Below are 64,565 nucleotides of genomic sequence, written 5' to 3'. Positions count from 1 at the left end.
TAGCTAGCTGGCTTGCGGTTGTTAGCTAATTTGTCCTATTTAGCTAGCTTGCTGTTGCTAGCTAATTTGTCCTGGGATATAAACATTGAGTTGTTATTTTACCTGAAATGCAGAAGGTCCTCTACTCCGACAATTAATCTACACTTAAAACGGTCAACAGAATAATTTCTAGTCATCCCTCCTCCTTCCGGGCTTTTTCTTCTTTGGACATTATATGGCGATTGGCATCGAACTTTCATAATAAGGTGTATTACTACAACCGACTGACCGACCTCTGTTCATCTTTCAAATCCCCCACGTGGGTATAACCGATGAGGAGATGGCACGTGGGTATATGCTTCTATAAACCAATGAGGAGATGGGAGAGGCAGGACCTGCACCGCGTTCAGCATCACAAATAGAACTGACTTCTATTTTAGAGCTTGGTAACGCAGACGCTCGTTGGCACGCACGAGTAGTGTGGGTGCAATGATTGAATAACAGGTATGTGTACATTTATTTTGCAACGCTCGCGCATGCGACACGAGCGGTGTGGTCAGCATGTTAGTTCCAGGGTCCTTAGCTTATTGATGTGCTTTGAGGGTAGTATGGTGTTGAATGCTGAACTGTAGTTAATGAATAGCATACTCACATACTGTAGGTGTTCCTTTTGTCCAGGTGGGAATGAGCAGTGTGGAGTGCAATAGAGATTGCATCATCTGTGGATCTGTTAGGGTGGTATGCAAATTGGAGTTGGTCTAGGGTTTCTGGGATAATGGTGTTGATGTGAGCCATGACCAGCCTTTCAAAGCACTTAATGGCTACAGACCTGAGTGCTACAGGTCTGTAGTCATTTAGGCAAGTTACCTTGTGTTCTTGGGCACAGGAACTATAATGGTCTGCTTAAAACATGTTGGTATTACAGACTCGGACAGGGAAAATGTCAGTGAAGACACTTGCCAGTTGGTCAGCGCATGCTCACAGTACACGTCCTGGTAATCCGTCTGGTCCTGCGGCTGTGTGAATGTTGACCTGTTTGAAGGTCTTACTCACATCGGCTGCAGTCGTCCGGAACAGCTGGTGCTCATGCATGTTTCAGTGTTATTTGCCTCGAAACGAGAATAGAAGTAGTTTAGCTTGTCTGGTAGGCTCGTGTCACTGGGAAGCTCTCGGCTGTGCTTCCCTTTGTACAGTCAAGTACTGTAAAGCTACTTTCAGGAGAAAAACTCACCGGGAAAAGGGGCTTAGAATACAATTTGATCATTAAAAGACCAAAACATTTATACAAGGTATTTGACCGAACCATGAACCTAATCTGGTGAAATGACATTTGAGTCCACACTTACACGTTTCCAGCCTTGACCGCTCCATAGGTCCACTGTGCTTTGATCTCATCCAGAAAATATAAAATCAATGCAGTGAAATTGGGGTTCCCTGGGGTTTGTCCAAACAACAAAACACTATCAGAATTCTAGATCAGTAAAGTTTGAAAACTAACTCTCCAAGTGGAGATAATAATTGCATTCTACGAAGACAGACAATCCTATTAAATGTGTACAACAAAGTGTCAACTAGACCGAGACAACTTTTGATTAAAACCCCAAACTTTCCATAGCTTTCATATGCAGAAGGAGGGATATCACATTTCATATTTTCAAATATGATAAGTCTAGGTTTGAAGACAGAAAAGTGCATAACAAAGTAATGTAGAGAGACATTTCGCTATCGTCTTTGATGTCTGCTAATGATGAATTGCAGACACATCTATATTGCCTATATTATTGTGCAGGTCAATTAAAGCAGAATGAATATATTCATGCTTTATACTTTATGCATAGTGTTTGGGCCCAGACTAAATTAACTAAATGAACAAAGGAGCTCTGAAATAAAGGAGCTTTTATCTCTGAGTGACAGTTCATACACTGAGGCTGTGTTCCAAATGGCACCCTATTCCCTATACAGTGCACTACTTTTGACAGGTCAAAAGAGTCTCCACACAAGGCTCCAGCAGTATCCATGTACAATACCTGATTCAAAACCAGAGACTGTGTTTATGTCTGTGATAGCACACTACAATGATAGATGGATTGCATTTGAAAAGCGGTAGAGTAGTGCGGTCAGCCCAACGCATCACTGAGGACACACTGCCTGCCCTCCAGGACATTTCCACCACTCAGTGTCAAAGGAAGGCCAAGAAGATCATCAACGACGATCACTCTGCTTCCATTTAGCAGACAGACAGTACAGGTGCATCAAGGCCGGGACCGAAAGACTGAAAAACAGCTTTTATCTCCAGGTCATCAGACAGTCATTGCACCATCTCCTGTACTAACAGACAAAGATAGACTCACTTACACAAAACACACACACAAGCTCTCTCTCTCACACACACAAACACCTTATACACATGCAGACTCCTGTTCTCACATATAAACATACATACTCACAAAAGTACACACACAAACACACTCACACAGTCAACGCTGCTGTCCCATGTACAGTTGCGGTCGGAAATGTACGTACACCTTAGCCAAATACATCACAATCCCAGTGGGTCAGAAGTTTACATACACTCAATTAGCATTTGGTAGCATTGACTTTAAATAGTTTAAAACTTGGGTCAAACGTTTTCGGGTAGCCTCCCACAAGCTTCCCACAAAAAGTTGGGTGAATTTTGGCCCATTCCTCCTGACAGAGCTGGTGTAACTGAGTCAGGTTTGTAGGCCTCCTTGCTCGCACACGCTTTTTTAGTTCTGCCCACAAATCTTCAATAGGCTTGAGGTCAGGGCTTTGTGATGGCCACTCCAATACCTTGACTTTGTTGTCCTTAAGCCATTTTGCCACAACTTTGGAAGTATGCTTGGGGTCATTCCCATTTGGAAGACCCATATGTGACCATGTTTTAGACTAATATCTTGAGATGTTGCTTCAAAATATCCACATAATTTTCCTCCCTCATTATGCCATCTATTTTGTGAAGTGCACCAGTCCCTCCTGCAGCAAAGCACACCCACAACATGATGCTGCAACCACGGTTGGGATGATGTTCTTCGGCTTGTAAGCCTCCCCCTTTTTCCACCAAACATAATGATGGTCATTATGGCCAAACAGTTCTATTTTTGTTTCATCAGACCAGAGGACATTTCTCCAAAAAGTAAGATCTTTGTCCCCATGTTCAGTTGCAAACCATAGTCTGGCTTTTTTATGGCGGTTTTGGAGCAGTGGCTTCTTCCTTGCTGAGCGGCCTTTCAGGTTATGTGCAGGACTCGTTTAACTGTGGATATAGATACTTTTGTACCTGTTTCCTCCAGCATTTTCACAAGGTCCTTTGCTGTTGTTCTGGGATTGATTTGCACTTTTCGCACCAAAGTACATTCATCTCTAGGAGACAGAACGCGTCTCCTTCCTGAGCGGTATGACGGCTGCGTGGTCCCATGGTGTTTATACTTGCGTACTATTGTTTGTACAGATGAACGTGGTACCTTCAGGCATATGGAAATGGCACCCAAGGATGAACCAGACTTGTGGAGGTCTCCAATTTTTTTCACATTTTTCAAATTCTTGGCTGATTTCTTTTGATTTTCCCACAATGTCAAGCAAAGAGGAACTGAGTTTGAAGGTAGGCCTTGAAATACATCATCAGGGTAAACTATTAGCATCTGTTGCTATATCAACGGTGTGAAGACTATATTATTGCAATTCTGGAGATCATTACAGCCTAAATGATGTTATTTTCATCATCGCTATGCAAACAAGGCTGATTTCCGCCACAATTTCGCTGTTTAAACAAGTTTTGTTTAGCTAATAAAATTAAAACATTAATTCAAACTACTTTTGGGTACCTTGTTAACATTACAACATGAAATCCATGTCTTAAACGTTGCTATGTTTAGGAAATGGCAAAGAGAACCTGTAATCTGCTTGACACATTAAAGTTACTTACCTTACAGATCACGAAGTCGACTAATTTCCACTCCATTCATATGCAAATCAATTTGATTCATACACTGGCTTGTCTGGCTGTCATGTTTGTATTTTAACCTGTCCTTCCCTTATCTACACTGAAATAATATAATTTCAGTAGTCCTCTGTTATGATTTTTTTTTTTCTATCTCGCATAGCTCATTAGTACACCCTCATGGTTGAGTATATATTCATCTATTGTAGGTCCTAGGATACAACCATGAATAATGTGGAACAAACAAATACCATCAAAGGATAACTTACAACTTACTAGAATGAACACCTTGTGAAACAGCTATGAAAACAAACCTGGCAATATTTAAGATTTTAATACATAAACTTTGATAGTTTTTGGTACAGTTGTGTCATTAATTTATTTTCACCAATTTTTTTTTGTACACTCGCATGGCAATCGTAGACTAAAATACTGCATTCTGGTGTGTGGAAAATAGATGAGGTGGTTGCTGTGTGGGTGGGAGGTTCTGCCTGTCACTTGTTCTCAACAGGCAGCCAGTCTCAGAAGGGGGACTTGAAGTAGGATCCTGCAAAGTCCAGGCACTGCTGCTTGCTTTGTGTTTGCAGTGCTAGTGTTTTTAGTTAATCTGTGTATCTCACATATTATGTGCCCAGTATGATAGAGCAAAACAACTTTCTTAGCAGATAATGACAACATGACAACAACAGTAGCTGTAGATGATGTAATGAAAAGTTGGAGTGTTGGTAATGGAGGACATCAGGTGGATCCACGTCTGGGTGTTGGGCAGAACCCCTAGGTCCTGGAGAACGGGAGCATAGTTAAAGGGAACAGGGTAGGAGACAGAGACGTAAACAAGCAAATGCACAGGTTGCACTTTACTGTGAGAAAATTTGATGGATTAGTGCAGTGTTTTAAATGGGAAATATATACATTTCAACACTTTTGGAAGGCATAGCCTACCTCAAACTGGTCCCCCTCTGACTCTGGGTACACAGAATCAGACTGATCTGAACTCCCTGGTTCTGGTGGATGGCATACCTTCTGGGGGGCTCGGACAGTCGATGGTCCTAAAGTCATTGGGAGAGGTAAATTGAAGAGGTACATTTTTTATAAGCTCAGCATAACTACAATTTCTTGCATTCTCAAATGTCAACCACAGCTTAACATACTTTGTCTATTGGTCTTCACTGAAGTGTAGGGTGTCAGTGCTTTCAGTGGTCGACCGTCCAACTGCTCCAACTGTAGAAGATTGTTGGCTTCCACCAACGAGGTACCCTAGGAAGACAGAACAATATCAGTGTTAGGGAAACTAGTACTAGCTTCAGGTTATTTTGTGTGCAAATCCTTTTTTATATTCACTTTAACAGATGGTGACCCCAGCTAGGAGCGAAAGAGTAGCGAGGTTTCCCAGGTCTCGCATTTCTTTCGTCCTTTTTCCAAACCAAGTCATTTGCCCGGATGTCATAGCACTTGGTCTCCTTGATTCTGCTACGGTAGCTCTCATTCTGTTCCTCCTGCGCCTTGTCCATGTTCAGTTTCACCTTGATTGATAACAGGAATAAATGCAATTATATTTCATATTACAAATACATTTCTTACATATCTCTTGGCGGGTCAGAAAATAAATTGACAGTGGACAATAATTTTTACCTGGTCAAAAACTTCCACATCCTTCTCAGTCCGTGCCTGAAGGTGGTCCTCGAAGGCGTTCTGATCTGGTTCGACAACTTTCACCACATCAGGTGGGGTTTCAGTGATCTGAAAGTACGTTATACAAAAATAGCAATAGACAAACAACAACACTAAGTCAATCACACATTTTAAAGAATACAACATATGTAATAATTATATATACAATTGCATTTTTTACCTCAGTTAACAGCTGCGGCTCCCGTCCGTACTGGGTGGAGGCCTGGATGCTGCTTTTTGTGCAAAGCTAATTACCTTCAGGTTGTTCTCCAACCCTTCCTTGTACCCATCAAGGGACTTGCCCATGGCAATCTTGAGGGTCTGGTTGGTCCATTCACCAAACCTAAAGGAGAGGTTAGGAAAGTGATATCTATTGACAATGTAAGATATTGAAATATGTCGGATTATGTACCATGGAAAAACAAAAATTGTAAAAAATAATAATAAAACAAACCATTGGTGACAGAATATAACCTATAACATCCGTACCTTGTTCCAGCGTTCATGACCTCGGTCACTCAAGATGACCTCATGAGAACTGTGGGTGTTGAAGATGTCCACCATCGCCTTGGAGGTGGCCTCGTCAGTCTCGTCCTTGGTAGGTATCATACAAAACAAATCTATTTTTGCTTCCAAGCACCCTTTTTAAGGGTTAAAGAAGGGAATTTAGAGTTAAGCACATACTCTTCCTTTACTGACCTTAATGGGTATTGCCTCCACTCACTTGGTAAAGTGATCAGTCGCCATCAGACACCAGCTGTTGTCATTCCTGGATTTCGTGACGAGTCCGATTGTCACGTTCTGACCTCTATTTCCTTTGTTTTGTATGTAGTTAGTATGGTCAGGGCGTGAGTTGGGTGGGCAGTCTATGTTTGTTTTTCTATGATTTGGGTATTTCTATGTTTCGGCCTAGTATGGTTCTCAATCAGAGGCAGGTGTCATTAGTTGTCTCTGATTGAGAATCATACTTAGGTAGCCTGGGTGTCACTGTGTGTTTGTGGGTGATTGTTCCTGTCACTGTGTTTGTTGTCACAGGATAGGACTGTTTTGCGGTTTCACATTTCTTGTTTTTGTTAGTTTGTTCATGTGAAGTTATTTATTAAAAACATGAATCAAAACAACCACGCTGCGCTTTGGTCCGCCACTCGTCATTACAGAATCACCCACCCCAACAGGACCAAGCGGCGTGGCAAAGGCAAGAGGAGCAGCAGGAGAAGCAACAGAGGCAGCAGCAACAGGAGCAGCAGCAGCAGCAGCAGTGGGAGAGGCTGCACTATATGGAGAAATGGACATGGGAGGAAGATTTGGATGGTAAAGGACCCTGGGCTCAGCCAGGAGAATATCGCCGCCCCAAGGAAGAACGGGAGGCGGCGAAAGCGGAGAGGCGCCGGTATGAGGAGGCAGCGCGGCGTCGTGGATGGAAGCCTGAGAGTCAGCCCCAAAAATTTACTGAGGGGGGGCTAACAGGGAGTATGACTACACCAGGTAGGAGACCTGAGCCAACTTCCTGTGGTTACCGGGGGGCTAGAGAGACCGGGCAGGCACCGTGTTATGCTGTGGAGCGCACGGTGTCCCCAGTGCGGGTGCACAGCCCGGTGCGGTACATTCCAGCTCTGTGTATCGGGCTAGAGTGGGCATCGAGCCAAGTGCCATGAAGCCGGCTCTACGCATCTGGTCTCCAGTGCGTCTCCTTGGTCCGGCTTACATGGCACCAGCCTTGCGCACGGTGTCCCCGGTTCGCCTGCATAGCCCAGTGCGGGCTATTCCACCTCGCCGCACTGGCAGGGCGACCGGGACCATTCAACCGGGTAAGGTTGGGCAGGCTCGGTGCTCAAGAGCTCCAGTGCGCCTGCACGGCCCGGTCTATCCGTCACCACCTCCACGCACCAGCCCTCCGGTGGCAGCCCCCCGTACCAGGCTGTCTCTCCGGCCCATCCTTACAGGGGCTCCCTCCTCTCCAGCGCTGCCGGAGTCTCCCGCCTCTCCGGCGCTACCAGAGCCTTCTTCCTGTCCAGCGCTGCCGGAGTCTCCCGCCTGTTCGGCGCTACAAGAGCTACTCAGTCCGGCGCTTCCAGAGCCTTCCTCCTCTCCAGCGCCGCCAGTGCCGCCCGTCTGCCCAGCGCCGCCAGTGCCGCCCGTCTGCCCAGCGCCGCCAGTGCCGCCCGTCTGCCCAGCGCCGCCAGTGCCGCCCGTCTGCCAGGAGCCGCCAGTGCCGCCCGTCTGCCAGGGGCCGCCAGTGCCGCCCGTCTGCCAGGAGCCGCCAGTGCCGCCAGTCAGCCAGGGGCCGCCAGTGCCGCCAGTCAGCCAGGGGCCGCCAGTGCCGCCAGTCAGCCAGGGGCCGCCAGTAAGCCAGGGGCCGCCAGTAAGCCAGGGGCCGCCAGTGCCGCCAGTAAGCCAGGGGCCGCCAGTAAGCCAGGGGCCGCCAGTCAGCCAGGGGCCGCCCGAGCAGCTGCCCCTCTGTCCCGAGCTGCCATCGCCCCTCTGTCCCAAGCAGCCGCCGCCCCTCTGTCCCGAGCAGCCGCCGCCCCTCTGTCCCGAGCAGCCGCCGCCCCTCTGTCCCGAGCTGCTGCCGTCCCTCTGTCCCGAGCTGCTATCGCCCCTCTGTCCCAAGCTGCTGCCGCCCCTCTGTCCCGAGCTGCCCCTCTGTCCCAAGCAGCCCCTCTGTCCAGTGGGGTCATTGAGAAGGGTGGCCATGGTGAGAAAGCCACGGAGGCGGACAATAAGGCGGACTAAGACAATGGTGAAGTGGGGTCCGCGTCCCGCGCCAGAGCCGCCACCGCGGACAGACGCCCACCCAGACCCTCCCCTATAGGTCAAGGTATCCCACTTATACCACATTATCTAACCAAAACCCACCTCTCCCACTTATACCACGTTATCTAACCAAAACCCACCAATCACACCTAATTAAATCCCACATTATCATTCCCATCCTCAGATTACCTGGATGAGCGGTTCAACGACATCACAGTGAAAATGATCATGGCCGTCGCCCAGGCCATCAGCTTCTCCAACTCCTTCAACAACCCTATCGTCTATGCCTTTATGAACGAGAACGTTCAGAAGAATTTTGTCTTCACCTTCTCCCAGTGCTGCCGACTGCCACACCAGAGGGTTGGAGCTCTTGACGTCACCAGCAGGTCCAAACTACGTGTCCGTTTTACTAGGCCGAGGGACCGACAAGAGGCGGCCAACTTGGGAGACAGTATTGTACAGACCACCAGCACACAGACTGGTGGGATTGAGAATGGTACCTCACAGCTAAACACAGCTTCATCCTATGCAGAGGAGAAGATCTCGTTTGTGACGTGTGAGCCACAGTGGGTGTTAATATGATTCAAATGGAGCTTTCCATCTCCTTAAAAGTATCACTCAAGTGGCGCAGCGGATTAAGGCACTGCATCACAGTGCTAGAGGAATTACTACAGACCTGTGTGTACGACCCAGTACATCACTGGGGCCAAGCTTCCTGCCATCCAGGACCTCTATACCAGGCGGTGTCAGATGAAGGCCCTAAAATTGTCAAAGACTCCAGCCACCCTAGTCATAGACTGTTCTCTCTGCTAACGCATGGCAAGCGGTACCGGAGCACCAAGTCCAGGTCCAAGAGGCTTCTAAACAGTTTCTACCCCCAAGCCATAAGACTCCTGAACATCTAACCAAATGGCTACCCAGACTATATGCACTGCCCCCCCTCCCTCCTCCTTTATGCTCCTGCTAGTCTCTGTTGTTATCATCTATGTATAGTCACTTTAATAACACTACCTACATGTACATATTACCTCAACTAACCAGTGTCCCCGCACATTGACACTGTACCAGTACCCCCCTGTATATAGTCTCACTATTGTTATTTTACTGCTGCTCTTTAATTACTTGTTACTTTTGAATTATTATTCTTATTCGTGTTATTATTTTTAACTGCATTGTTGGTTAGGGGCTCGTAAGTAAGCATTTCACTGTAATACACCTGTTGTATTCAATGCATGTGACTAATACGATTTGATTTGATCCCGGGCTGTATCACAACCGCTCGTGATCGGGAGTCCCATAGGGTGGCGCACAATTGGCCCAGCGTCGTACGTGTTAGGGGAGGGATTGGCCGGGATAGGCCGTCATTGTAAATAGAAATGTGTTCTTAACTGACTTGCCTAGTAAAGGTTAAATACATCTTTGGCATTACTTTACTGACATCTAGCGGTACCGGTAGGAATTACACATTATGGAACAGCGGGGACTGTGAAGAGACACACACAAATGTACCGACGCACACAAGCGCACAAGCGTAAATGTAGATATGTAGTGGTGTAATAATGTTATATGATGTACTGTTTCATATGTAATGTAAGTGCCTTAATGTGTTTGGACCCCAGGAAGTATAGCTGCTGCTTTAGCAACAGCTTTTGGGATCCCTAACAAATACAAATTCAAAAATTGCGCTCTATGTTTTGTCTACTACCGTCCATTTCCATGAGCCATGTGAATAAAAATACTTACTTCGTTCAATAATAAACAAAATTATACATACATATATACTATATAGTACTGTGGTGCGCTACTTTTGGAAAAAGGGCATAAGGGCATGATTGTGTTGCTGCTAGATGAATAAAATGCCATCAATTAATATATTTGTAATGAACAAACATGTTATTCATACTGTATTGCATACATTCATGTGCCAAAATTGCATGGGCATTTATTTGATTGTGTGACGTTTGCTCTAAAGTCATATACACTTGAACAAAAATAATACATAAAAAAATACAAAAACGACACGTTCTATTTCCCTATGTGGTCTCTCAAATAATTTGAATGTACTTTTAATTCAGGCAAGTATTCAGGTCGCACGGCTTCCATTCAGGCGTTTGGTTGGCCGGCATCGGGTCCTTCCTCCTTTTCCTCGTCCCTGAGAGGCTGATGTCAAGATGGTGAGTCTTGTGGCATAAAATCTAGAATTAAATTCTTTGTTTATCTTCACCATCCTCTCATCGTTGTTAAAATCACGAAGTCCAAATACATTTATAAGCCATCCCTGTAGGAATATTAGAACATTTAAATGGTAAAAGTAGTTTTTAGTCTTTTATGAACTGATGGATTTCGGTGGCCTAGAGCGCTCGGCTGTTGGACCTGTTCAGTTGTACAAGCCATTCAGTAATAATTTTGTAACACATGGCTTCTTATTTTCCACCACTATGTGTTGGCGGCTACGTTGTGGTTTTGTCCAGTCTTGTATAATACTATTATTTGACCAGCACAGGCAATATGGCTAGCTACATGCTAAGGTATGTGCTAGCAAGGTGTCCTCGACTGCTGTGCCTAGTGAGCCTCCCTGGCACAGTATGTCACTTGTAATGTCGTATTAGGATTCTGGAAACTACCTAGCTAGTTCCGACACGATAACTAACGCTAAGTTACCACAAATGCATGATTTTTGTCGTCGATCCGTCCAGAAGTGCTCCGGTGTTTGAAGTGGTTCGTTTACATGATTTGAGTAGATGGAAGCTAACTTAGCTAGTTAACTTGCTTGGTTGGCTACAGTAGATAGCCAGGATGTTAGTTATTGATGCAGTAACCTTTCGGTATGATTTTGGTTTAGGACTTTCTCCTCGAAAGTATATATTGTCACTCGTGTATCTAGCTAGCTACTAAATGTTACTTGTGTAGGTAGCTAAATCCAAGTAATGTAGTTCGCTAGCTACCTCTTGTTGCATGGCATGATACGTTTGATGACATGACGGTGGTAGGCCTGATCAATGATGAGACAGCCTGTAGGGATAGTCAATATCAGCTCCCTCAACAGCTAGACACGAGCTGATCGTAGACTACAGGAAATGGAGGGCCATGCACACCCCCATTCATATCGACTGGGCTGTAGTGTAACGAGTCGAGAGCTTTAAGTTCCTCTGTGTCCACATCATTAAGTATCTATCACGGACCACATACCAAGACAGTTGAAAATAGGGCATGACAAAGCCTCTTCCCGCTCAGGTGGCTGAAAGGAATTGACATGGGCCCTCAGATCCTCAAAGTTATACAGCTGCACTATTGAGAGCATCTTGACTGGCTGCATCAGTGCTTGGTATGGCAACTGCTTGGCATCCTACTACAAGCCGCTACAGAGTGTAGTGCGTTCAGCCCAGTACATCACTGCCGCCAAACTCATCCAGGACCTCTATACCAGGCTGTGTCAGAGCAAGGCCCTAAAAATGGTCACTCCAGCCACTCAAGTAAAGACTGTTATCGCATGGCAAGCGGTGCCGATGCACCAAGTCTGGAACTAACAGGACCCTGAACAGCTTCTAACCTTAAACCATAAGACTGCTAAATAGTTTGTCCGGGTAACTGTTAGGTAAACTATTTAACTATCTGCATTGACCCTTTCTGCACTAACCTTTTTGACTCGTCACATGCGCTGTTTATCCTGTTGCCTGGTCACTTAATTCCTAGTTATATGTACATATCTACCTCAACTGCATCGTACCCTTGCACATCAACTCGGTGCTGGTATCGTGTGTATATGGCCACGTTATTGTTACTAATTGTTTTACCTTTTTATTACGTTTCAATTTTTTCCCCCCATCTTTCTCTGCATTGTTGTGAAGGGCCCGTAATTAAGCATTTCACTGTTAGAGTAACAGTTGATTTGTGATCGGATGTGTAATTGTAATGCAATAAGTAACTTTTCTTTATGGCCTGCTAACTAACTTGCTACCTGACAAAGCCAACGTCTTGTTTAAATAGTTGTGTTGATGTATACTACTTGTCTTGCTATGTGTGTATAGTATCTAGATGTGTGTAGGGTTCCTAAACTCTGTTCCCCGTCTACTTTCAGAACGACACAGTGACAGTCAGAACCCGGAAGTTCATGACAAACCGGCTGCTTCAGAGGAAGCAAATGGTAAGCTTAAATGTTTTTCCTACCACTGTATACCACCAAAACAAAACATCTCTTCATACTGAGTGTTCAGCTGACCTCTATCAGTAGATCGCAAGACTGTCATGATCTGCCCTGATGGTCTATTGATTAAATTATCTGTTAAAAGTTAGGGAGCATCAAGATCACCAGTGTGCTAGTTTTCTAGTGCTGCATGGTCTTAAACTTTTGTCCATTGTCTCCGCTTCCAGGTTGTCGATGTCCTCCATCCGGGCAAAGCCACAGTCCCCAAGACTGAGATCCGGGAGAAGCTGGCCAAAATGTACAAGACCACCCCTGACGTGGTGTTCGTCTTCGGCTTCAGGACCCAGTTTGGTGGCGGCAAGACGACGGGCTTCGCCATGGTCTACGACTCTCTCGACTACGCTAAGAAAAACGAGCCCAAGCACAGACTGGCCAGGGTAAGTAGATGCTGGAAAAATGGAAACAAGTGGGGCTTTGCTTGTGGAATGCACCAATTGAATGGATATAGCTTTTAGGCAATATTCTCTATTTGTATGACACCACGTCTGTACATAGTTTCTATGAGTACCATCATTATCAAGTATTGTCTGCCAGTCACCCACATTGATACTGACTAATGGAAAGATAACCCACACACAATGGAAGCAGTGCTGTTTGGTTAAAATGTTTGGTTTTCTCGGTTCTCACAGCACGGTCTCTATGAGAAGAAGAAGTCCTCCAGAAAACAGCGCAAGGAACGCAAGAACAGAATGAAGAAAGTACGAGGCACCAAGAAAGCCAGTGTGGGCGCTGCTGGCAAAAAGGTAATGTGGCCATTCTCCCTATGGTACATTCCTCTTGTTCAAGGGTGGGTGCATTTCAATAGTCACATTTTTACAGTAGCTCCATTTATTCTCCATCTGCACTGTAAATCAGCAGAGTTGGTAAATGCATAATACTGGATGGCTGCTTTCACCCAAGTGAAATTCACATCATTGCAGATGGGGGGAATAGGGAACTTCTTGAGACTATTGGAATGCACCCCAAGTTGAACTTATTTCGTATTAGTTAATCATTAATTACATGCATATCTTTCCTTCTTCCCAAGTCTGTTAGTGCTGTCTTTATTTATACATCTTTACTGTTTTAATATACATTGTCATCTTCTCTTATCTACTGTTCTTCGGGACTGTAGAAGGTAAATGTTGTTTTCATCAGTAGACTAACTGCTATGTGCAGATACTACTACTTAGGAGTGATGTTCCTAGCTAACTCCTGTTAGACTTCATCCCAATCTTCCCATTATATAACCAAAAAAGCTACGGTGCCTTTTTACATGTGGATTTATCTAACATCCACATTGGGTTTCAGTTCAGGTACCTACCAGTTGATACTTAGCTGCTCATTCTAACTCGTGACACTAATGTTGGCGAGTGTGAACTGAGCACTAATAGTGGTTTAGATTCCAGGTTGAACCGTATAGTGTGGTCCCTACTCGACAGTAGGTTGCCTAGTGGATCTCTGAAAGACAAGGAACTAGAGCAGTTTCTCAATTAATTCCTTAAAGGACCCCAATGCAGTACACATTTTTGTTTTAGCCCAGCACTAACACGCATAATTCAACTAATCAAGTCTCAGTGCTGGGCTAAAACACACATGTGCATCCCCAGGAATCCTGCAGGAATGTACTGAGGGACGTATCTAGAAGCTGCATTTGCGTGCATTTATTGACATGTCCGCATCTGGTGCTCAGCATTCAGTTTTGACTTTGTATTATTTTCCTGGGTGGAAATGGGCCCCAACTGAATTAAATGAATCTATGGCTCAAATCTTATGCCATTCAGAGATCTAGTATAGGAGTGTGAATTATTTTAAGAGTTTAACATTACTTTCTTCATCCTTTTGTCTTTTATTTTGCCTCCCATGGATTTTATTTGACAGAAATGAGGTGTCTGTTACAGGTATAAAGAAAACAGGGCATGGTGTGCTATATTGTGTTGGATTGCACATTGAATCTTCTCTTGGTACCTCACCTGTAGAGATCTCACCTGTAGTCTTCCAACAACCTTATCTACAAGCACGCGTCCTTACTACTTCATCCCATCTTCCATCCCCCTTGTCCCCCAAACTTCTAAACCTACCCTGGCTGGTGGTACTTATTCTCTGACAAATATTATAATATCAACTAATTTCATATCAACAAAAAAACTATTTCATTGCTTCTAAACGATTACCATTCTTATTCTCCTATTAAACTATTTTATTATGACTATGTATTGATCAAACGCACAGTACAGTTATGCTAACATGCGTTATGAGTGGTGACCTTTGGTGGTTGTTTATTAAAGCATGTCTAGGATAATAATTTATAGCCCAGTGTCTCTGCAAGACAACTGAACCACATGCCTACCCATACGACTTTTCCTAGTTTAATTTAATACAATATACAGTTGAAGTCGGAAGTTTATATACACTTAGGTTGGGGTCATTAAAACTTGTTTTTCAACCACTCCACACATTTCTTGTTAACAAACTATAGTTTTGGGAAGTCGGTTAGGACATCTATTTGTGCATGACACAAGTTATTTTTCCAACAATTGTTTACAGACAGATTATTTCACTTATAATTCACTGTATCACAATTCCAGTGGGTCAGAAGTTTACAAACACTTAAGTTGACTGTGCCTTTAAACAGCTTGGGAAATTCCAGAAATTATGTCATGGCTTTACAAGCTTCTGATAGTCTAATTGACATAATCTGAGTCAATTGGAGGTGTACCTGTGGATGTATTTCAAGGCCTACCTTCAAACTCAGTGCCTCTTTGCTTGACATCATGTGAAAATCAAAAGAAATCAGCCAAGACCTCAGAAAAAATATTGTAGACCTCCACAAGTCTAGTTCATCCTTGGGAGCAATTTCCAAATGCCTGAAGGTACCACGTTCATCTGTACAAACAATAGTACGCAAGTATAAACACCATGGGACCACGCAGCTGTCATGCCGCTGACGAAAGAGATGCGTTCTGTCTCTTGTGAAGATGCTGGAGGTACAAAGTATCTATATCCACAGTAAAACGAGTCCTATATCGACATAACCTGAAAGGCTGCTCAGCATGGAAGAAGCCACTGCACCAAAACCGGCATAAAAAAGCCAGACTACGGTTTGCAACTGCACATGGGGACAAACATCGTACTTTTTTGAGAAATGTCCTCTGGTCAGATGAAACAAAAATAGAACTGTTTGGCCATAATGACCATCGCTATGTTTGGAGGAAAAGGGGAGGCTTGCAAGCCGAAGAACACCGTGAAGCATGGGGGTGGCAGCATCATTTTGTGGGGGTGCTTTGCTGCAGGAGGGACTGGTGCCCTTCACAAAATCGATGGCATCATGAGGCAGGAAAATGATGTGGATATATTGAAGCAACATCTCAAGACATCAGACAGGAAGTTAAAGCTTGGTTGCAAATGGGTCTTCCAAATGGACAATGACCCCAAGCATACTTCCAAAGTTGTGGCAAAATGGCTTAAGGACGACAAAGTCAAGGTATTGGAGTGGCCATCACAAAGCCCTGACATCAATCCTATAGAAAATTTGTGGGCAAAACTGAAGAAGCGCGTGCGAGCAAGGAGGCCTACAGTCCTGCCTCGGTTACACCAGCTCTGTCAGGAGGAATGGGCCAAAATTCACCCAAATTATTCTGGGAAGCTTGTGGAAGGCTACCCGACACATTTGACCCAAGTTAAACAATTTAAAGGCAATGCTACCGAATACTAATTGAGTGTATGTAAACTTCTGACCCATTGGGGATGGGATGAAAGAAATAAGTGAAAATAAATTACTCTACTATTTATTCTGACATTTCACATTCTTAAAATAAAGTGGTGATCCTAACTGACCCAAGACAGGGAATTTTTACTCTGATTAAATGTCAGGAATTGTGAAAAACTTTGAGTTTGACTTCAACTGTCATTTGATATATACTATATACTAAATAAATTCCTCACTGAGCTGGAAAATGTCAGTTAACTTCATTTACTATTTAAAAAAAAACAACATGTAGGTTGAGCTCCATCTCTACTATTACCCTTCGGACCATCAGCCCAATTACCCCCCTTCCTCTAGTTGAGGTGCCCCCCCCCCCCCCCGAGTAGAGTAGAGTTGTTGTAAGTGGAGATGGTGTATTTCTGTTTGCAGGTGAACTAACTTCTCTTCCTCTGTGTTTTCCTACAGTGAGCCTGGAGAATCAGGGATGTTCCTCGTGCTCAAGATGTTCTTGTATATTGTCATCGAATAAAAAACACTTTGGAAAAAAAGTCAGTCATGTTTGTCATTTCCTCTACATGTCCTGGATTGAAAGACATGTATATTTGACATGTTTATCTGTACACTTACATTTGCAGTGTGCTTGAATATTGTTATGTTCAAAGTTGTTTTGGGGATATTGGTAGTCTGGCGCATACCTCATACCAAAGTCTTAAGTCCTCCTGACTTCAGTCTGGAAAGGCTGTTTTGATGCAGTTGGCACGATGCGTCAGTAATGACGGTGGCTGTGCTTTTAATGGTTGCTTCTGTCTTCTCGCGCAAACAGCCACGCACCGCCCCTTGCATTACACAACTGTTGGTTTATCAAATCCCATAAGAAAAACATTTGAGAACCAATCAATACATCCCCTTAATTTTAGCGAATCTTGCATCAAAGGCCTCCTGACCAGACGTCTATTGTTGACTGGCTATATTCTCCTTTCAATAATGTTGGATGGTGTTCCCATTAAAACAGTGTGAATACCAATGTTACTAAATACATTAAATGGTGAATTACTGAGGTGAGTTGTGTTTTGCCTGTGATAGTCTCATACGCCGGTCCTGTGTTTTTCTATTTGTAGACATTAATTAAGAGCGTATGACCTGAATATTTCTAATGCATTTTCTCACAATGATAAGACTTCAATGAAGTGCCCTGTCTAATGGGTTCCATTGTGTCCAGACTAAAGAACCTTTGTGTGAGCTCAGAGCCAAACCAATGGTGCTACGATGCAGACTACTGCTGCAACTCACGCTGAATCGTCTCCGGCTATGCACTCTTTTTGTTGCCATCATACCTGGCACCTTACTACTGCTGTCTCTAAGGTTACTAGGTCCCCCTTGGTTTTCTGTACACAAACTCACCTGGTCCTTCTATCATTACCTCAGCCTCATAACTTACGCTGATGGCACTCAACTCTCGCAGATAGGATTTCTGTGTGGCTGGCCTGGCAGACATCTCCGCTTTGATGTTGGCCCACCACCTCGAGCTAAACCATATTGCACTGCTATTCGTTCCTGGGGGAAGCTTGCCAGCTCCTCCTAGACCTCCGTCACTGTTGACAAACTCCATTGTTATGAAAAACGAAAAACCTCTGTTTGACCTTGGGCGACACCCTATTGTGTTCAGAGCCAAACTGATGCAGAGACTTGTGCGTCAACGAGATTCAACCTGTACATTTATATTGAATCCCTCTGCACTTTTTATCAATTTGACACGTGACGTGAAACAGAACATGATCTTGTTATATCAGGCTAGGTTAACGATGCTAGCTTTTCGTATAACTGGGTAGTTAAAACAGGAGCGCCCAGACCTTCGCCACCTAACGTTGGCAAACACGATATACATCAACCAGTACATAAAGTAAGTTGGTGACTCGCTGATAATCAGGTTATGAAAACAGGATACAATTTTCTAACCAGCACCCAACCACTTACATTTTCGTAATTTCAACAAAAAGGTGAAGAATATGATTTGCAGTTAATTAAACATGAGAGGGCACCCTGGACGTCTTCTGGCACCGCACACATTGAGTGTAGCTAGACCACATTATGAGACTCTGAATGACCCGATAGACTTCTCTTTGGAGGCATTGAATTTACTTTCATCATTAGCATAGCAGTAAACACTAATCAAATATGCACATAATCAGTGCAGTTAGTGACACATATCCCCTCAGGACCTCCGAGGTTTGCATTGCATTACATTTGGGATACAGCCAATGTTTATTGTCTAAGCAGATGCCCCTACTACCGATTGCAGCGCATAATAATTATCGTTATAACATCCACCTTACAAAGACTAGTGTGGGCCCAGTTACAAAGGCACTTGAATTATAGTGCTTGGCTAGCACATACATGTGCAAACCCTAGCCAGGCTAGGAATGGATTGAGAAACACTAACGTAGAGCGGGTAGCGTTCATAACAACACGCACAGGTTGTAGTAACAGAAGTTGCCACACGAGTGCTCTCTTTCCCTATCTGTCAAGTGTTGATACTTTTGTAAAAGACACACACGAACATTCCCTCCCAGCGGCAGGCTTGATTCAATATGCATGGCAATCCTCAGGAATAGCAGAGAAAGGACAGAATGGGGGCAGGGTTGTGGTACGAAGAAATACCTACATCCACAGTGTCACTGCAGCAATTTTCTGAAGCCTCAGTCAATAATATATTGAGCAACTGCACAGTCACCCACAGTTTGACACACTTGGGAGAGGTACCACTCTATAGTCTAAAGTTGCCTCCTGTCCTTAATCTCCTTCTCTTGTCTCCTTTCCTTCCCAGTAGGCTTACACTATATTGCTTTCACCATTCCTTTGTTTATGGATAAATGCAGAGGGAGAGGAGATGAGGAAAGGAAGCCATATGGAGTAGAGAGAAAGCCATAAGGAGAAGAGATGAGGGGAAGAAGCCATGCTAGCCGTGCTAGACTTGATGCACCCTGGGTCTGTGGCGGCTGCACAACAGACAGACATAAGAGCAGAAGCGAGGTGAGACGTGTAAATGCTGATTGGTAACGCTGTAATGTCTGACTGCAGTCATTTGACTTGACGCCCTGTCTGTCCCTCTTAGTTTTCATTCAGTTTATTGTGTAAATTGGAAAATATGCCACTTGTCTGGTCTGAGCGATGCGTTGCTTTGGATTATCATCCTTGTCAATGACTTGGAGCTCTGGCCAAAAGTAATGCACTATATAGGGAAAAGGGTACAATTTGGGACGTAGCCAGTCTTTGGAACAGAACACATCTCCTTTGTTTTAGTGTGACCTTTCTGTGGTAAGTTGTATTGAAATACCCTGAGAGAGAGAGAAGGAGAATCTAAATAAAGTGATTATAGTACCGGGGGATCAATGTCTCTCTCTCGCTCTCAATTCAATTCAATGTCAATTTAAGGGCTTTATTGGCATGGGAAACACATGTTTACATTGCCAAAGCAAGTGAAATGGGGTAGCAGGTAGCCTAGTGGTTAGAGTGTTGGGCCAGTAACCGAAAGGTTGCTAGATGGAATCCCCGAGCTGACAGGGTGAAAATCTGTCATTCTGCCCCTGAACAAGGCAGTTAACCCACTGTTCCTAGGCCGTCATTGTAAATAAGAATTTGTTCTTAACTGACTTGCCTAATTAAATAAAGGTTACAAATAGATAATAAACCAAAGTGAAATAAACAATAATTTTTTTTACAGTAAACATTACACTCAAAAACGTTCCAAAATAATAAAGACATTTCAAATGTCATATTATGTGCAAATAGTTAAAGTACAAAAGGGGAAATAAATAAACATAAATATGGGTTCTATGTGTTTGTTCTTCACTTTTCTTGTGGAAACAGGTCACAAATCTTGCTGCTGTGATGGCAGCAGCATATGGGAGTTTATCAAAATTGGGTTTGTTTTCAAATTCTTTGTGGATCTGTGTAATCTGAGGGAAATATGTGTCTCTAATATGGCAGGAGGTTAGGAAGTTTAGCTCAGTTTCAACCTCATTTTGTGGGCAGTGTGCACATAGCCTGTCTTCCCTTGAGAGCCAGGTCTGCCTACGGAGGCTTTTCTCAATAGCAAGGCTATGCTCATGTAACGGATGTGAAACGGCTAGCTAGTTAGCGGTGGTGCGCGCTAAATAGCGTTTCAAATGGTGACGTCACTTGCTCTGAGACCTTGAAGTAGTGGTTCCCCTTGCTCTGCAAGGGCCGAGGCTTTTGTGGAGCGATGGGTAACGATGCTTTGTGGGTGTCAGTTGTTGATGTGTGCAGAGGGTCCCTGGTTCGCGCCCCGTTATGGGCGAAGGGACGGTCTAAAGTTATACTGTTACACTGAGTCTGTACATAGTCAAAGCTTTCCTTAAATTTGGGTCAGTCACAGTTGTCAGGTATTCTGCCACTGTGTACTCTCTGATTAGGGCCAAATAGCATTTTAGTTTGCTCAGTTTTTTTGTTAATTCTTTCCAATGTGTCAAGTAATTATCTTTTTGTTTTCTCATGATTTGGTTGGGTCTAATTGTGTTGCTGTCCCGGGGCTCTGTGGGGTCTGCTTGTGTTGTGAACAGAGCCCCAGGACCAGCTTGCTTAGGGGATTCTTCTCTAGGTTCATTTCTCTGTATGTGATGTCTTTGTTATGGAAGGTTTGGGAATCGCTTCCTTTTAGGTGGTTGTAGAATTTAACAGCTCTTTTCTGGATTTTGGTAATTAGCAGGTATCGGCCTAATTCTGCTCTGCATTAGTTGGTGTTCTGTTTTGATGGCATAGGCCCTTCCTGCCTTGTCTCTCAGATCGTTCACAGCTTTGTGGAAGTTACATGTGGTGCTGATGTTTAGGCCAAGGTCTCTCTCTCTCTCTCATTGTTATTTAGTGAAATATGAAATGTATTTTCCCATCTAAAGAGAGTTACTACAATTGACTTAATTAAAAGTTTTACATTGTGCCTCAACTAAATGTTGACCTAATGGAATCTATTCAAGTTATCTAAAGGTTGCAAGCGGATAGTATATTTCCAACAGCATGATCAACCTGCATCGTCCTACACCTATCCTTGGCTGTCAGGCTTTAAAATAATACCATTGTACCTAGGGACTGCACTCAACCACAAGGTTGTATTTTTGGTCTCAAACCCAAGGATTTGACACACTTTCACGCCTTAACAAACTCTGAATGTAGGCCATCCAGACAACTCTCCAAGTAAAGTGTCCTCCCCTACTGTCTGGTCCTCTGAGATGTGTGGAGAAAAGAAATGTGTGTGTGTGTGTGTGTGTGTGTGTGTGTCTGTGTGTGGAGAGAAGAAACAGTGTCTTGGAGGCACAGTCATTGACACATTTTCTGAGCACTGAATTTCCTTCCCAGAATTCCCAGTAGGTCACCATGGCTTCCCCTATGTGGGCTAATCTTCAATAAATGCTGTCCAACCAAGATTAAACAAAGTCTGTAAATCAGGGCCTGTGTTCATACAGCGTCTCAGAGAAAGAGTTCCGATCTAGGACCAGTTTTGCCTTTAGATCATAAGTGATATGATTATATGGACAGGGGGACCTGATCCTAGATCACCCCTCAAGATGCTTTATGAATATGAAACCTGGATCTCAATTCAAACTAATAGAAAACACAAGAGACCATGCAACTGTTTAAAATATCTTTACATCCACTTTACACAATAAATTACTTCCTCAGACTAATTCCATTAACAACATGCCACAATGTTACATCAAACACTGTAATACCTCTGTATGTACATGCTTTTCCACAAGGCAGTACAACACAGACTTTAGTCTTACTGGGTGACCTACAAACAGGTTGGCAGCTTCATTTATCTCAGCTGTGTACTGCTAAAGTGTTGGGTTATGCCCACTGTTTAAATCACAGCGTCGGGTTGACACTGAGTGGGTGGGTGAAGACTGTGAGCTGCTGTACGATGGAGAGAGAGAAAGCAAAGAAAGACAAAGAGAGAGAGAGAGAAGAGGGAGAGAAAGGGGTGAAGAGAGACAGGAGAGACTGAGTGAAAGAACAAATAGAGAGAGGTAGAGAGAGAAGGAGAGTACATGACCACATGTAGACTCATTAGTTATGCACAGTGTCTCTGCTGTGTTCTGCCTGTGTGGCAGTGGGAAGTTCGACATAAGTGGAGCTTTCAGCTAAAACATTTGATTTTATTCGTCACATGCTTCGTAAACAACAGGTGTAGACGAACAGTGAAATGCAGCCGCACACAAGCCTAGGATCACTATGCGCAATGCCAAGTGTCGGCTGGAGTGGTGTAAAGCTCGCCGCCAAGGGCTCTGGAGCAGTGGAAACTCGTTCTCTGAATCACTCTTCACCATCTGGCAGTCCGACGGACAAATCTGGTTTTGGCGGATGCCAGGAGAATGCTACCTGCCCGAATGAATAGTGGCAACTGTAAAGTTTGGTGGTGGAAGAATAATGTTCTGGGGCTGTTTTTCATTGTTCAGGCTAGGCCCCTTAATTCCAGTGAAGGGAAATCTTAACGCCACAGCATACAATGACATTCTAGACGATTCTGTGCTTCCAACTTTGTGGCAACAGTTTGTGGAAGGCCCTTTCCTGTTTCAGCATGCACAAAGCGAGGTCCATACAGAAATGGTTTGTCGAGATCAGTGTGGAAGAACTTGAATGGCCTGTACAGAGCCCTGACCTCAACCACATTGAACACCTTTGGGATGAATTGGAATGCCGACTGCAAGCCAGGCCTAATCGGAAAAGATCAGTGCCCGACCTCACTAATGTTCTTGTGGCTGAATGGAAGCAAGTCCCCGCAGAAATGTTCCAACATCTAGTGGAAAGACTTCCCAGAAGAGTGGAGGCTGTTATAGCATCAAAGGGGGGACCAACTCCATATTAATGCCCATGATTTTGGAATGAAATGTTCGATGAGCAGGTGTCCACATACATTTCAGACTGTTAAATATCTATCACTAGCCGGTTACCGTCTGGTTACTCAACCCTGCACCTTAGAGGCTGCTGCCCTACAGTGCCTTGCGAAAGTATTCGGCCCCCTTGAACTTTGCGACCTTTTGCCACATTTCAGGCTTCAAACATAAAGATATAAAACTGTATTTTTTTGTGAAGAATCAACAACAAATGGGACACAATCATGAAGTGGAACGACATTTATTGGATATTTCAAACTTTTTTAACAAATCAAAAACTGAAAAATTGGGCGTGCAAAATTATTCAGCCCCCTTAAGTTAATACTTTGTAGCGCCACCTTTTGCTGCGATTACAGCTGTAAGTCGCTTGGGGTATGTCTCTATCAGTTTTGCACATCGAGAGACTGAAGTTTTTTCCCATTCCTCCTTGCAAAACAGCTCGAGCTCAGTGAGGTTGGATGGAGAGCATTTGTGAACAGCAGTTTTCAGTTCTTTCCACAGATTCTCGATTGGATTCAGGTCTGGACTTTGACTTGGCCATTCTAACACCTGGATATGTTTATTTTTGAACCATTCCATTGTAGATTTAGCTTTATGTTCTGGATCATTGTCTTGTTGGAAGACAAATCTCCGTCCCAGTCTCAGGTCTTTTGCAGACTCCATCAGGTTTTCTTCCAGAATGGTCCTGTATTTGGCTCCATCCATCTTCCCATCAATTTTAACCATCTTCCCTGTCCCTGCTGAAGAAAAGCAGTTTCAAACCATGATGCTGCCACCACCATGTTCGACAGTGGGGATGGTGTGTTCAGAGTGATGAGCTGTGTTGCTTTTACGCCAAACATAACGTTTTGCATTGTTGCCAAAAAGTTCAATTTTGGTTTCATCTGACCAGAGCACCTTCTTCCACATGTTTGGTGTGTCTCCCAGGTGGCTTGTGGCAAACTTTAAACTACACTTTTTATGGATATCTTTAAGAAATGGCTTTCTTCTTGCCACTCTTCCATAAAGGCCAGATTTGTGCAATATACGACTGATTGTTGTCCTATGGACAGAGTCTCCCACCTCAGCTGTAGATCTCTGCAGTTCATCCAGAGTGATCATGGGCCTCTTGGCTGCATCTCTGATCAGTCTTCTCCTTGTATGAGCTGAAAGTTTAGAGGGACGGCCAGGTCTTGGTAGATTTGCAGTGGTCTGATACTCCTTCCATTTCAATATTATCGCTTGCACAGTGCTCCTTGGGATGTTTAAAGCTTGGGAAATCTTTTTGTATCCAAATCCGGCTTTAAACTTCTTCACAACAGTATCTCGGACCTGCCTGGTGTGTTCCTTGTTCTTCATGATGCTCTCTGCGCTTTTAACGGACCTCTGAGACTATCACAGTGCAGGTGCATTTATACGGAGACTTGATTACACACAGGTGGATTGTATTTATCATCATTAGTCATTTAGGTCAACATTGGATCATTCAGAGATCCTCACTGAACTTCTGGAGAGAGTTTGCTGCACTGAAAGTAAAGGGGCTGAATAATTTTGCACGTCCAATTTTTCAGTTTTTGATTTGTTAAAAAAGTTTGAAATATCCAATAAATGTCGTTCCACTTCATGATTGTGTACCACTTGTTGTTGATTCTTCACAAAAAAATACAGTTTTATATCTTTATGTTTGAAGCCTGAAATGTGGCAAAAGGTCACAAAGTTCAAGGGGGCCGAATACTTTCGCAAGGCACTGTATATACATAGACATGGAATAACTAGCAACTTTAATAATGGAACACTAGTCACTTTAATAATGTTTACAAACTGCTTTACTCATCTCATGTACTGTATTCTATTCTACTGTATTCTAGTCAATGTCACTCCGACCGACACTGCTCAATCTAATATTTATATATTTCTTAATTCCCTTAATTTTTCTTTTACATTTGTGTATTGTTGTGATTTGTTAGATACTTGTAACGGTCGTCGGTGGAATATTTGTTGTTGTTTTAGCACAAGGGAGGGTGTGTATCTTTGTTAACAACAGCTGGTGTGCAATCTCTAATATTGAGGAAGTCTTGAGGTTCTGCTCGCCTGAGTTAGAATACCTCATGATAAGCTGTGGATCATACTATTTACAAAGAGCGATTTCATCTATATATTTTGTCGTCGTCAATTTACCACCACAAACCGATACTGGCACTAAGACCGCATTCAATGAGCTGTATAGGGCCATAAGCAAACAAAAAATGCTCATCTAGAGGCGGCACTCATAGTGGCCAGTGATTTTAATGCAGGAAAACTGAAATCCGTCTTACCTTTCTACCGGCATGTCACGTGTGCAACTAAAGGCAAAAAAAACCCTCTAGGTCACCTTTACTCCACACACAGAAACGCATACAAAGCTCTCCCTCGCCCACCATTTGGCAAATCTGACCATAACTCTATCCTCCTGATTCTTGCTTACAAGCAAAAGCTCAAACAGAAAGTTCCAGTGAAGGGGCCCCTCAGGGGTGCGTGCTTAGTCCCCTCCTGTACTCCCTGTTCACCCACGACTGCGTGGTCGCGCAGGGACTGGTAACAGATGGCGTTGGGAAATGAGGCTCATCTATGCAGCCATCCAGTCAGGCAGCAGCCCTTTCTCTGTCACTCTTTCCCAGGAGCATATCTATGCCCCCCTCCCTCACTCTTTCTCTCTTTCTCTCTTTCTCTCTCTCTCTACCCCTCTCTCTCTCTTTCTCTCCTTGCTAATCACATTCTCTACCTCCCTGCATTTGTCTCTTTTCGTCCCTGCACATTCTCTTCCTCACTACCTCACACTCTTCATCTCTACCTCCATCTCTCTCCCTCTGCCTCCCTGCACCGCTCTCTCTCTCCCCCTCCCTATCTCTCTCCTTGCATCCCTCTCTCTGGTGCTGCATATTAAACAGCCCTCTGTCTCACGCTGTCTGTCCCTCCCTCCCTCTCTCCCTCTATCTAACTGCTCTTTAACTTCTCCCCTGGTAAAAAGATAGAGAGAGGGGGATGTACAGAGGTAGAGAGGGATGCAGGAGAGAGAGAGGCATACAGGGAGGTAGATAGGGAGGCATACAGGGAGGTAGAGAAAAAGAGGGGTGCAGGGAGGTAGAGGAAGAGGGGTGCAGGGACGTAGAGAGAAAGAGGGGTGCAGGGACGTAGAGAGAAAGAGGGGTGCAGGGACATAGAGAGAAAGAGGGGTGCATGGACGTAGAGAAAGAGGGGTGCAGGGACGTAGAGAAAGAGGGGTGCAGGGACATAGAGAGAAAGAGGGGTGCAGGGACGTAGAGAGAAAGATTGGTGCAGGGACGTAGAGAAAGAGGGGTGCAGGGACGTAGAGAAGGGGCTGATGCAGGAGTCTGGGCTGGGATATGGTCTCTGTCATCTGGGCCTCTTTTCTGCCTCACTGGGCCCCCAGCACCAGATGGTGGAGCTGCGCCAAAGGCCTCCAGGGGCCAAAAGAACACAAGCAATATAAAGAGAGAGAGTTTCATTAAAATGTTTTCCAGAGGTCTTCATTCTCTCACTACATGAGACATTAGACAATGTTGGAGAAAGGCATCTGTCAAATGTACTTCTTTTGGATGTGGCTTAGGTGCTGGTGTGTGTCTAAATAGAGCTGTTATCCTTCCATTGTGTGTTTATTAGACACATGATGTACTTGGATTTATCAGGCCAGGCTTGATGCCAACAAATTATTTAATGAATGATTGTACAATTAATTGTAAAGTCACTCTTGTCAGAACAGTGCACATATTTTGGGCTGTAGCTAAATGACAACAGTCATTTTTAACAGTGTAGCAGTGGTGTATTTTATAATAAGGTAACCTACCGCTGTTGAGTTCCCCTCAGTCAACGGATTATCTCTGCTCATCCTGCAGTCCCACCAGCTGTAGTATCAGTTCCAGAAGCAGACAGATACTCTGCATCGCAAATGTACACTATTCTCTACATAGTACATTACTTTTGACCAGAGCGCTATGATCAAAAGTTGTGCACTTTATAGGTAAAAGGGTGCCATTTGAGATGCAGCCATACTCTTCAGTACAGTACAGCTGGCAGTTGCTAGGAGCTGATATGTAAGCTGATCCCCTCTTCTGTGGCCCCAGAGCACTAGGGATGTGATTTGCTATTGAGGGCAAGCTGAGTTTGGTGTGAATCCTAATCATCCTCACCGCACCTCAGGCCAGATATCATTCACAACCTCCATCAGGGCCGGTGTGTGTGGGTCTGTATGTATGTGAGTGGTGTGTCTCTCTCTCTCTCTCTCTCTCTCTCTCTCTCTCTCTCTCGTTCTCTCGTTCTCTCTCTCTCTCTCTCTCTCGTTCTCTATTTCTCACTCTCTCTGTTTTATGTGTGCGTGTGCCATCGGGCTGCAGTTTATCCTCTCTGAAAATGGGAGAGAGGAAAACGACCTGTAGGGACCACAAACCGATGCTGGCACTAAAACCTCACTCAACAAGCTGTGTAGGGCCATAAACAAACAAGTAAATGTTCACCCAGAGGCAGCGCTCCTAGTGGCTGGTGATTTTAATCCAGGGAAACTGAAATCTGTTTTACCTCATTTCTGCATTTACTCCATACACAGAGACGCATATAAAGCTCTCCCTCGCCCTCCGTTTTGTAAATCTGACCATAACTGTATCCTCCTGATTCCTGCTTACAAGCAAAAACTCAAACAGGAAGTACCACTGATGCGCTCAATACAGAAGTGGTCCGATGAAGCAGATGCTAAGCTACAGGACTGTTTCTAGCACAGACTTGAATATGTTCTGGGATTCATCCAATGGCATTGAGGAGTTTTAACATATCAGTCCCCCGACTTAATTAAAAAGTGCATCGATGATGTCATCCCCACAAATACCGTACGCACATATCCCAACTAGAAGCCATGGATTATAGGCAACATCCGCAGTGAGCTAAAGACTAGAGCTTTTGTTTCAAGGTGTGCCACACCAATCTGGACGCTAATAAAAAATCCTGCTACGCTCTCCGACAAACCATCAAACAGGCAAAGCGTTAATACAGGACTAAGATCGAATCGTGCTACACCATCTCTGAAGCTTGTCGGATGTGGCACGGCTTGCAAACTATCACAGATTACAAAGGGAAACTCAGCCGCGAGCTGCCCAGTGACACAAGCCTACCAGACGAGCTAAATGCCTTCTATGCTCACTTCAATGTTAGCAACACTGAGCCATGAATGACAGGTCCAACTGTTCCAGATGACTGTGCGATCATGCTCTCCATAGCCGATGTGAGTAAGACCTTTTAAAAAGGTTAACATTGACAAGGCCGCAGGACCAGACTGATTACCTGGACCTGTACTCAGAACATGTGCTAACCAGCTGTCAAGGGTCTTCACTGATATTTTCAACCTCTCCCAGACCCAGTCTGTAATACCTGCATGTTACAAGCAGACCACCATTGTCCCTGTGCCCAATAACGCCAAGGTAACCTGTCTAAATTACTATCGCTCCGTAGCACTCACATCTGTAGCCATGAAATGCTTTGAAATGCTGGTCATGCATCACATCAACACAATCATCGCAGACTCCCTGGACCCACTCCAATTAGCATACCGACCCAACTGATCCACAGATGACGTAATCTCAATTGCACTCCACACTGCCCTTTCCCACTTGGACAAAAGGAAAACTTACATGTGAATGCTGTTCATTGACTACAACTCAGTGTTCAACACCATAGTGCCCTCCAAGCTCATCACTAAGCTAAGGACCCTGGGACAAAACACCTCCCGCTGCAACTGGATCCTGGACTTCCTGAAAGGCCGCAAGGTTAGGCAACAACACATTCGCTGTGCTGACGCTCAACACGGGGCCCCTCAGAGATGCGTGCTTAGTCCATACCAGTACTAACAGTTCACCCACCACGACTTCAACACCATCATTACGTTTGCAGATGATACGCCTGATCACAGACAGCCTATAGGGAGGAGGTCAGAGACCTGGCAGTGTGGTGCCAGGCCAATAACCTCTCAAGACAAAGAAGCTAATTGTGGACAGCATCTAACAGCATCTGGTCTCCCATCCAGGGACTGACAGGACTAACCCTGCTTCGCTTCAGAAGCAAGCCAGCAGTGGGTTGCAGGGTGGTATGCTGCTCACTAAGGACCTATCATGGTGCAGACACACCAACAGTCGTGAAGAAGGCACGACAACACCTCTTCACCCTCAGGAGGCTCAAAATGCTATACAGCTGCACCATTGAGAGCTTCTTGATTGGATGCATCACCACTTGGTTATGCACCTGCTTGGCATCCGACCATAACGTGCTACAGAGGGAAATGCATACAGCCCAGTACATCACTGGGGCTGAGCTCCCTGCCATCCAGGACCTTTATACCACTCGAGGAAGGCCGTAAAATTGTCAAAGACTCCAGCCACCCAAGAGAATGGATTACCAAGAAAAACAAAGGAAAGGAGGGGTGCTCAACAACAATGACAAAAATCATGAGAATGGCTTGCCAAGAAAAACTTCCAAAAGGACGAATTCGAGGTAAAAAGGAGTTGGAGCACTCAACAAAAAAAGGCAGAGATGAATTTGTTATTGCTCACTTGAATCCCTTGCATCTGCAGGGCTGCTTATATTGGTCAAACTAAACAAGCATTGACATTTCGCATTGCATTTTTATATTTGACTAAATTTTTCTCCCCATTTTCATGATATCCAATTGCGATCCAATTACGATCTTGTCTCATTGCTGCAACTCCCAAACAGGCTTGGAAGAGGTGAAGGTCGAGTCATGCATTCTTCAAAACATGACCCACCAAACCGTGCTCTTAAAACCTGCCCCCAGCTGCACCAATGTGTCATGGGAAACGCAGTTCAACTGATGACCGCCGTCAGTCTGCAAGCGCCGGGCCCGCCACAAGGACATGCTAGGGAGCAATGAGCCAAGTAAAGCATCCCCGGCCAAACCCTCCCCTAACCAGACGACCCTGAGCCAATTGTGCGCCGCCCTATGGGACTCCCGGTCACAGTCGGTTGTGACACAGCCTGGGATCGAACCCAGGTCTGTAGTGATGCCTCAAGCACTGTGATGCAGTGCCTTAGACCGCACTGCCACTCGGGAGGCCAAGACTTCTATTTTAAATAAAAACACAGACTATGCTATTACGCACCACTGCATCAAAGCAAAACATGGTTCACATTCCTCCATGCGCTTTGTAGCCAGAGAACACATCCACATTTCACCAAGAGGAAGTGATGTCGTACATAAACTAAAACAGAGGCATTCTGGCAGTACTCCTTAGACCCTGTGGATCCAAAGGGGCTAAACAATGATTTTTCACTGTCCTTGTTTCTATAATGTTGTTGCCTTGATTTTTGGGCTCTCTGTGTCTCCGGATTCATGGACACCAAAATATCACCGTTGTATATTTTGACATGTCCTATTGATTAACAAGTCACACTATTTATCTTTATATTTTGTCCATTAATTTGCCATTTACCTTGAAACATATCATTGTTATAATTTTGTTATGTTGTTGTTTCTCTATTAGCCACTAGGCTATAAATAGGCGCTAAGTGAGGACACTCACCTGTTCGAATCCTATACAATGGATTACCTCAAACTAGTCCTTTTGGAATTTTTTCTTGGTAAGCCATTCTCGTGATTTTTGTCGAGCACCCCTCCTTTTCCTTTGTTTGCTGAAGCATGAAGGCCCACCTGAACTCCAGCCACCCAAGTCCTAGACTGTTCTCTCTGCTACCTCATGGCAAGTGGTACCAGAGTTCCAAGTCTGGGGCCACTAGGGTCCTGAACAGCTTCCAAGCCATAAGACTGCTGAATAGTTAATAAAACAGCCACCCTGACCCTCTTTTCAATTGCACTGACTCTCTTGCATCAGCTTTATGCACACTCACTGGACTCTACCCACAAACTACACTGATACTCCAACACACACACTACATATGCTCATGCATACTGACACCACACACACACATACTTTCACACTCTTCACATATGTTGCTGCTGCTACTCTGTTTATTATCTATCCTGATTTCCTAGTCACTTTTTTATTTATTTATTTAACTAGGGAAGTCAGTTAAGAACAAATTCTTATTTACAATGATGGCCTAGAAACAGTGGGTTAACTGCCTTGTTCAGGGGTAGAACAACAGATTTTTACCTTGTCAGCTCCGGGATTCGATCTAGCAACCTTTCGGTTACTGGGCCAATGCTCTAACCACTAGACTACCTGCCGCTACCTTACCCTTGCCTACACAAACATATTACCTCAACTACCTCGTATCCTTGCACGTTGACTCTGTACCGGCACTCCTTGTTTATAGTGTTATTTAGTGTTATTATTTCCTTTTTTCTTACTTTTTAACTCTGCATTGTTGGGAAGGGGCTCGTAAGTAAGTATTTCCGGGTAAAGTCTACACCTGTTCTACTCAGCGCATGTGACAAATACATTTTTATTTTATTTGAGCTACAGTATGGCAGCAAGCTTCAGCCAACAGCTAAAACAGTAGAGAATTGTTATTTTAATGTTACGTTCTATCGACTCAAAAGTAATGCACTGTGTTATTTGTATTCTACTTTCAGAGGTTCTGGAGGATGTGCTTCCAAAGGTAGGGGGCGAGAAGGGAGTGGGAAGTGAGAGGGGGATATAGGGGGAGTATATGGTTGGGAGAGACAGGGAGGTAGAGGAGGAGAAGGGGAAAGAGAGGGATAGTGATTGGGAATGAAGGGCTGGAGGAGGAGGAGGAGGAGGAAGGCAACAGAAGAGAGAGAAAGTGTGTTAGGGAGAGGAGAGCAGGGGAAATAGAGGAGTAAGAGAAAGGGAAACTGAGGGAAGGAAGAAAGGGAACGGTAAGGAATGGAGAGAGGGAGTGTAGAAAAGGGAGGTAGTGGAGGAGGAGAAAGGGAAATCGAGTAAGGGAGGGGAGTGGTAATGAGGAGGCAGCAGATGTGAGTGACAGTATGATGGACTGGGAGGTGTGTGTGGGCAGTCACCAGGGAATGGTATTTGCGTGTGCATACACATGTGTGTACAGCCTGGTATCATAGACTAGACGTAACATAGTAAACAACAATCCTGGACCCTCAAATTAGTATGATATGTTACATTTTGTATGGACAGAAGGTTACATAAGGTAAAAACTAAAGGAGGGAGGGTGGTTGATTGTTATACGCCCACCCATCCACCCCAACCAAACGGCTATTTTTGAACTGATCTTTATTGTGAACGTTGGGAACCGAATTGCATCGGTGAAAGAGTTGTTCAGAAACAGAGTATTGATTGTAAGATACATCATCAGAGTGCACAGTTGAACACTGTATGCTGTAAAACGCTTGGTTTGTTACTTTCGATTCAAACGAATCCGCTATCATCCGAATACCAAACGTGTTTTTGCGTGGATTCCGCCAGTGCTCGCTGGCTGTACTACAGACACCTGTTGTCGTCGTGGGAAAGACTCATTGTTAACTTTTCGTAAAACAACTGGTTGCAGTAAAGAGCGAACCTGGATACTAACGAGATCTGAGGGAAATCGCCGAATACCAACAGCTTTACGCTATGTAGGAATAACATACTCCATCATGGAAGATCCGACTACCTCACAAAAGAACTTTAACCCGACAAAAAAAAGAAAAACAGATTCATCTACAGATGCGGACAATTGACTTACCATTGAAGTAGAGGCTAGTGCTCTGGCTGGAATCCAAATTTGTGTGAGGAGGTAGCAGGGCTGAGGGGGAGTTTGGAGTTTAGCCAGAGTGAAATTCTCACGCTCCAAGGAGAGAACAAGGCACTCACAGCCAAGGTAAAAATCCACGATTCCAACATAGATTGTCTACTCAGGGAAAACAGGGTGATGAAGGAGTCGCTACTAGACATACAAAGTCAAAGCATGCGTGAAAATATTTTTTTTCTTGGATTCCCGAGGACACATCCAATAATTCAGAGGGCGCGATCAGAGAATTCATGCAATCCGCCTTGAAACTTCCTATAGAGACTGTAAAGAAGGTGGTTTTCCACCAAGTACACAGACTTGGAGCTCGGAGTCACAAGACCAAGGGTCCCTGACCGATCATCGCAAAATTTGAACACTACCAACAAAGGAGCTGATCAAAAGCAAAGGAAGGGAACTTAAAGGGACCAATTACCAATTTCCAAGGGAGATAAACAAACGTCGTAAGAGACTGTGTCCGGTAGAGGCAACAGAGGGAGAGGGGTAAGCGTGCCTTTTTCATTGTGGACAAACTCTTCATAGATGGACAGCTATTCCGAGACAGCTTCATAACACCATGGATGTACTACATTCTACAGGGACTTCAGATTACGAAAAAAAGAAAGTATGGAAACTGTAAAAATATCTGAACACTATGAAGTGGATATGAACACACACGTACTCAATTACATGCTCGCTTACACATACTGACTTATACATACAGTACACATACACACCTGATCTCGCCCTCTTCTCTCACTCTCTCTCTCTTCTGTTTTTCTCTTTTCTCTTCTCTCCCTCTCATCTCTTTCTCTATTGTCGAGAACTGTTTTATAATTTAATATGTTTCTTTTTGTCTATTTGTCTACATGTTTATATAAGCTCAGAAAAAAAGAAACGTCCCCTCACTAACAACTGCTTTTATTTCCAGCAAACCTAACATGTGTAAATATTTGTATGAACATAACAAGATTCAACAAATGAGACATAAACTGAAGATGTTCCACAGGCATGTGACTAACAGAAATTGAATAATATGTCCCTGAACAAAGGGGGGGGGGGGGGGTCAAAATCAAAAATAACAGTCAGTATCTGGTGTGGCCACCAGCTGCATTAAGTACTGCAGTGCATCTCCTCCTCATGGACTGCACCAGATTTGCCAGTTCTTGCTGTGAGATGTTACCCCACTCTTCCACCACGGCACCTGCAAGTTCACAGACATTTCTGGGGGGAATGGCCCTAGCCCTCACCCTCCGATCCAACAGGTCCCAGACGTGCTCAATTGGATTGAGATCCGGGCTCTTTGTTGGCCATGGCAGAACACTGACATTCCTGTCTTGCTGGAAATCACGCACATGACAAGCAGTATGGTTGGTGGCATTGTCATGCTGGAGGGTCATGTCAGGATGAGCCTGCAGGAAGGGTACCACATGAGGGAGGAGGATATCTTCCCTGTAACACACAGCGTTGAGATTGCCTGCAATGACAACAAGCTCAGTCCGATGATGCTGTGACACACTGCCCCAGACCATGACGGACCCTCCACCTCGATCCCGCTCCAGAGTACAGGCCTCGGTGTAACGCTTATTCCTTCGACGATCAACGCAAATCCGACCATCAGCCCCGGTGAGACAAAACCACGACTCATCAGTGAAGAGCACTTTTTGTCAGTCCTGTCTGGTCCAGCGACGGTGTGTTTGTGCCCATAGGTGAAAAATAAAAAGAACTTGAGGAACTTATTCAAGAACGATCTAATGTAATCTATTACAAAAATAAAGTAAATTCTTCCTGAATCTCCAATACAGGAACACTAACAAAAATTATTTGCAGAAACTCATTACTGAAGACGGAGTCATCTATGATTCTCCGAATTATATTTTAAAAGAGGAAGCTAAATATTTCAGGCAGATGTTCTCTTTTCCGTCTCATCCTCTCCCACCAAGTGAAGATTACAGTAAGGAATTCTTTCCAAATAATGGAAAAAATTGAAAATTAACAAATGTACAGGAAGATCACTGCGAAGGCAAAATTACAGAGGAATAACTTTTTGAGGCTATGAAATCCTTTGAGTCTGGAAAAACCCCAGGGCTTGATGGCATACCGGTAGAGGTATATCAAGCCTTTTTTGATATGCTAAAAGCTCCATTGTTAGATTGTTTTAACTACTCCTATAGAAATTGTAGTCTGTCAGGTACTCAGCAGGAAGGTCTTATTTCCCTATTATTAAAACAAGACCCAAATATAAAGATCCAGTCTATCTAAAAAACTGGAGGCCCCTTACGCTTCAATGTTGTGATGCAAAAATACTAGCCAAATGCATAGCACTCAGAATTAAAAGGGTTTAACCAGGTATTGTAAATCCTGATCATACAGGTTTTTTACATGGACGATACATTGGAGATAATATACGACAACTACTAGAAATAATAGAACATCATGAAACATCTAGAAGCCATTTTATTTATAAATGTCTGTATTTTTTCAATTTCAGTGACTCTCTTATAAAATGGGTAAAAAGAATCATATAGCAACCCCAGGTGTAAAATAGTAAATAACGGCTACTTCTCAGAGAATTTTGAATTGTCAAGAGGAGTTAAACAAGGGTGCCCGCTGTCACCATATCTATTCCTTATGGCCATTGAAATGCTTGCTATTATAATCAGATCCAATAACAGCATTAGAGGATTAGAAATCCAAGGCTTAAAAAAGGTGTCCATGTATCCCGATGACTCGAGTTTTATATTAAGTCCGCAAGCTAGATCCCTGCAATGTCTCATTGAAGATCTAGATCAATTTCTGTACTCTCTGGACTAAAACCTAATTATGATAAGTGCACAATATTATGTATTGAATCTTTAAAAAATACAACTTTTACATTATCCTGCAGTTTACCTATAAAATGGGCTGATGGTGAAGTATACATACTTGGTATTCATTTCCCAAAATATATAAATAAGTGAATTTCAATACAAAACGTAAAAATAGCCAAGATCCTGCATCCATTGAGAAGTAAATACTTGTTTATTTATGGAAATATTTCCCTGATTAATTCCTTTGGTCATATCTCAGTTTACTCACTTACTTATTGCGCTGCCTACTCCTGATGATTTGTTTTTCAAATCATATGAGCAAAAAATATTTAGCTTTATCTGGGACGCTAAACCAGACACAATAATGCGTGCCTATCTATATAATGAATATGAATTGGGTGGGTTGAGATTATTAAATATAAAAGCACTAAACCTCTCTCTAAAAGCTTCACTTATTCAAAGGTTTTACTTGAACCCTAAATGGTTCTCAAGTAGATTACTAAGAAAAGCTCATCCTTTGTTAAAAATAACCTTTTTAAAATGGCCTTTAAAAAACAGTTGTTCATTTGGCTCCCTGATTTGTATTCTGCCACTACTGCTTTTTGAGCTCAAAATAATGTTTTTTTTACAGGTAAGTTAGAAGAAGAAAAATATCTAAAAAGTGTGAATCCTCACTACAGAAACAATAAATAACGAGGAGAGTGCGATCTGGTCCACGCTGATTTTGTTTCAGTGTGTAAATTAAAAAAACATTTTTTTGCAGCCATCTAATAATTTGTCCAGGTATAAACATTGTTAATCAGCATTTCATGATCTGACATAATGGTAGCCTACCTTTTGGACTTTACATTGGATATTTGGGTTCTACGTAGATTTTTAAGTATTTTGAGCAAAGAGTCATTTGGGAGCCAAATTAGCCGGCTCTCTTGAGAGAACGGAGCCAAATGAGCCGGGTCACCAAAAAGACTCAGAATACCCATTAACGTATAACGCGAACGCCTAGCAACTTAAAGGTTGCGTGTTTGAATCTCAACATTAGCATTCATAACCTATCATATCAAAATTATGATGGACATCCATAAATTAATACCATACCAAATGTACATTTTGTGTCCCGGATTTGCATTTAACTATGTTACGTTTACCCATGAGTCCAGGTTGTTGTGTATGCCTGCTTGTTCACTGTGTGCATGCATTTGTGTATGATAGGCTTGGAGGCCTTAGTACACTTACACACAATTTCCTGTGCATGTTCCAGACATGATATATTTTAAACATACTCACTGCTCCCCTATAACAGGACCCCCAGTGCACCCCCCAAAGTCTTCCCACTCCTCCTGGCTCTCTGGGGACTCCCACAACATGTTCCTACTCTCTTGGTTCCTGTTATTGCAGTTACCTGGTTGTGTGGGATCCAGGCAGGCAGGCGGAGAATGTGACCCTCCAGATGTGAGGAAAGTAAAGAGAGAAAAACCTGCCCTGCAGTGTGTGTGGGGTGGGTCAGTGTGTGTGTGTGTGTGTGTGTGTGTGTGTGTGTAGTGGCGGCTTCCTTTACTATGATTAATTCAAGCTGGTTCTGGAGACATACAGAGTCCCAAATGGAACCATATTCCCAATTTAGTGCTGCTGTACTTTTGAACAGGGCCCATAGGCATCTAATTTTAATTGAATTGTTAATAGTTTCTGACTGTGGAGAGCAAAACACAGCATTAATTATGAACAAAATGTACAGAATTATAATTGAACAGTTTTGAATATTAATTGTCGATTGTGACAGTCCGTTGTGTGTTTGGTAGCTGTAGCTGTGATACACTAGATACTAGGTACATCTCAGTGTGACACGTAGCCTAGCGGTTAAGAGCGTTGAGCCAGTAATCAAAAAGTTACTGGTTTGAATCCACGAGTTGACTAAGTGAAAAATCTGTCGATGTGGTGTTGAGCAAGGCGCTCTACCCTAATTTCTCTGGTTAAGAGCTTCTGCTAAAAATTACTCAAACTAAAATTCTCACTGCAATGCAAATGCTGGTATCAGTGCTTTTGAACAATAAATTACATATTTAGAAGCCTCTTTAGGAAAATTCTCTGCGACAAGAGAGTGATCAAATTAAGATAGAAACTGCACATATGAAAACCGTGTTATTATATCATTACACACACACACACCGGGAGCTCACTCCACCACTCATTGGCTATTCCTGTTCATATTACCCTCTTCAATCATTTGCGGAAAATATCTCAGATTAATGGCAACCGTGTGAGCGATCTCTCAGGTTGCGTTCAAATTGGCACCCTATTCCCTACATAGTGAACTACTTTTGACTAGAGTCTCTAGTCAAAAGTAATGCACTATGTAGGGTATAGGATGCCATTTGTTACATAATCTCTCAGTGATTCATTAAACGAGGAATGGCATGAATAAAAAGGCAGATCTGCTCATATTGCCTCTCACATCCTATAGTATTCTGCTCCTGTCTCAGGATGGATGGATAATTAAGTATGTTGTCAAGGGCAGCGGGCAATGTCCATGTCTGCAAATACATAGTTATGTCAGACATGGCTTCAAATACGACTCTAAATCTTTCAAATACTTTGAGCATTTGCTCTAGCCTGGAGTTTCAGATGGGCTGGTTTTGACAGGGTTTTGGGATATTAAATTGGTTCCATTGCGCCAGGCAAGCTCAATCAAGCGCAGCTAATGAATTTGAAATTATTTCAAAATAGTATTTGAACCCAAAGAGCAGTCACCTGACCTCGCCACACTCTATTGTAATGACAACAGAGACCCCCTGGCAGTGGTGGAAAAAGTACCCAGTTGTCATACTTGAGTAAAAGTAAAGATTCCTTAATAGAAAATGATTCAAGAAAAAGTGAAAGTCATCCAGTAAAATACTACTGTACTTGGGTAAAAGTCTAAAAGTATCTTGTTTTAAATGTGATGGAAAAAGTACTAAATTGTCATTCTTGAATAAAAGTACAAAGTAAAAGTAAACGCTATACATCAAATTATATTAAGCAAACCAGACGGCACGATTGTATTGTTTTTAAAATGTACGGACAGTCAGAGGCACAGTCCAACTCTGACATAATTTACAATCACAGTATTTGTGTTTAGTGATCAGAGGAAGTAGGAATGTCAACACATTATATTGATAGGTGCATGAATTGGACCATATTTCTGTCCTGCCTGAGCATTTGAAATGCAACGAGTACTTCTGGGTGTTAGGGAAAATGTATGGGAGTAAAAAGTACATATTTTCTTTAGGAATGTAGTGGAGTAGAAGTAAAAGTTGACAAAATATAAATAGTAAAGTACAAATAATGAAGAAAAAAAACAACATAAGTAGTACTTAAAATTATTTTTACTTTGTTATTTGACACCACTGCTCCCTGTGGGGAGTTCATTGGTTGGATGTTAGAAAGGACATTCACTGCATATCATTTTGCGGGACATCCTTGGTTGTAAATGTTAGCACTATTTTCTGTATTTATATATTTTTTATGAATGCTTTAGACACCAACTTAATTCTCCACACACATCCCAGTTTGTTGAGTGTGTCATAGAGATGGCCACAGTAGGTGTATGTTAAGCTCCAGTTGTTAGTATTGAGTGGTGATGAGACAGTGGAGGGTGTGTTGTTGTTTTTTTACACTGAGCAAAAATATAAATGCAACATGTAGTGTGTTTGGTCCCATATTTCAAGAGCTGAAATAAAAGATCCCAGAAATGTTCCAAACGCATCTTATTATGTGTACACATCTGTTACATCCCTGTTAGTGAGCATTTCTCCTTTGCCAAAATAATCCATCCTTCCACCTGACAATTGTGTGGCATATCAAGAAGCTGATTAAACAGCATAATCATTATATAGGTGCACCTTGTGCTGGGGAGAATAAAAGGCAACTCTAAAATGTGCATTTTTGTCACACAGCACAATGCCACAGGTGTCTCATGTTTTGAGGGAGCGCGCAATTGGCATGCGGACTGCAGGAATGTCCACCAGAGCTGTTGCCAGATAATGTTAATTTCTATACCATAATCTGCCTCCAATGTCGTTTCAGAGAATTTGGCAGTACGTCCAACTGGCCTCACAACCTCCGACCTCGTGTATGGAGTCGTGTGGGTGAGTGGTTTGTTGATGTCAATGTTGTGAACCGAAACGCCCCATGGTAGCAGTGGGGTTATGGTATGGGCAGGCATAAGCAACGGACAACGAACACAATTGCATTTTATTGATGGCAATTTATATGCACAGAGATACCGTGACGAGATCCTGAGGCCCATTGTCGTGCCATTCATCCACTGTCTGTTACGGTGCGTGAATGAGGACCCAAAAGCGAATCAACTTAAACAGAGCTTCTTTAATTACCAAACATAGGTAGGCTCAGATGGACCGGCAGATTCCGACAGGACAGGACAAGGTTACAGCAAACATGACGACAGTCTGGTTCAGGCATGAATGACACAAACAAACAAGAATCCGACAAGGACAGGAGCAGAAACAGAGAGAGATATTGGGACCTAATCAGAGGGAAAAAAGGGAACAGGTGGGGAACGGGGTGAATGGGTAGTTAGAGGAGACAAGGGACAGCTGGGGGAAAGCGGGGGAGAAAAGGTAACCTAACACGACCAGCAGAGGGAGACAGGGTGAAGGGAAAGGACAGAGACAAGACAACATGACAGTACATGACAGTACCCCCCCACTCACCGAGCGCCTCCTGGCGCACTCGAGGAGGAAACCTGGCGGCAACGGAGGAAATCATCAATCAGCGCACGGTCCAGCACGTCCCGAGAGGGAACCCAACTCCTCAGGACCGTACCCCTCCCAGTCAACTAGGTACTGATGACCACGGCCCCGAGGACGCATGTCCAAGATTTTACGGACCCTGTAGATCGGTGCGCCCTCGACAAGGATGGGGGGGGGGGGGGGGAAGACGAGCGGGGGCGCGAAGAACGGGCTTAACACAGGAGACATGGAAGACCGGGTGGACGCGACGAAGATATCGCGGAAGAAGAAGTCGCACTGCGACAGGATTAATGACCTGAGAGATACGGAATGGACCAATGAACCGCGGGGTCAACTTGCGAGAAGCCGTCTTAAGGGGAAGGTTCTGAGTGGAGAGCCAAACTCTCTGACCGCGACAATATCTAGGGCTCTTAGTTCTACGCTTATTAGCAGCTCTCACAGTCTGCGCCCTATAACGGCAAAGTGCAGACCTGACCCTCTTCCAGGTGCGCTCGCAACGTTGGACAAAAGCCTGAGCGGAGGGGACGCTGGACTCGGCGAACTGAGATGAGAACAACGGAGGCTGGTACCCGAGGCTACTCTGAAAAGGAGATAGCCCGGTCGCAGACGAAGGAAGCGAGTTGTGGGCGTATTCTGCCCAGGGGAGCTGTTCTGACCAAGACGCAGGGTTGCGAAAAGAAAGACTGCGTAAGATGCGACCAATAGTCTGATTGGCCCGTTCTGCTTGACCGTTAGACTGGGGGTGAAAGCCGGAAGAGAGACTGACGGAAGCCCCAATCAAACGGCAAAACTCCCTCCAAAATTGAGACGTGAATTGCGGACCTCTGTCCGAAACGACGTCTGACGGAAGGCCATGAATTCTGAAAACATTCTCGATGATGATTTGTGCCGTCTCTTTAGCAGAAGGAAGCTTAGCAAGGGGAATGAAATGAGCCGCCTTAGAGAACCTATCGACAACCGTAAGAATAACAGTCTTCCCCGCTGACGAAGGCAGTCCGGTGACAAAATCTAAGGCGATGTGAGACCACGGTCGAGAGGGAATAGGAAGCGGCCTGAGACGGCCGGCAGGAGGAGAGTTACCGGACTTAGTCTGCGCGCAGACCGAACAAGCAGCCACGAAACGACGCGTGTCATGCTCCCGGGTGGGCCACCAGAAACGCTGGCGAATGGAAGCAAGCGTACCCCGAACGCCAGGGTGGCCGGCTAACTTGGCAGAGTGAGCCCACTGAAGAACGGCCAGACGAGTAGGAACGGGAACGAAAAGAAGGTTCCTAGGACAAGCGCGCGGCGACGGAGTTTGAGTGAGTGCTTGCTTTACCTGCCTCTCAATTCCCCAGACAGTCAACCCGACAACACGCCCCTCAGGGAGAATCCCCTCGGGGTCAGTGGAGGCTACTGAAGAACTGAAGAGACGAGACAAAGCATCAGGCTTGGTGTTCTTAGAGCCCGGACGATAAGAAATCACGAACTCGAAACGAGCGAAAAACAGCGCCCAACGCGCCTGACGCGCATTAAGTCGTTTGGCAGAACGGATGTACTCAAGGTTCCTATGGTCAGTCCAAACGACAAAAGGAACGGTCGCCCCCTCCAACCACTGTCGCCATTCGCCTAGGGCTAACCGGATGGCGAGCAATTCGCGGTTACCCACATCATAGTTACGTTCCGACGGCGACAGGCGATGAGAAAAATACGCGCATGGGTGGACCTTGTCGTCAGAGAGGGAGCGCTGAGAAAGGATGGCTCCCACTCCCACCTCTGACGCGTCAACCTCGACAACGAACTGTCTAGAGACGTCAGGTGTAACAAGGATAGGAGCGGATGTAAAACGATTCTTGAGGAGATCAAAAGCTCCCTGGGCGGAAACGGACCACTTAAAGCGAATCAACTTAAACAGAGCTTCTTTAATTACCAAACATAGGTAGGCTCAGATGGACCGGCAGATTCCGACAGGACAGGACAAGGTTACAGCAAACATGACGACAGTCTGGTTCAGGCATGAATGACACAAACAAACAAGAATCCGACAAGGACAGGAGCAGAAACAGAGAGAGATATTGGGACCTAATCAGAGGGAAAAAAGGGAACAGGTGGGGAACGGGGTGAATGGGTAGTTAGAGGAGACAAGGGACAGCTGGGGGAAAGCGGGGGAGAAAAGGTAACCTAACACGACCAGCAGAGGGAGACAGGGTGAAGGGAAAGGACAGAGACAAGACAACATGACAGTACATGACACTGTCATCACCTCATGTTTCAGTATGATAATGCACGGCCCCATGTCCCAAGGATCTGTACACAATTCCTGGAAGCTGAAAATGACCAGTTTTTCCATGGCCTGCATACTCACCAGACATGTGACCCATTGAGCAAGTTTGGGATGCTCTGGATCGACATGCACAACAGTGTGTTCCAGTTCCTGCCAGCTAACCTAGCGGTTAAAAGTGTTGAGCCAGTAACTGAAAGGTTGCTGGTTCGAATCCCCTAGCTGACTAGGTGAAAAATCTGTTGATGTGCCCTTGAGCAAGACACGTAACCCTAATTGCTCCTGTAAGTCGTTCTGGATAAGAGCGTCTGCTAAATGACTTAAATGTAAAATATCCAGCAACTTCGCACAGCCATTGAAGAAGAGTGGGACAACATTCCACAGGCCACAATCAACAGCCTGATCAACTCTATGCGAAGGAGATGTGGCACGCTGCATGAGGCAAATGATGATTGGATCCCGTAATGTGGTTGGCATCATTTTCTGGGACCGCTACTATCTTTCCAGTGATCCTGCTGACCAAGGCTGGGTCTGAAGAGCTGTTTGATGTAGCAGCTCTCTTAGCTGTCTATCAAGCTAACAGGGTTTTCTTGGGGGCTTGAACGCAGCCCATGGCGCTGTTAGCCATTGTGGCTGGGACCGTGGATTTTCCCAGGCTTGTAGCTGTCTAGACCCCTGCTGTTTGTTGTTGTTTTCAATCGTCTCTGCGACCTGCCTTGTCTGAAACAGAGAGGAGTAACAGCGTAACCTTCATTGTTACCATGACAAAGACCAAACAGGAGTACTGTTGAGTACAGTGGTGTCTCTATCACAGGTGAAGGATCTTTTAAACAAACAAAAAGAGTTCCACAAGAAGTTGTTGCAACAACAAGAAAATAGCTTAAAGTGTTTTGTCCAATTACTGGTGGAGTCAACCAATAAAAGAATGGACTACCTGTAGAACAGTTTGTAGATCTCTCAGGGTCAGCTCAATGAGTTTAAACAGGAGTTTAAACAGGAGAACAGCAAGATGACAGCGATCTGTAAGTCAATGTTATCTCAAGGGACAATAAACTCGGAACAACATGATTGTGGACGGAATTGCAGAATCTCCACATGAGACCTGGATGGAGTCTGAAGATGGACCACAGGAAGATTGAGGTTGAGCGAGCCCACAGAACTGGAACACCCACCACTGGCCCAGGTGTCAGGCCCAGGCCGATAGTGGTCAAGTTCCTGAGGTTCAAGGACAAGGTAGTTGTTCTGGAAAGAACAAAGAACTTGAGAGGAACATATATCTTCCTCAACAAAGACTATCCTGAAGCTATGCACCAGAAAAGGTAAGAACTTATCCCAGCCATAAAAGCTGCCAGAGTGCGTGGGGACATTTCTCACATCTGCTATGACTCTTGTCCACCCTCCCTGCCAAAAGCCTGGAAGGGATGAGAGAGCCAGGCCTATGGGTTTAAAGCTTCAACATGCAGCACACACACACTTACAGACACCAACTGATTAATGGACTGCTGAATGTATATTTTTTACTCTTGCTTTGTTTGCTCTTTTCCATATTATGTATATCTCCAATAAGCTACCCAGGAAAGGGCTGAAAATAGCCCATGTGAATATATGTAGCCTTAGAAATAAGGTTTGTGAAATCAATAACTTTCTAACATCAGATAACATTCATATATTAGCCATTTCTAAGACTAACTTAGATAATTAATTTGATGATACAGCATTAGCAATACTAGGATATAACATGTATAGAAGAGACAGGAATGCTTATGGGGGAGGTGTTGCTGCATTTTCTGTATTCTGAGCCATATCCCTGTAATGTTGAGAGAAGATCTTATGTTAAGTGTTATTGAAGTGTTGTGGTTGCAGGTTCACCTGGCACATCTAAAGCCTTGTATTTTGGAGTGTTGCTATAGGCCACCAAGTGCTAACAGTCAGAATCTAAATAATATGTGTGAAATGCTTGGTCGTTTATGTGATGTTATCAGAGGTCTACTTTCTTGGGGAACTGAATATTGACATGTTTTCATCAATGTGTCTGCTCAAGAGGAAGCATCTCGCTGTAACCAGTGCCTTTAATCTGATTCAGGTTATTAATAAACCTACCAGGGTGTTTACAAACACAACAAGATCATCCACATGTATTGATCACATTTTTACTAATACTGTAGAACTGTAGACCTTTCTTCTAAAGTTGTGTCCATACCCATTTGATGCAGTGATCACAAGGACAAGGTAGCTGTTCTGGAAAGAGCCAAGAACTTGAGAGGAATGTACAGTATATCTTCCTCAATGAGGACTATCCTGAAGCTGTGCGCCAGAAGAGGGAAGGACTTTTCCCAGCCATGAAAGCTGCCAGAGCGCATGGAGACATTGCTTACATCCACTATGACTCTTGTCCACCCTCCCTCTTATGTGGATGATGTAAAAAAATATTTGTTTCATCTGATAATAAGGAGCATCCAACGCTGCACTTGATCAATTTATGAAATAGCTTCTTCCAATTATTGATAAACATGTGCCTGCTAATTAAGAAACTGACTGTTAGAACTGTTAAGGCTCAATTGATTGATTAGGAATTGAAAAACAGTATGGTTGAAAGAGATTGGGCAAAAAGAGTGGCTAATAAGTCGCTGCACATCTGACTGGCTGACTTCCTGCAAATTGAGAAATGATGTAACTAGACTTAACAAAAGAAAAATAAATTGTATTATGAAACCAAGATCAATGATATAAAGAATGATGGAAAAACCTTTGGAGTAGTTTAAATTAAATGATGGGCAGAAAGACACATTCTACTCCATCTTTCATCGAATCAGATGGCTTATTCATCACAAAATAATTTGATGTTGCCAATTATTTTGATGATTACTTCATTGGCAAAGTGGGCAAATTTAGGCAGGAAATGCCAACAATGAACATTGAGACATCGTACTCATGTATACACACAAATTATAATAATTGAAGAAAAGCATTACAAGTTTTGAACTTTGTTACCAGTTGTGTCTATGGGGGCGCTATTTCATTATTGGATAAAAAAAAACGTGCCCATTTAAGCACAATATTTTGTCACGAAAAGATGCTTGACTATGCATATAATTGACAGCTTTGGAAAGAAAACAGTCTGACGTTTCCAAAACTGCAAAATCTGTGAGTGCCACAGAACTCATGCTACAGGCGAAACCAAGATGAAACTTCAAACAGGAAATGAGCAGAATTTCTGAGGCTCTGTTTTCCATTGTCTCCTTATATGGCTGTGAATGCACCAGGAACGAGCCTGCCCTTTCTGTCGTTTCTTCAAGATGTCTGCAGCATTGTGACTAATTTGTAGGCATATCATTGGAAGATTGGCCATAAGAGACTACATTTTCCAGGGGTCCGCCCGGTGTCCTTTGTCTAAATTGGTGCGTAATCTTCAGCTGCGGGTATTTTCTCCTGGGATTCAGAACAGAAAGCACACTTCCACAAACGATATATCATCGAAGAGATATGTGAAAAACACCTTGAGGATTGGTTCTAAACAACGTTTGCCATGTTTCAGTCGATATTATGGAGTTAATTTGGAAAAAAGTTAGGCGTTTTGATGACTGGATTTTCGTTTTTTTTTTTGGTAGCCAAACGTGACGCACCAAACTGAGCGATTTCTCCTAAACAAATAATCTTTCAGGAAAAACTGAACATTTGCTATCTAACAGAGTCTCCTCATTGAAAACATCTGAAGTTCTTCAAAGGTAAATGATTTTATTTGAATGCTTTTCTGGTTTTTGTGAAACTGTTGCCTGCTGAATGCTAACGCTAATGCTAAATGCTACGCTAGCTAGCTACTGTTACACAAATGATTGTTTTCCTATGGTTGAGAAGCATATTTTGAAAATCTGAGATGACAGTGTTGTTAACAAAAGGCTAAGCTTGAGAGCTAGCATATTTATTTCATTTCATTTGCGATTTTCATGAATAGTTAACGTTGCGTTATGGTAATGAGCTTGAGGCTGTATTCACGATACCGGATCCGGGATGGCTAAGTGCTAGAGGTTAATACAAACAAATTATAATAATTGAAGAAAAGCATTACAAGTTTTGAACTTTGTTAACTTAGTGTTAGAGAGGTGGAAAAAAATGTGTTGTCGATTAATAATGACAAACTTACTGGCATTGACAACTTAGATGGGAAGCTACTCAGGATGGTAGCTGACTCTATGGCCACTCCTATCTGCCATATCTTTAATCTGAGTCTAAAGGAAGGTGTATCCCCTCAGGCCTGGAGGGAAGCAAAAGTCATTCCGCTACCCAAGAGTACTAAAGCGGACTTTACTGGTTATAACAGCAGACCTATCAGGTTGCTGCCAGCTCTTAGGAAACTGTTGGAAAAAATTGTGTTTGACCAAATACAATGCTACTTCTCTGTAAACAAATTAACAACAGACTTTCAGCATGCTTATAGAGAAGGGCACTCAACATGTATTGCACTGACACAAATGACTGATGATTGGTTGAAAGAAATTGATAATAAGAAGATTGTGGGAGCTGTACTGTTAGATTTCAGTGCAGCCTTTGATATTATTGACCTGTTGTTGAGAAAATGTATGTGTTATTGCTTTAAAACCTCTGCCATATCGTGGATTAAGAGCTATCTATCTAAAATAACTCAAGGGGTTTTCTTTAATGGAAGCGTCTCTAATGTCAAACAAGTAAAGTGTGGTATACTGCAGGGCAGCTCTCTAGGCCCTCTACTATTTATTTTTATTTTTACCGATGACCTGCCACTGGCATTGAACAAAGCAATGTTTCCATGTATGCTGATGATTCAACCATATACCCAACAGCAACTACAGCTAATGAAGTCACTGAAACACTTAACACAAAATTGCAGTCTGTCTTGGAATGGTTGGCCAGTAATAAACTGGTCCTGAACATCTCTAAAATTCAGAGCATCGTATTTGGTACAAATCATTCCCTAAGCTCCCTAAGTCTGGTCGCCGGTACGCCGTTTGGGTCCAGGGTATCCTGCGCCGGCTCTGCGTGCTGTGTCTCCGGGGAGCTGGGAGGGTGCAGTGCGTCCTATGCCTGTGCTCCGCTCGTGCCGGGCAAATGTGGGAGTGGAGCCTAAGGGAGAGGTGTGCGTAGTAGGCACTAGATCTTCAGTGCTTACCCGCAGCCCGGTTCAACCTGTGCCTGCACTCTGGAGGGTCCGGGCTAGAGTTAGTTATCCAGCCTGGGGGAGTGGTGCCAAGGCTGCGCACCAGAGCTCCTCCCCCACAGCCCGGTCCTTCAGGTGCCTCCTCCTAACACCAAGCCTCCTGGAGGTCTCCCCAGCCTGGTGGGTCCTGTGGCAGCCCCACGCACCAGACTGTCTCTCTGTCTCCTCCCCACAGGTGCTCCAGTCTGTCCTGAGCTGCTAGAGTCTCCCGTCTGTCCTGAGCTGCTAGAGCCGCCAGTCTGTCCTGAGCCGTCAGAGCCGCCAGTCTGTCCTGAGCCATCAGAGCCGCCAGTCTGTCCTGAGCCGTCAGTCAGCCAGGACCTGCCAGAGCCGTCAGTCAGCCAGGACCTGCCAGAGCCATCAGTCGCCAGGACCTGCCAGAGCCGTCAGTCAGCCAGGACCTGCCAGAGCCGTCAGTCAGCCAGAACCTGCCAGAGCTGTCAGTCAGCCAGGAGCTGCCAGAGCCCTTCAGTCCTGAGCTGCTCCTCAGTCCTGAGCTGCCCCTCAGTCATGAGCTGCCCCTCAGTCCGGAGCTGCCCCTCTGTCCAGTGGGGCCCTTTAGCAGGGTTGCCAGTCCTAGGTCGGCGGCAAGGGTCGCCGCTCAAAGGACGCTACTAAGGTGGACTAAGACTATGGTGGAGTGGGGTCCACGCCCAGCGCCAGAGCCGCCACTGCGGACAGGTGCCTACCCAGACCCTCCCCTATAGGTTCAGGTTTTGCGGTCGGAGTCCGCACCTTGGGGGTTGTGGGTGATTGTCTATGTGTAGTGTTTGTGTCAGCACTATTGTTTATTAGCTTCACGGTTGTCATTTTGTTGTTTTGTAGTGTTCAGTTTTTTCAATTAAAATGACGAACACTTTTCACGCTGCGTATTGGTCCTCTGATCTTTCTCGCTTCTCCTCGTCAGATGAGGAGGACGAAGACAGCCGTGACACTAGGAAGAGACTTGTTGGTTCCAAACTTCTTCCATTTAAGAATGATGGAGGCCACTGTGTTCTTTGGGACCTTAAATGCTGCAGAAGTTTTTTGGGTAACTTTCCCCAGATCTGTGCCTTGACACAATCCTGTCTCAGAATTCTACAGACAGTTCCTTCGACCTCATGGCTTGATTTTTGCTTTGACATGCACTGTCAACTGTGGGACCGTATATAATCAGGTGTGTGCCATCATGTCCAATCCGTTCAATTTACCACAGGTGGTCTCCAATCAAGTTGTAGAAACATTTCAAGGATGATCAATGGAAAAAGGATGCACCTGAGCTCCATTTCAAGTCTCATAGCAAAGGGTCTGAAAACTGTTTTTTGTTTTACATTTTTTATACATTTGAAAACATTTCTAAAAACCTCTTTTCACTTTGTCATTATGGGGTATTTTGTGTAGATTGATGAGGAAAAACAATGCTGGCCATATAGGCAGAGTTCCTCTGTCTAGAGTCTGTGTTCTTTTGCAAAACTTAATATTTTTCTTTGTAACTCTGCCTAGAAGGCCAGCATCCCGGAGTCGCCTCTTCACTGTTGACGTTGAGACTGGTGTTTTGCGGGTACTATTTAATGAAGCTGCCAGTCGAGGACTTGTGAGGCGTCTGTTTCTCAAACTAGACACCCCTAATCTACTTGTCCTCTTGCTCAGTTGTGCACCGGGGCCTCCCACTCCTCTTTCTATTCTGAGACAGTTTTCGCTGTTCTGTGAAGGGAGTAGTACACAGCGTTGTATGAGATCTTCAGTTTGTTGGCAATTTCTCGCATGGAATAACCGTCATTTCTCAGAACAAGAATAGACTGATGAGTTTCAGAAGAAAGTTATTTGTTTCTGGCCATTTTGAGCCTGTTATTTTAATTGACAAAAACTAGCTTTTCTTTCAAAAACAAGGACATTTCTAAGTGACCCCAAACTTTTGAACGGTAGTGTATGTATATTTGTAAACAACTGCTGGTGCACGAAATCTAAGACAGTCACGAGGTTTTGCTACCCTGAGGTAGAGTATCTCATGATAAGCTGTAGACCACACTATTTACCAAGATAGTTTTAATCTGTATTTTTCGTAGCTGTCTACATACCACCACAAACCGATGCTGGCACTAAGACCGTACTCAATAAGCTGTATACGGCCATAAGTTAACAGGAAAATGCTCATCCAGAGGCGGCGCTCCTAGTGGCCAGGGTCTTTAATGCAGGAAAACTTAAATCCCTGAGTGGCACAGTAGTCTAAGGCAGTGCTAGCTGTGCCACTAGAGATTCTGGATTTGAGTCCAGGCTCTGTCGCAGCCGCCGTGTCCGGAAGACCCATGGGGCGGCGTACAATTGGCCCAGCATCGTCCGAGTTAGGGGAAGGTTTGGCCGGCAGGGATGTCCTTGTCCTATCGTGCACTAGTGAATCCTGTGGTCGGACAGGCCCAGTGCACACTGACACGGTCGCCAGGTGTTAGGTGTTTCCTCTGGTGCATTGGTGTGGCTGGCATCCGGTTTAAGTGGGCATTGTGTCAAGAAGCAGTGCGGCTTGGTTGGGTTGTGTTTCAGAGGACGCACGGCTCTCGACCTTTGCCTCTCCCGAGTCTTTACGGGAGTTGCAGCGATGAGACAAGACTGTAACTACCAATTGGAAACCACGAAGTTACTCCACACACAGAGACACGTACAAAGCTCTACCTCGCCCTCCATTTGGCAAATCTGACCACAATTCTATCCTGCTGATTCCTGCTTACAAACAAAAACTAAAGCAGGAAGCATCAGTGACTCGGTCAATAAGAAAGTGGTGGCAAATGGATCCTGAACAACCTGACGGGCCACCCCCAGGTGGTAAGGGTAGGTAACAACACATCTGCCACATTGATCCTCAACACGGGGGCCGCTCAGGGGTGCGTGCTCAGTCCCCTCCTGTACTCCCTTTTCACTCATGACTGCATGGCCAGGCACAACTCCAACACTATCATCAAATTTGCAGATGAGACAACAGTTGATAACCAACAACGATGAGACAGCCTACAGGGAGGGGGTCAGAGACCTGCCCGTGTGGTGCGAGGAGAACAACCTCTTCCTCAACGTGAACAAGACAAAGGAGATGATTGTGGACTAAGGAAAATGAGGACCGAGCACGAACCATTCTCATCGACAGGGCTGCAGTGTAGCAGGTTGAGAACTTCAAGTTCCTTGGTGTCCACATCACCAACCAACTATCATGGTCCAAACACACTAAGACAGTCCTGAAGAGGGCACAAAAAAGCGTACTCCCCCTCAGGAAACTAAAAAGATTTGGCATGGGTCCACAGACTCCAGCCACCCCAGTCATATATACTGTTCTCTCTGCTACTGCATGGCAAGCGGTACCAAAGCGCCAAGTCTAGGTCCAAAAGGCTTCTAAACAGCTTCTACCCCCCAAGCAATAAGACTCCAGAACAGCTAATCAAAGGGCTACCCAGACCCCTCTTTTACATTGCTTCATCTCTCTGTTATTATCTATGCATAGTCACTTTAATAAGTCTACCTACATGTACATATTACCTCAATTACCTCGACTAACCGGTGCCCCAGCACATTGACTCCGTACTGGACCCCCTGTATATAGCCTCACAATTGCTATTGTTATTTTACTGCTGCTGTTTATTAAAAAAATATATATAATAATGTACTTATCTATTTTTTTACTTAACATGTGTTTCTTCTTAATAGGCAACAGATGAAATAAGTTATGATAAACTTCACAGGGTGGGGAGAGTGCACTGTGATGAGCTTGATGCTCCTTTCCAATTAATATCGAGGGTCATATTCTGGTGACATATTAACCGATGCTTGGTTGCCCTTTACACATAATACTCTGTTAATGTATATACTCTACCCACACTGTATCTGCGAGCTGTTTGCTATAGCGCACGTGCCAAGACCAGAGTGGGCACAATCACTATATAACGCAACATTTGTTGTGGCAAAACCATCAGTTGAAAAATACCTATTTTTTTATTCGGAACACGGTATTTAACCCCAAAAGCAATTTTATGTGGACTACGTCATCATGTACAGCCTTTTATCCACTAAAAGTCAATTTGATGGAAACACATCTCTGTGCATATGGTTTTTATGCAGATTTTAGAATATTCACATGAAAATCTGTTGCCAATTGTATGGAAACCTAGCTACTGAGGACCTTTTACCTGAAGAATGTGTTTGTTTTCTATGATTATGTATTGCTTTTCATGTATTGATGTGAATATTGATGTGATAATGTACAGTATATTCAAATCAAATCAAATTTGAAATGCTTACAGTGAAATGCTTACTTACAAGCCCTTAACCAACAATGCTTTAAGAAGATAAACTGCATGCTTTCCCGAGTCGTAGTGGGAGGACCACACAACATATCATTGCGTGACACTAAATTGACTTTTATATGATGGTTATTATATCAATATTTGAATTTTACAGATACAAAAAGATCCCACATTGTCTAGTGTATTTAGTTTTGTCGATATTTGGAAAGTTTAACGTCAAATATGCTGTTTCCATCAAGCTTGTCATGACATTTTTTATCAGACATGTACTTTACTCCCGAGTGGCGCAGTGGTCTAAGACACTGCATCTCAGTGCTAGAGGTGGCACTACAGAGTGTCACGCAGAGCGGAACAGATGAACCCAAGAGCAGACTCAGACGAGGAGACTGGGATGAGGTAACCAAGGTATTTATTGAAACACGGGGGGAAGATTGAGTGCAGGCCAGGGGAAGCTCGGTCGGGTAGTCGGACACCAGGTGTTGAGGCTGGAGCAAGAGGTGTTGGGACAGGGTAAGCAGGTCCGGAGGTGAATTCAAGGGAGCGTAGAGTGGGGAATCCAGGACAGAGTAGCAGGACTGACGAGAAGTTGGACTGGAGACCAAGACCAGAGTCAAAGCGGGCAGAATTAGCAGAGATTACGTTCTGGCAGTGTGGAAGTGGCCGGACTGAGTATTTGTAGAGGTCTTGATTATGGAACAGGTTGCAGCTGGTGGGGATCTGCTCTGACTCCTGCACACCTGTCTCTGCACACACACACACACACACACACACACACACACACACAGAGGGAGAGGGAGAGGGAGAGAGCACTGGGGGAGTGGCAGCAGGTCAAGGAGACACAGGATGAGCACTAGAGGGTGTGGCAGGAGCAGATGTGACAGTAGCCCCCCCCCCCCCCCCCGCTCGACCAGGCTTATCTGGGTGTGAGGTATAGAAATCCCGTAAGAGGGAGGGGACCAGAATGTGACTGTGGGGCACCCAGCAGCGCTCCTCAGACCGAATGCAGCGCTCCTCAGGCACTCCCAGTCCACCAGGTACTGCCAGCCGTGACCCCGACGGCGCACATCCAGAAGGCGCCGGGCGGTATAAGGGTGGAGGAGCTGCTGCAGGAGGAGACAAGGGACTGGAGAAGACATGTTTAAATCAGGGACACATGGAAGGTTGGGTGGATCTTAAGAGAGTGGCAGTACGGGCCCTCCTCCAGGTGCGATGACAAAGGCGAATGTGGTCATGGACTGAGGGCACCGCTACCTCGACCTCTTGGGCAGGGAACAAGGGGGTTTGATAGCCCAGAGCACACGTGAAGGGTGACATACCTGACGAGGTGTTGATGAGGGTGTGGTGGGAATATTCCACCCAGGGTAGCTGAGCACTCCAGGAGGAAGGGTTAGCTGAAGTCACACAGCGTAGGGCAGTCTCCATCTCCTGGTTGGCCAGTTCGGTCTGGCCGTTGGTCTAGGGATGTATCTTTATATCTTTATGTTTGAAGCCTGAAATGTGGCAAAAGGTTGCAAAGTTCAAGGGGGCCGAATACTTTCGCAAGGCACTGTAGACAAAAACGAAGCATCCAATCACATCCTTCAGAACGTCATTAACCAGGCTCTGGAAAACAGCAGGAGTGTTAGTGAGAACAAACGGCATGACCAAATACTCAAAGTGTCCAAGTGGTGTGTTGAACGCCGTTTTCCACTCGTCCCCCTCTCTGATGCGGACAAGGTGGTAGGCATTCCGGAAGTCGAGTTTAGTGAACACCGTGGCACCATGGAGGTGGGTTAAAGCAGAACTAATGAGTGCCAAGGGATACTTGTTCCTAACGGTGATACTATTCAGTCCACCGAAGTCTATGCACGGCCTCAGTGACCCATGACAGGTCCAGCAGCCAGGGAATCCTGGATGTACCCCTCCATAGCCTCTTGCTCGGGGCGAGAGAGGTTTTACAACTGGCTACAGGAGAGAGGAGCTCCAGGCTGGAGGTCAATAGCGCAGTCATACGGCCGATGAGGAGGCAGAGACAGGGTGTGGTGCTTGCTGAACACAGGAGCTAGATGGACTGGGGCACAGGCAAGGCAGGGGGAAGGGCAGAATATAGATAATTAGAGTGACAAAATGTACTCCAAGTGGTGTCTTGTACTCCTTTGTCGTGTCTTTACTATCATTAAATTGTAGACTTATACAGTAGTTTTTATCAAAGATTCTCTGTAATTAGTATTATGCGATCAACTGATTAATCAGGTAACTGTAATTAACTAGGAAGTCGGGGCACCAAGGAAAAATATTCAGATTACAAAATAATAATTTCCTAAAATAACTTTTCAGATATTTTATCTGATCAATTAGTCTTCGAATTAATGAATTATTTACTTTACCTCACGTTAGTCTCATTCCAAACGTCGTAAATTGTTTGTTATCTGCACGAACCCAGTCTTCACTATGAGTCATCCATACATCAATTGTCTTAAATCATTTATTTATTACTAACTAGGTAATTCACAGAAATGCATAAACAAACAGTAAATATGGTTACAAGAAATGATAGGAGAATGTGCCCTAGTGGGCTAAACCGGCATGGCGGCTTGTTGGACAAAAGGGTAAGTGGGGGTCGACTAAGAAGTCACTACAGAGTGACAATTATAACAATTGAAATGCTAATCCTTTGCACATGAACGCTCACTCATTCGGGAACAATTGCAATCGATATACAGTATATATTTACACTCAGTGTGTCGTCTTGATCGCTGGTGAAAAGTTTGTTTCTATTGGAGAATGTCTCTCTCTCTCTCTCTCTCTATCTCTCTCTGTCTTGGTTAGAGGAGATAGTTCAGAGTGACATTCATTAATTTGTTATAAAATGGATGTTTCGGCAGTTGTCGTTCTTCGCGTTCAATGATACCGAATTCCTAGCTGCAGACTAGTAATTAATATCAAATACTTGTTCTTATTCTGTCGGTATCGATAGTCTACGAGTTTAACCACGTGGTATGGTTAAACGATTCAGCAATTGTCTACAACCTTTGTCCCCTCCTAATGGAGAAAAACATGGTCTGGTGATAATTTCTCAAAGTTGGGTTTTATTCAGAATTACAGAAAGGGGCTGTCCCAGGACGCCTGACCCTAACTGGGCTCAGGGGCGGTCCTCTGATTTAGTTACTGTACTGTACTGTACTGTAGGTCTCCAAACTCCAACTCCCTTTTTGAGTTTTCCTTCATTAAACAGTCCAAAATCACATTGTAAAATTGTGTAAACAGTATCATACTCACGCATTCATCTTATACAACAATTAGATGTTTTATATAAATAATTATATAATTAGATGTATTATATAAACAGCGTTATGGTAATGTGGCCACACCGTCTCCCATGAGCTTCCCCAAGTTGTAACAAACGGACCAGTTCGTAGCTGGATTCTTCGCCGATCTTTTATACTTTCTCCGGAACATGAAATTTGTTTGTACCTCAAGTTCTGTGAGGTGGAAGGAATTCCTTTGTTCTCTATGAAAATGTACTCTCTCTATACTGTGTGTCCATGAGGAGATCCTCAGGAATTTACGACGTCTCTCTGGCCACAGCAGCCTAGTTGAAGGAGGAAAGGGGGAGGCAGGGAGAGGGGGATGGGGCTCACCACACCCAAAGAGGCAACGTCATGACACCTTCCAGCGGTCCAGTCGATCTGTGAGTTGTGCAGCTTTAACCAAGGATTGCCAAGAACCAGGGGAGAGCGAGGGCAGTCGATTATGTGGAGACTGATCATTTCCTGGTGATTCCCAGAGAGACACAGGATGACCAGAACGGTTCTCTCACTTACACGGGTGAGGAGCTGTCCATTGAGAGCATTGGCATCGAGGGGTGAATCAAGTGGAGCAGTGTCCAGACCCAACTGGATAACAACACCTCGGTCCAGTAATCTCTCGTCGGCACCCGAGTCAATGAGGGCAGGTAGAGAAGATGGACCGGCGCTTTGACTCAACAGTATATCCCCCACAACTGCTGAGCCACCCCCTTTAGCTGGCCACAGTATAGGCAGCTCCTCAGGAGAGAGAGAGACAGGCCCGGTCGAGCCGTGTGGGTTCGGGTTCTGCCCTCTCTCTCCGACACTCACGGAGACGGTTGTCGATGCAGATGGCGAGAGACATGAGCTCCTCAAGTCCATCAGGCTCATCCCTGGACACCAACTCATCCTTGATGGTTTCGGTGAGAGCGTTCTAGAATGCTCCCTGAAGGGCCTCCTCATTCCAACCGCTCTCAGTGGCGAGGGTAGCGAAACTCGATCGCCATCACATCGACACTTTGGTAGCCTTGTCAGAGGGACAAGAGTCACTTGGCTGTATTCTTACCGCAGACAGGGTAGTCGAAGACTCTCCTCATCTCCTCCGTGAAGCTTGCGTAGGAGGAGCCGACAGGGGACGGTTTCTCCCACACAGCCGTGGCCCAAGAAAGCGCTGCTCCACAGAAGCTGCCAATCAGGAAGGAAATCTTGGCCCGTTCGCTAGCACAAGCGTCGGGCTGTTGCTCGTAGACCAGCAAACATTGTAACAAAAAGGCTCTGCAAGCTCCAAGGTTGCCATCGTAACGCTCGGAGGCCGGAACGAAAGTCTCTCGGAGCAGAGGAGGCGAACTAGGGGCTGGTTGCGAGCTCTGGGCGAAGGTTCGGCCCTGCCGGTCAGACAGGCTCCGTGAAAACTCCTTGATGTGCTACAGAAGGTTTTTCAGGGCTTGGTCATGTGCTCGAGCAGGGCGCCTTGGCCGGCGAGGGTTTGGTGGATAGGATCTGAACAGGTGAACCCAAGAGCAGACTCAGGCGAGGAGACTGGGATGAGGTAACCAAGGTATTTATTGAAACACGGGTAGAAGATTGAGTGCAGGCCAAGGGAAGCTCGGGCTGGTAGCCGAACACCAGGTGCGGAGGCTGAGGCTGGAGCGAGAGGTGTTGGGACAGGGTAAGCAGGTCCAGAGGGGAATCCAAGGGAGCGTAGAGTGGGGAATCCAGGACAGAGTAGCAGGACTGACGAGAAGTCGGACCGGAGACGGGGACCAGAGTCAGAGCAGGCAGAATGAGCAGAGATTACGATCTGGCAGTGTGGAAGTGGCAGGACTGAGTATTTGTAGAGGTCTTGATTATGGAACAGGTCGCAGCTGGTGGGGATCTGCTCTTACTCCAGCACACCTGTCTCCGCCCACACAATCACACAATCACACACACACACACACACACACACACACACACACACACACACACACACACACACACACACACACACACACACACACACACACACACACACACACACACACACACACACACACACACAGAGAGATAGGGAGAGCTCTGGGAGAGGGAGAGAGCACTGGGTGAGTGGCGGCAGGTCAAGGAGACACAGGATGAGCACTAGAGGGCGTGGCAGGAGCAGATGTGACAGATAGACCAACATTGTTTGCATAGAGAAGACAGTAAAAAGTACAGGACCTAAAATCGATCCCTGTGGGACACCTTTTGTAATATCAAGGAAATCTGACTTAACACCATCAGAAGAAACACATTTTGTCTTGTCGGTCAAGTAATTTTCGAACCAATTACATGACACCTGATCCATACCGATAACAGAAAATATTTGAATCAATAAAGTGTGGTCAACAGTATCGAAAGCCTTCGATAGGTCTATAAAGAGGGCAGAACAGTGCTTATTCCTATCCATACCCTTTACCACATCATTTAACACCAAGGTGTGTGGGTGGGTGGGTGTTTGTTCTATGGTGGTAAGTAACACTGACCTAGCAGGAAGGTCAGGAACTATTGATTTCTACCTCCACTACAATGAGGTAGGTAGAGTGGTAGAGTAGAGCTGCATGAACTCACACACACACTACAATGAGAATACAAAGCTACATGCTCCAATTCACTTGATGCAAGAGATACCAGAGCTGTGTTTCATTCAGTGATGAGGGCTGAATGGTTCTTCCTTCTTGTTGGCTACTCATGTGGACCTTTTCTTTATGTTCCTAACTACAAAGAGTAATTTCCTTTGCACACCTGTTTCCAATATTCAGACATGATGCAGAAACATAAGTGAAAAGCTCTGTCTGTGATTGCAGACAAAATACAGTCACAACCGTATATTACAGTGGAGTCTCCATGATGACATGCCACCTGAGTGCTTTCAGCTAGCTAGTCCTATCAGTTCAGCAGTCACTTTGAAGGAGAAACTAAATACAAAATGGAATGATACAGTTGAACAATACAGTATCTGGACGTACAGTACAGTACAGTACAGACAGAAGCACACACACGCTTAGCTTAGCTTATGGTAGTCCATTGTATAGTCCGATGATGACTTCCACTTCTGAGTTTACAGTCAGTTATTTGGTGGCTGTAGAGTCCAATCAGATATTTATTGCAGATGGGGCATGTGTAGTCTGTGTTGGCGTGGGCAGGCATGGCTGTATGTCTCCTGAGTCGCTTTGTGCTCCTCTCTTGAGACATTCTAATGACATGGCTGAGCCAGTGCAGTTAGTGTTGGGTGACAATGGCCTCCATACTCTTGCAGCTGGTCTTAGCAAGTATTTCTGTATGGGGCACATGGTCGCGCCAGGTGATTCCCAGGTTGCGCTGCTGGCATCCTATGTGGAATTGCGCGAGCTGCTTGATGTGGCGACTGTAGGTGACCCAGCTGTAAAGAAGTGTGGTGATGCAGACAGCTTGATAAATGGCAACTTTGGTGTGGAGGTGGAGATCCCTGTTTTGGAAGACCCTGCGTCTGAGTTTCCCAAGGTCAGCTGAGGCTTGCTTGATCCTGTTTTGAATTTTGGGGTTGATGCTGCAGTCTTCCGAGAGGATGCTGCCCAGGTATTTGAATGACCGGACTATTGCCAGTGATTTGTGTTCAATGGTGAAGACAGGTATGGTGGGTGGAGTGCTGGATCTCCATTGGCAGACAACCTCTGTCTTGGTGGTGTTGATAGACAGTCCCATCCTGCTATAGACCCTCACAGCCATTACAAGGATGGACTGAAGGTCCTTCGGAGTGTGGGCCACAAGGGCACAGTCATCAGCATACTGCAGCTCAAGAACCCGCTTAGTTGAAACCTAGGTGGTTGCTTGGAGCCTGATGTTGAATATGTTTCCATCCAGCTTGATGTCCACTGCAACCCAGCTGCTGTTCTCAAGCTCCATTTGGAGAACCTGGGTGACACATAGGAGGAAGAATTAAAGAGTACAGGTGCTAGCACGCACCCCTGCGTCACACCAATGCCTACTCCAAAGGGCATTGACTCCTGCCCTTCTATGTCCACCTGAGCCATCATTCCATAATGGAACTGGCAAAGGATGTTGATGTCTGGACAGCCAAATTTGGTAGAATGCCCCATAGTAGTTCCCTGCTCACAGTGTCGAAGGCCTTGACGAGGTCAACAAAGGCCATGAAAAGGTCCTGAAGTTGTTCACGACACTTCTCCTGGAGTGGCTGTACCATGAATATAATGTTGACAATATTCCTGTTCTTTCTGAAGCAGCATTTGCCACACCCTGATCTGTTTCACCTGTCTTCGTGCTTGTCTCCACCCCCCACCAGGTGTCTCCCATCTCCCCTCATTATCCCCTGTGTATCCATACCTGAGTTTCCTGTTTGTCTGTTGCCAGTTTGTCTTGTCAAGCCTACCAGCGTGTTTTTCTGTACTCCTGTTTTCTTTAGTCCCTGTTTTCTAGTTATTCTGGTTTTGACCATTCTGCCTGCCCTGACCCTGACCCTGCCTGCAGTTATGTACCTTTTGAAACTGCCTTGGATTACTGACCTCTGCCTACCCTGACCCGGAGCCTGCCTGCCGTCCTGTACGGACTCTGCCCTGGATTACCAACCTCTGCCCGCCCTTGACCTGTCGTTTGCCTGTCCCCTGTTTTGTTAATAAACTTCTGTGATTCGAACTGTCTGCATCTGTTTCTTATCCTGAGTTCTGATAGCATTGTGACTCTGGCAACAGTTCCTCTGTGATGTTATTCACCAGCCTGTGTAGCATAACCTTGGCCAGGATCTTGCAAGCAACAGCCAGAAGGGATATCCCAAATCAAAATCTAATCAAATCAAATGTTGTTGGTCACATACACATGGTTAGTAGATATTATTGTGAGTTTAGCGAAATGCTTGTACTTCTAGTTCTGACAGTGCAGCAATATCTAACAAGTAATCTAACAATCCCACAACAACTACCTAATAGACACAAATCTAAGTAATGGAATGGAATAAGAATATATATAAATATATGGATGAGCAATGACAGAGTGGCATAGGCAAGATGCAATAGATGGTATAAAATGCAGTACATACATATGAGATGAGTAATGCAAGATATGTAAACATTATTAAAGTGACTAGTGATCCATTTATTAAAGTGCCCAACCTTGCCTTCTGGATGGTAGCAGGGTGAACAGGCAGTGGCTCGGGTGGTTGTTGTCCTTGATGATCTGTTGCCCCAGATGGACTTGTCACCCTTGTTCTTATAGATGGTGACAATATTTCCATCCTTTTGGGGGACGATCTCCCGGTCCCAAACCTCAGTGATGTACTGTTGGAGCATTCTGGTGCAGAAGTAACCTCCCTTTCTAAGTAGCTCTGCCGGGATGCTGTCAGCTCCAGGAGTCTTACTGTTCTTGAGGGAATGGAGAGCTGATAACACCTCTTGCAAGGTTGCGAATGGTTGAGGTCTGGAATGGGTGGACGAACAGGCAGTTCTTCCAGGATGAAGTGGTCTGTTGGAGAGTGCTGGCTGAATAGTGCTTCAAAGTGGTCAGCCCACCTCAACAGGATCTGGTTTTGGTCCTTCAAGAGAGTCTGACCATCAACTGTTTTCATGGCGGTGATGTAGCGACTTCTTGGGCCAAAGATAGGTTTAACTGAGTTGTATAAATTGTGCATGTTGTTTTTGTTGCGATAAATTTGGATTTCCTAAGACTTATTCCTCTACCATTCGTTCTGCAGAGCATGTAAGGTTGTGCACTTGTGCATGTTGTCCAGTAAAATTGTGATGGTGTGCGAGTTCCCATCTAACCAGTCCTGATGTTTCCTAACTCTGTAGCCAATGGAGTGGGCCGCTGCCTGACAGAGCAGTGAGCTGAGATATGCCCACTTCTGTTCCTTGGGGTCCTCTGAGCTCAGAATGGGCTCAATCTCCTTCAGCCTTGCAGCGAGAGAGTGATGGAACTCGTCCCTTACTGCAGCTTTCTCAAGCCGAGTACAGCACAAATGCCCCTTACTGGACTTCTGCAGGCATTGGGGGGACGTATTCTCACCTGGAGTTGAACCAGTATCCTACGGTTATCTGTCCAGCATTCTGCACTCCTCATGGCACGTGTCAACAGGACGTCATTGGTGTCAGAATTTCTCACTATGACGTAGTCAATCAGGTGCCAGTGTTTGGAGCGTGGGTGCATCCATGATGTTTTGTTCTTGTTCTTCTGCTGGAACAAGGTGTTAGTGATGATGATCATGCTCTGCACATAGAGTTAGCAGTCTCATGCCGTTCTCATTGACCTGGCCAACACCATGCCTACCCAGCACTCCGCTCCATATCCTGTTGTTCTGTCCCACACTAGCGTTGAAGTCACCCAGCAGAAATATCTTGTAATTTCTGGGGATGTGGTGAAGGGCCTCATCTAGTGACTGGTAGAGCAGTCCTTTGCCTCATTTTCAGATGGTAGTAGGATAGCTCTTTTTTGCCTAGGGGGATACTATAAGGGCACAAGGCAAGACCCAGATGAAGACACAGGAGGCAGATGGTGAGAGTCTTTGTAGTTTATTTATAATCCAAAAGGAGTTGGCAAGAGAATGGTCATGGACAGGCAAAAGGTCAAAACCAGAATCTGAGTCCAAGAGGTTAAGAGTGGCAGACAGGCTCGATGTCAGGGCAGGCAGAAGGGTCAGCCAGGCAGGTACTGAGTCCAGAAAAAACAGGCAAGGGTCAAAACCGGGAAGACTAGAAAAAGAGAATAGAAAACAGGAGCACGGGAAAACACTCTGGTTGACTTGAAAACATACAAGACAAACTGGCACAGAGAGACAGGAAACACAAGATAAATACACTAGGGAAAATAAGCGACACCTGGAGGAGGTGGAGACAATCACAAGAACAGGTGAAACAGATCAGGGCGTGACAGATATGGAGAGACATGAGTCTTTCACTTATGCCGACAGGTGTTTCGGTATCCTTTCCAGAAGAAGGTGTAGCCTTCTCCCTCTTCTTTCAGAGAACCTTCATCCAGGAACCTGGTCTCGATCAGGGCAGCAATGTCAATGTTTTAGCGCCTTAGTTTTGCAGAAATCAATGTGGTTCTCTGATCGGGTCTATCGTTATTATCGTCAGTGTTCAAAAGAGTTCTGGTGTTCCATGTCACCAGTTTCAGGGAAATTGTTTTCTTTATCATTTTTCGACCGTTGAGTGTAACTCCCGATAGGTGCAGTAGCCTATCCAGGAAGGAGTAAGTGGGCAATTGTTAGGCCTCTCCCCAGCTGGGGTGAGCAGCGCGGCTCCTAAATAGGGCTGCTCAGTCACACAGAGGTCTCCCGAGAGCAGCTGCCACTCAAGTCCCAACTGCTGGCGACCATAGTATCCCTGTGCCGCTGGCATGCAGGGGTCTAATTAAGGGCTCCCAGTGCATTCACTCTTGTCCCCTGCACCAGACACCCCAACTCTGCCATGCTTAAGTCCGGTTTCCGGTTAATGGCTTCACCGAGGTCGGATGTGGATACCTATACAAAGGAAGTTATTTAAAGTGCCGCTGAGGGTGCACAATCCCCAAAAGCACTACTTCATTGTAGGAAGGTGGATTCCAGTGGCAAGGGAGGAAACCCAGGATGACCAGTGACCAGCATTTTCCACAGCTGCAGGAGGCTGTTGGCTGTTGGCGTCTGCCTACAGCGCTGACAGCATGCTGCATTTCTCTCAGGGTGAGCTCCCCTAACCCTTGTCGTACCAGACTAACCCACAAGGCAGCCGGGCAGTGGTTGATGACTGCCAGGGCGTGTCCATACAGAGGTGGGCCTATACTGACACATCTCTGGGGCCCACTGCTGCTCTGAAATCCCCTGCCGGTTCGCCTGGGGTTTCAAGACAAACAGTTAACTTGTGCTGCAATGAGGAGGTTGGACAGGAGTATACACACAGTACAGAAACCCATGTTCTCTGCTCCACTGAGGTGGAAGTGAAAGTGGAGCAGGGCAGAGTGAGTTTTAATGTGCAGGGCTGCTGTGAAATATAATTTATATCCATTAAATCTGTCTCTCTCAACCCTCCCTCTCTACTGTGTGTGTGTGCCACTTTCAAGCTAATTCTGCCACTGTCGCATCCCATCGTCACTTACCTGGCAAACAAGCGGTGGTAGAGACACTGTCCTGATGGCCAGCATTCATACACATTTAACAGCAGCCGTAATGTTTGGCAGACATCAATCCGAAGTAATATGCTGGATTAATACGCTGAGATGATTTTCTACACAAATAGGTTTGGTTTGATGGCATGGTGTGCGTGTGCTGGTACGTGTGCATGTGCGTGTGCGTGTATGATGGGGTTTTATCCAAAGTATCTCTGAGGAAGTGTCTCTTTGGCCTGTATTACGCTATGATAAAAACATACATTTGAAATTTGAAAAATATGGGGAAAGATTAGCAGCCGGATACTGTATTTGCTGCAGTTGAAGATTTAATCAGCTAACATTCAGGACTTCTGGATATGACTAAACTATAACGTGACAGAAACTGTAGTCTAGCGTAGCCAGCAAGTGTTTAGATTGATAGATAGAGTATAGGTTAGGGCCAGGAGTTTTTCTAGGTCATGTGACCTGCCCAGGCAAAAGTAGAGGGTTAATAACTAGTCAGCTGGTCATGAAAAAGTATTGGTCCTAAGTATAGGAGCTAAAGATGCACATTTGCAACAAATTGACAAATTGAAAACTGCCAGATAATTATCATAAGGAACAGGGGAGAATCACACTACTGCTCTCCCATTCTTTTATCACTGTGATGAGAACAACGTTTCTGGCATGCTGTGCCTTCTTCAGGGTTGTTCAACCTGATTAAGTGTATTTGGACATATGGTGAATGTTTTATGGAATTCCATGCAACAAGATTGAATGTGATTTCCATCAGTATTTCAACCAGTGTAAATGGATTATGACTGTACTGAGAAGGTATGATTCCCAAATGACACTATTTCTACTATACAGTATAATGCACTACTTTTTACCAGAGCACTGTGAGCCCTGGTCAAAAATAGTGCACTGAATAGGGAATAGTGTGCCATTTGGGACACACTTAAAAGCATTAATAATCAAGCAGAATAAGCTTCTCCCTGTTGTGCAGTGGACTGTGACAGCACGAAACAGAGATGGAGATGGAATGAATGGTGAGAAGTGCTTATGAAATATGGATATGAGAGAGATGAGAGAAGAGGACTGTGGAAGTT

At 44.8% G+C, this 64,565-nt stretch overlaps 1 protein-coding gene across 1 annotated transcript; it reads left to right on the top strand.

Moving 5' to 3' along the window:
- Positions 1-6,112: 6,112 nt before the first annotated feature.
- On the top strand, positions 6,113-16,799 carry LOC110502606 (uncharacterized). The gene is given in 9 exon segments (XM_021580780.3): positions 6,113-6,206; positions 8,547-8,928; positions 10,415-10,516; positions 10,518-10,536; positions 12,441-12,506; positions 12,734-12,943; positions 13,196-13,309; positions 14,427-14,446; positions 16,717-16,799. Coding segments are annotated over 8 exon segments (993 nt in total). The 3' UTR covers positions 14,433-14,446; positions 16,717-16,799.
- The last annotated feature ends 47,766 nt before the right edge of the window (positions 16,800-64,565 follow it).

The sequence above is a fragment of the Oncorhynchus mykiss genome, chromosome 23, assembly GCF_057628025.1.
Source record: "Oncorhynchus mykiss isolate SJ-2025 chromosome 23, ASM5762802v1, whole genome shotgun sequence".
NCBI lineage: Eukaryota > Metazoa > Chordata > Actinopteri > Salmoniformes > Salmonidae > Oncorhynchus > Oncorhynchus mykiss.
The sequence above is the reverse complement of the archived record's forward strand: the minus strand, read 5'-3'. Positions and strand labels throughout refer to the sequence as shown.